Source organism: Vulpes vulpes, chromosome 5 (genome assembly GCF_048418805.1).
Source record: "Vulpes vulpes isolate BD-2025 chromosome 5, VulVul3, whole genome shotgun sequence".
In the NCBI taxonomy this organism is placed as follows: Eukaryota; Metazoa; Chordata; class Mammalia; order Carnivora; family Canidae; genus Vulpes; species Vulpes vulpes.
This window is the reverse complement of record NC_132784.1, coordinates 110836333-110908421: the sequence shown is the minus strand read 5'-3', so window position 1 is coordinate 110908421 and position 72089 is coordinate 110836333. Positions and strand designations below refer to the sequence as shown.

The 72089-nt window shown below is 41.8% G+C and overlaps 1 protein-coding gene across 2 annotated transcripts; it reads left to right on the top strand.

The window, feature by feature from the left end:
- Positions 1-21750: 21750 nt before the first annotated feature.
- On the top strand, positions 21751-49939 carry NUF2 (NUF2 component of NDC80 kinetochore complex). Of its 2 annotated transcripts, XM_072759604.1 has the most exons (14): positions 21751-21900; positions 25122-25264; positions 26463-26537; positions 27532-27608; positions 28089-28150; positions 32879-32976; positions 34175-34248; positions 35567-35663; positions 36940-37002; positions 39903-40040; positions 41977-42117; positions 43028-43203; positions 44090-44225; positions 49554-49939. In XM_072759604.1, exons 2-14 carry the CDS (start codon positions 25142-25144, stop codon positions 49686-49688), a joined length of 1395 nt encoding a protein of 464 aa, XP_072615705.1. In that variant the 5' UTR covers positions 21751-21900; positions 25122-25141; the 3' UTR covers positions 49689-49939. The 2 variants fall into 2 exon arrangements, with proteins under 2 accessions (XP_072615705.1, XP_025847430.1); XM_025991645.2 differs by lacking the exon at positions 21751-21900 and having other exon boundaries at positions 25068-25264.
- Positions 49940-72089: the final 22150 nt, after the last annotated feature.

Below are 72089 nucleotides of genomic sequence, written 5' to 3'. Positions count from 1 at the left end.
AGCAAACATAATCTTATCCCTGGCAATTCTACCTCATATTTTTTTAAAAAATGGTTTTCTTTTTCTTTTCTTTTCTTTTCTTTTTTTTTTTTTTTTTGAGAGAGAGTGTGCACTAGAGCAAAGGGGATGAGGAGAAGAGGCAGAGGGGGAGAGAGAGAATCTTAGGCAGGCTCCACACTCAGTGAGAAGCCCAACGCAGTGTCCAATGCCAGGCTTGATCCCATGATCACAAGATCATGACCTGAGCTGAAATCAAGAGTCAGATGTTCAATTGACTGAGCCACCCAGATGCCTAGCAAAAAAAAAAAAAAAAAAAAAAAAAGGTTTTCTTTTTAATAATAGCTTTATTGAAATATAACTAACTTTCCACAAAGTTCACCATTTTAAACTGCATAGTGTGGCAGGTTTTGGTCTATTGACAAAGTTGCATATCAGTCACCGTGATCAAATTCCAGAACATTTACATCACACCAAAACAAACAAACAAACAAACAAACAAACAAACAAAAACAAACAAACCTTCCATACTTATTGGCAGTCATTTCCTACTTCCCCCTCCCCGCAGCATCTTTCAACAATGGGGTCTACTTTCCATGGATTTCCCTATTCTGGACATTTGATATAAACACAATCATATAATATGTGGCCTTTTATGTCTTACTTCTTTCTCAGCATAGAATTTTCAAGACCCATCCATACTGTAGCATATCACAGAACTTTATAGAAACAGAGAGCAGGATGTGAGTGCCAGGGACTTGGGGTGGGGGGACGGGGAAATGGGTGGATGTAGGTCAAGGGGGATAAATTTTCAGTTGTAAGATAAATAAGTTTAAAAGTCTAATGTGCAACATGGTGACTGACTACAGCTAATAATACAGTGTTGTATACTTGATATTCGCTGAGAGTAGATCTAGGCCTTTTTACCACAACAATAAAAAACTATGTGAGCTGATGGATGTGGTAATGACCTTGACTGTGGTAATCATTTTGAGAAACATTTCTAGTCAGACCGTCATGTCACACGCTTTCAATGTATACAACTTTGTCATTTTTCCTCAGTAAATCTGGAAACAAATAACTAAAAAGGAATGAATTCCTACCTCCTTATATTTTTTGCACATGCCCCTCTCTGGCATTTTTATGTTGCATATTCCAGTTTGGTCACTGCTCTAGGTAGTGGCTCAGTCCCATCTGGCCTGGGCTGCTCTAATCCGTTCCTAATGGGTCACCTTTCCTCCACACTGGAGCTAGGAGATGGAGTAAATTCAAATTCATACTATTCCCAGGCTTAAAACCCTTCGAATGCTCCATATTTTTATTTAAGAGGAAAAAGTCCCAGTGTCGGTCAAGGTCTCCCTGCAAGACGCATCCCTACCTCAAAAAGCTCTCACCAGCCTTCTGCCCCCACATTGTTCTTCTCATTAGTTCTGGGCAAGATACCTCCATGCCTTTCTTCCTATAGTTGCATTTCCCTGGATTGCCCTTCCTACCATTCTTGGCTTGGCTAAATCAGGTGTCATCTTGTTCACAAAGGCTTTTCAGAAACTCCAAGCCATGCAATCTGTATACATCTATTATGGTACTTACGACACCACGATCAATTTTTAAATCTAGGAAATGCATGGCTCTCCAAATCAGATAGTGGATAATCAGATCAAAGGGAGGCTTTGTCGTATTTTTAAAAATCTTTCAAAAAAACCTTTGTGCTCTGGGCTTCTATATGCCTTATGCATACATAGTATGTGCTTAATATAATTATGTTGCATTAAATTTAATTGTGATATTGACCCTGACCTTAGAAAAGTCCATCTTTCTGAACATTGTTTTTCATACTTTCAACTGCGAGGGTTGGGTTAGTTGTTGTCTTAGGTCCTTTTCTGATCTAAAGTTCTGATTATATAATTCTATTACCTTCTGGCTCAGTGCAACTGTACCCCATTTCATATTTAATCTCACAAACCACATTTGACTGTTATATCCTCCTGTATAGCTCTTGCCAGAGCTATTGTGCAAAATCTCTTCATTGTTTACTAAGCCATCTCAATGTATTTATAAAGATGTCTCTTTAGGATAATCTAATTATGCCTTTATTTGTTACCAGTGGAGGTGTATCGATTCTTCTGTAATAAATACCATAGTCGTATTATATTCATCTCTCTCATGGCAAAAAAAAAAAAAAAACATATTTAAGTATCTTGGGCAGAAGACACACTTGCAGGTCTTACAGAGAGAAATACATAAAGCTCTTAAAGACCTCAGACTTCTTGGCTTCTGTAGCTAGAAGAGAAAAATATAAGCCTTTTAAATATCAGAAAAAGCATACCTCTCAATTTTTCTTTTACATTTTCACTAAATAAAGGATATTATGTGAGATTGGTCCAGTTTGAAAATTTTTAATTTTTTTAAATTTTTATTTATTTATTTTTCAGTTTGAAATTTTTTACCTACAGTTAAACACAGTCCTAACTAAACACAGCTGTTATAATAAGATGTATCACTTGAATAGAATTCTTTGGGCTTAGTACTAAATTATGCTTCAGGTGGCAACCACAGGAATTTAATAATTCAACTAATATTAGAGTTGAGTCAAACTCCGTTGTTCTCTCACTCCATGGATTTTACTGACTTAACCAAATGAATCAAAAGATTTCTTTTGAAAGCATACAGATCCCAGTGCTGCAGATACCACCAGGGCATGCATTTTGAGAAAGATAAATCAGGCCATTAAAAAAAAAAATAGGGTCCTCGTTTGAACCAAAAAAACTCCTACCTCATGTCAAGTCTCTAGTGTAGTTTCATTATTTGTTTTAATTTAATGGGCTGTGAATTTCCAAGATACAAGGCATAGATATGCCAACACAATTACTTTTTAAGCCCAAATAGAAATGATTTTGATGTTATACAGCACTGAGGGTTGGACAAAATCTTTTGTACTTCCTCCTTCCTTTTTTGTCCTAAAAATCCTGGAATTGTCAATAAAGCTAATGTAGAGTAACCATCTTATTTGTGGGACTGATATATAGATTGTAATATGGACTAAGTAGAATTAAGGACAGAGAAAATACCATTTGGGTTTGAGTTCTATCAGCCACATTATTCTGATGAAGCAACCTTTAAAACATATTGGTATCATTTATTTTTACCATTTTATCTTGGGTCAGCAGCAAAAAAAACTGGTTATAAACTGGGAGAATATGGGTACTTCTTGGCTTTGTTTCTCCATTTAAATCTAGTCTGGATAATTTTCCTTTGTTTCACATAATATTTTGGAGAGAACACAAACATTTTAAATAATGTTATCATTATTCAAAGGAATCCTAGCATATTAAAGTAATTTAGAAAATATGCAAGAATCATAAAGAAGGTACACAAAAGTCATCCATCAGCTTACCTCTGGAGGCAACTACAGCAAACTATTGGGGTTAACCTGTGCACATAGAGTTTTGTCCAGCCTTTAAACAAGATTTAATAGCATATTGTGAGCATTTCCTTTCATAGTGCTTCGAATAAAAAAAGAAAGCACACGATTTTATGCCAAAAATATGACTGAAAACTAAAAATAAGGAAATAATCTGTTCCCTTAGCTCCAGAAACAAATCATGTAGGTTTGGAAAAAAAAAAAAAAGTGGGGAGCCTGAGCTCTTTCCTCAAGAATTATAGAATCAGCAGAGATAGTGATGGTCTTCTGGTAGCTGGAAAACCAAAGGCATTACTGTGCTATGTAGGGAATTTGGAACCCAAATGAAATGGATTGTCACTCAGGATCCTATAACCAAAATTTTTGTGAGCTGATTCAACATACATATGTCGTCCAGAGAAGAGGCCAAAACACTTGCATATTTTCCCCCTCAAAGCCCCCACCAATTTCAGCAGAGACAAACTCAGATATTGATGGCTAACATTTATAAAACGATTACTTGTCAGCCACTGGTCTAAGCGATTTACATGGACTAACTCCTCTCATTCTTAAAAGAACTCTGTGAAGTCAGGGCTATTGTCTTCCTCATTTAACCAGGTGACAGATTCAACTTCAGCCATTTGATTCCAGAGAATCTCAACATTCATGACCAGACTCTACTTCTTTTCTTTCCAGATGGAAACAGCCAAGTTGTTTTCTCGCTCCCTCTGGTCTTCCTACCCTTTTTTTTTTCTTCCTTTCCTGCCCACCTCCACATGCCTGAACCCATTTTAGAAACTCTCAAGGCATCAAGGTTTAATGCAAATATCTTGTCTCCATTCTTGGTGGATGACATCACATTGAGACTGTGAATCCAAGAGCAGACTTTTGGGTTCTTAAATTCCTCAGAACATAGTATTTACCCAAGACAAAACAAAAGGTCTTTCTCTGGACAATAATTGACTGTACTTGATATTACACCCACCAACTCTCAATCTTTTTCTTTTTAATCTGTTCTCCCTTTCTGCAGAAATGGGCAGAGCAGAACAAAGGAATGAAGGAGAAAGAAGAACTCCATCTTTCTACATGTGTAATTGAGAACAAGGAGCAAAAGGAAATAGTTCCCAATAGTTTTGTAAAAAAAAAAAAAACAATTTCATCATAACTGAATTTATGATGAATGAATGATTCTGATAGCATTTGTAACAATAAAGGTAATGCTTTGTTTTATCTTAATTTAGTTTTTGAGCTGGGAGCTATTGATTGCCAAGTCATTAAGGAGAATCTCCAAGATTGATTTTGCTTAGAGCTGGTGTTTTATTTTTCTGAAAGAAAAACACTGCCACTGTTGCTTACCATTACAGATTTATAGATGGGCTAGGGCACCTGGGTGGCTCAGTTGATTAAGAGCAGTTTGCCTTTGGCTCAGGTCATGATTTCAGGGTCCTGGGTTCAAACAAGCCCCATGTCAGGCCCTCTGCTCCGCTGGGAGTCCACTTCTCCCTGGGTTATCCCCCCGCCCCTCACCCACTTGTGCTCTCTTTCTCTTTCTGAAATAAAATCTTTAAAAAATATTTGTAGATGAGACTTTTTATTTCTTTCATCTCATTTATGATTGATTTGACAAATATTTATTGAGCACTAATAATATCCCAATGCAAGGAATAAAGGGGAAACAGGACATAAAAATATGAACTGTATGTTGTACACACATATCGCTTCATTTGGAGTGATAGGACAAGTATATACATACAGATATGTATTTAACAACTGGTTAAATTTCAAATTACTCGTATGATTTCTATTATGCAAGTTAAGCAGATCATTACTTGCCTTGTGGCTTCTAGCAGGGAAAAAAAACACTCACATTTCTGGAATAGAAGCATAAAATTGACAGGATGGCCTGTTGTGTGTTTCCCTTATGTCAGTTCTGAAATTCAAGCACTGCATTTCACAAAATAATTTTTTAAAAGATTTTATTTATTTTTTTAATTTTTTGTTTATTTGTTTGTTTGTTTGTTTATGAGAGGGGGAGAGAGAGAGAGAGAGCAGGGGGAGGGGCAGAGGGAGAGGGAGAGCAGGGAGTTGGATATAGGGCTCGATCCCAGGACCCTGGGATCATGACCTGAGCCAAAGGCAGACTTAACCAACTGAGACATCCAGGTGCCCCTTACATCACCCTTTCAACTTGATAGCATCCAATACTGGTGTCATCCAACCTTTACATTTATCGTGTTTAGATTTCACATTTTTCAAAGTAAGCAGTAGAACTGTCCCTCTTCTCAAGAGGCAGGAAGATGAGTAGGAAGGAAGGGATCACTCCCATAGCTCATTCCCAAAATGTGACTGACATTAATGAGGCCTGTGGGGATCCAGGCTTGGCAAACAGAAGGGATGGAGGCCAATGGTCTTGTCACCCCCACCTCACCCTTGCCTGAATCAGAGAGTGATGGCTCATATGTGGGAGTCATCCAGACAAATGAGAGCTAAGTTCTAAAGCCGCCTATTCTTAATGTCCCCAGATATTGAACCCAAGATTCTTCATCCTGAATGTGGTTGACCCTAATTCTATGCTCTGTGATTTAGCTCCCTTCAGCTCCTCCACCTTGAATTCAAAAATGTCTCTCAATGCTCAAGCCCTACCCGGGTTTTAAGCACTAACCCAAATAATTTGATACAAATGTTGTGTGAGATGAGTGGCCTTTCTGTCCTGCCTTAGTGTGTGGTCTTATAAACGTCAGTTATTTTAAGCCTTAGGTGCTCTCACAGTTAACCAATGGCAGCTATGAGAGACCTCAGCAGGATTCATGAGTCTCATGGGAGACACAGCTCAGAGGAGGGGAAGGTCACCTTGATCTAATTGGAAATAAATTTGAGAGTCTCACAAACATGAACCCTGAACATTATTAAAAACAAAAAAAGAAGCACTGCCAAGAATGTTACCCAAGCAAATCACTCAAGGGCCAGTCTTCTGGGACTGATAAAATCACGTACATTTGCTTAAAGCCCGTAGGAATCCTCCTGTGTCACAGCTGTGCACTAACCGAGTTTATTGACCCCAAATACCAAGGATGAGAATAAACCTAAGATGCAGCTCACGCTGCGCTGTGCATAGGGATGAGCTCCATGAGCTCGAATCCAACTGTGGGCCTGGCAGGAAAGACAAAGGAATGGGTAGTTTTTCTTCTGCTGCAAATCTATTCTGCTCAGCAATGGGGGTAGGAATGAGGTTGAGGAGAAAAGATATGAATAAAGGTAGCTACCAGCGACAATTCATTCTTAAAAGAAAAATACTGAAATGGGGATGCATTATCTGTAAATGCAGTTTCAGCTATGGTGGCTATTTTGACTTTGCTGCTCTAGGTGCTTTTCTCAGAATTAACTTATCATCCATCTCTGTGGTCCATCTTATGTAAACAACTGAGATAGACATCTAGGGGACAAAAGGAAACAAGAATTATCCAAAATGCGTCTTTACGAGGGATAAACTCTGCCATTCCTGCCCCAGTCCCCCTTCTCTCTGGCTTTCACAGGCCATGAGCACTAGGGTCTGTTATCCCACTGAACACAGAGTATCCCTGAGACTCCCTGGTTCACCAGCAGAGCTATAACTTTTCACATCGTCTGGCCAGACCATCAATAATTAAATAGAAATGCTTGCTTTCATTTAACAACTACCTAAAGACCCTCAAGCTCTTCCCAGGACACCTGTCCAAACTATATGATAGTTCACTTGGGACAGAAATCTAGCTTTCCTTTGGTGTTGAGAGCATTCAGAGCAAATATCTGGTCCAAATATTCAAATATTGGCCTCTTGTTTTTTTTTTTTTTCTTTTTTCTTTTCCTTTGTTTCAGTTCAAGTGGATATGTTGTTTTTATTTTTTAAAATATATTTCTTTGTAAAGAGAAAAAAATGAATATTTTGAAAGGAAGCTTCCTATTTGCTGGTAGCATCTTCACCTATTAAACTAAAGACACTTAAGGGCAGAGGGGAGTAAGTAGTAAGTGAAATCCTAGCTTGCTCAGCAGTTAGTGTTTAGTGGGCTCCTCCTGGGTTCCAGGTATCTGTTGGTACCTACTCATAACCTGCAGGCATATTAAGAGCCTTGTTAGTCCCATTTATAGAAAAGGAAACTATGCTTCGGAGACAGGAAATCATACAGAGGGGGAATGTGGATTTGAACTCCCAATGTTTTCACACCAAAGATTGTGTTTTTTCCCACTTTACCACGTTTCTTCTCCACTTAGATTTGTTAAGATAGATTTTTTTCATGTTCTGTCTCCCTTTCTGATATTTCCTACCCATTTCTTCTCCCTTCCCTTCTATTCCCTTTCACTATTATTTATATTCCCCAAATGAATGAGACCATATAATGTTTGTCCTTCTCTGATTGACTTATTTCACTCAGCATAATACCCTCCAGTTCCATCCACATTGAAGACTCCTAACTCTGGGAAATGAACTAGGGGTGGTGGAAGGGGAGGAGGGCGGTGTTGGGGGTGAATGGGTGACGGGCACTGAGGGGGGCACTTGACGGGATGAGCACTGGGTGTTATTCTGTATGTTGGCAGATTGGACACCAATAAAAAATAAATTTACTAAAAAAAAAAAGATAGATTTTTTCTTTTGTGAACAGAGATGACACCAAGGGGCCATGTTTTCTTGGAGGTAATGGGTTGGGGATGATCCTTCATAATCTCCCTTCTCTTGGTGTCTGGTGTTGCCCTAGATTGAAAACCACAAGCACCAAGTACAACCCCTTAGCCTCTTCAGATTTCCAGATTTCCAGATTTCTTCCTACCTCTGGCCAGGCTCTTGCGGTATGGCCCAACCCAACCTTTCCAGTCCCTTCTGCCATGATTTCTCTGCAAGCATGCAGGACACAGATGCACCATGTGACTATCATCTTCTCTTATTCTGTGCTTTCCCACCTCTAAGACTTTTCTAGAGCCACCAACTCTCCCAGGAAGGCCCTTCTTCCACGTTCACAAGCTTCACCCCTGCCAGTTTGCATAGCCCTCCTCAGGGGCTTCCCTTACTTCTGGAATTTGCTTCTGGAACCAATTTCTCCCTTTTTGTGAACCTTCATAGCCTTCTCTCTGTATATTTTGCATACACTTATCACTTGACACATTGTAATATGATTATTTATATTTGAGTCTTATTTCAATCTTTAGCGCCGGGGCAAGATCTATACCCGATTCACCGTTTTCCACTGAGCCTAGCTTTTCATGGTAAGGATGTTAGATTTAGAAAAACTATATATTTAAATAGGACATCTAGTTAAATTTAAATTTCAAATCAAGTATACTTTGTAAGTATAATATTTGAATATGTAAAATATTACATGGAACATACTCATATTTTTAAAAAGTCCTCTTTTCTTGTCTGAAATTCATATTTATGTAGGTATCCTGCAATTTTACCTGGCAATCTTTCTAATAGATACTCCCCACATTGTTTTTAAATGAATGGATTTCATCCAAGTGCTCGGAGTCTGACTGTGGTATCCTTAGCACTTATTGAACTAACCTCAAGTACTCATAAATTATGGACAGCTTTGGAAAGGATCATGATGGTAATTTAGCTCGACCTTCTAGTTTTAGGATTATTTTTAAAAATGGGATCTCTCCGAGACTTGCTCCAAATCACGCAAGTAGCTGCTGTTCTAGTGTACACGTCACGGAAACCGGAAAATTTAAAAATATAAAATAGATTACCGAAGCTTCAGAGAGCTGGAAGGATGGAGAGAACTTGAACCTCATTTCTGTATGTGCTCAGGGGCTCGTTTGGTGGCTTCCCTTTGCAACTGTTTTGGCCCCTGTTTTACTGATCTTCATGTCTTTCTACACATTCACACGTTATTTCAAATTGTCAAGTCTTAAGAATCAGGGACCATCCTGAGTATTTGGTCATTGACCCAAACTTGCCTACTAAATGGAATACAGTTATAAAAAAGACCCCTAACAGCCCTGGGATGGACCTCAGTAAAGCGATAGAGGCCCCAGTTTTGGCTCCCCCCCTCCCACTCTGGCAGCACCTCCTCCCTCTCTCCCTGCCCTTTGGAGACTCATCCCTGCCCACCAGGCTTCTATCCTTGATGGGCCTCCACCTCCCTGCAGAGCCTCCCTGCTCACCTCTAACTGCCAGATGGAAAAACAACCTGACAAGCTAATCTGAGCACCCTGTTAAATGCTGACATGGATTTAGTGGGCCGAATATGCTCCTCCTCCAAGAACCAGCTCAAATGTCATACTTTGTGTGAAGACTATTGATTTCCCCTGGAGATTAACTGCTTCCTCCTGGGGATTATCACCACATTTCTATCAACCCTCTGCCATCCTTCTTCTCTGGTTGAGGTATAATTAGCTGTTCATAAACGCATGTGCGCACGCACACACACGTATGCACACATATACACACACAATGACCTCTTCAAGGACAGGGACAATACCTTCTTTGCACTTATACTGCCTACAGCTAACACAATCAGTCAATATATATTTGTTAAATATTTTGATAGATTTATTGAAACGGAATTCCTTGGTCTATAGCAGCCAGTGGAGTGACTTTAATGATTTGAGGCTCCAACACTAAAAACGGCCATAAAAGACTTATTTTTGTCTCATGTTCTAACAAGCTGTCTTCATTTACATCTAGCGGTCAGGCCTGGAGATTCCTTCTAAGAATAGGATCATTACTGGTTCAGGAGTGTTTACGCCGCTGAGCAATATAAATCTTAAACTGTTTTGTTTCTAAGTATTGCCTCCAACTACGCTATTTTGAATCTCTCTCTTTTGTTTCTTTAATAGGATCTTGGGCAGATTCCATAACGTTCTGGCCACTTTGAATCATTCAAACAAAGATTTGCCAGTTCAAAACAGGAGGGGAGAAGGTGAAGCTCTACCCCTATTCCTCTCCCTTCTTACTTGGACCCATTTTCTTTGAAGTTGAAGGAAAGGAGAAGGGACAAGAGAATCAGAGTTCGTCTTATAAAACCATCCCCATCCTGGACCAAGGTATCTGCATTTCTGGAATCCCCCTGGCTTGGAAGGGCTCTGTCCTTTGCTGGTGGCTCCTGTTGCTGGGGTGGTCTGTACAAGGAAGGAGCACTTGGTCTCTTGGAGAGGTTTTCTACTGTCCTCAGCGCTGCCACTATGTTTTTTTTGGGGGGGGGTGAGGGCTCCCTCCCTTGGTCCTGTGGCTGTCAGAGCTGCTCTAGAGATCCTGCCCCCGACCCAACCCCTGCATCATTTGGAGCCTCAGTTATCATATCGTGGGTTCTCTTCACAAGTATTCACTTTGATGTCCTTGAGTCCTGCAGGAACAGGCTACCCCGGTGTACTTTCTATATTCATAATATCTAGAAATAGGCACTTTCCACCATGTTCTTCGTCTGGATTCCTTGACAAGTTTTCCTAAGAATTCTTGCCCCGCAACACTATACTGTTTTCCAGGGGGAGCTCTACGGTGGGCTGTGGGTTCTACAGATCAAGGAGAAGACAGGCTGTCCCACTGGCATCTCCATCTCTACCCAAGATTCTCTTGCAGCATACCCCCCCTCCCCACTGACCATCCTCTTAGGCAGCTTTTCTTAAGTAGGGTCACTGGTCCCCAGCTGGTCAGCTCTGAGGGATGCTCTGAAGCTGTGTTACCAAAGCAGCACCCCCCGATGCTGGTCTAGAACCACCTGCAGAACTGATGTGGGCTCTGTAACATGGCTCATGGAAAGCTGGCCACACAACTAAAAGCAAACTTTTCCACTGTTAGCAAACCAGCATGTCATCAGCAGTTTGGAGCTTGGGTACAACTTTTAAAGTTGTTTCTAAACCGATACTTGGTTATGCTTCCTTCAATTTTATCTCCATGTGGTCACCAAGTGCTGAGTTTAGAATTCACAGCCACTGGCAGTCGTGGGAAAATTAAGACAAACCTCCATGTTTCGTTGCATAAAACCTGATTTTGCTCCACAGAAGAGATGCAAAGTGTCACCAGTTCAATTAATTTTCTATTTGTTTGTTCTGAAGTTATCCAGACAGGGCTTTTTAAGAGCGCGGTTTCTAAGAAAAATAAAATGAATCACATGTTTTGAACACGTTGCACTCAAAGGGCATTAGCAGCATAAAAATAACAAGAAATTAGAACTCAATTTTAAAAAGTATTAACTGTATTCTGCTTGGAGGGGAGCTGGCACATTTGTCCTGGGTTGAGCCCTCAGGCTATTTATAGAGGCTATGCAGGAAGGCTTTGGGTTCCTGATGTTGTATGCTATATTTTATAGGTTAGATTGTGTTCTTCAAAAGAGGGATTTCGAAGTCCACAACCACAAGACTTCAGAATGTGACCTTATTTGGAAATGGGGTCTTTAGGGGCATCAACAAGTTCAATGAGGTCATTAAAGTGGCCCTTATTCCTATATTACTGGTGTCCTTAAAAAAAAACAGGAAATTTGGACACAGAGGCACATGCAAAAAAAAAAAAAGTCATGTGAAGATAAAAGCAGACATCGGGGTGGTACATCTACAAGCCAAGGAAAACCTAAGACTGCCAGCAAACCCACCAGGAGCTGGGCAGAGGCACAGACCAGACTCTTCTTTATAGCCTCAGAAGGAACCAACCTTGCCAGTACCTTGATCTTGGGCTTCTGATCTCCAGATAGGGTGAGACAACATATTTCTGTTGTTGAAGCCACCCTGTTTGTGGTACTAGCCACGGCAGCCCTAATACATAATGCCTTTTTTCTTAATCTCTTAATTTCTAAACTCATATACCCAGAGCACTCAACCTCCCATTTGGGAGCAACACCTATAGGAGTCAAGGCTAAAACAGGGCAGAGCTACTGGATTCTGTGGCCAGACTGCCCGTGGTATGGTCTTCCCACCCTCACCTCCCCGGTCCCTGCTACCTCTCTTTACCTCATCCCCTTCCTGAGCCAAAGAGATGTCCTCATCCTGGAAAAATCAATTCTAGTATATCCTTTCTTCCTTTCCCTGAAATGAAATTGTTTTCTCCAACATAAAATCTAGAATTCTACACTGGCAAAGTGGCAAATGGTTGGGGAACTTACTAAAGTCTTCACAATATTATTTGTGAAATAAAAATGAGTATTGTTGTCTTTTTTTTTTTTTTGAGCAAAAAGTACCTATCTAGAAAAAGCCTCTATTTCACGAAGAAGGAAACTGAAATAATAAACAAAATATATAGTCTCTGTCCTCTTCTCCATATCCTCTCCTCCACATCCCCTGCCCCACCCTGTTCCTGGCACAGAACTTCTAAAGCCTTTGTAATATCTTAAGTGATAAGAACCCTAGGGGCATCTTTTGTTCTAATATTTGGGTTTTGACCCTAGTTCCTGACACAGGACTCCTGAACTCCTTGGAATTTCTTGGGTGACAGGAGTATGTTTTGTTCTAATGAGGTGATTCTGGGTGGGCTTGGACGGCTTTAGGATGGCTCTGGTCATCAAAAAAAAAAAAAAAAAAACCAAGCTGTGATTAGAAGCTTAGAACTTTTCAGGCCCTCCCCCATTCTCAAGGCAGGGAGAGGGGACGGAGATGGAGTTAATGACCAATCATGCCTATGGGATGAAGCCTAATTCTAATACGACGGGGTTCAGAGAGCTTCTGACTGGTGAACACATTTATATTTCAGGAGGTGGCACCCCTGAACTCAGGACCCTCCCAGACCTCACACTGTGTGTCTCCTCATCTGACTGTTCATCTGTGTCTCTTCTCATATCGTTTATTATATAATAAACTGGTAAATATATTTCCCTAAATTCTTTGAGCCATTTTAGCAAATTATTGAACCTGACCAAGGGGTCATGGAAACTCCAACATATAGCTGTAGGTCAGAAGCACAGGTGTCAACCTTGGACTGGTGATTGGTATCTGGAGTTGGGCAGTCTTGTGCACGGAGTTCCTAACTTGTGGGATCTGATGCTAACCCCTGGTAGAGGGTATCAGAACTGACCTGAATTGTAGGACACCCAGCTGGCTTTGGAGAATTGGTCAGTGTGGGGGAAAAAAAAATACCCATTTGGTGATGGGAAGTGCAATAGAATGTTGAGAGGAGAAACAGTCTTTCCTTGTGACTCTCATGAACTTCCTTGAAATAACTGGAAACATTATAGGCTACTAAAATACCAACATTGGAAATACCCAGGGTATGAAAATTGCATTTGAAAAAAAAAAGTCACATTGAACAAATATTTTTATCAATGTTCAATTAGTTTGGGCTGTAAATCCATAAGGTGCTCTATATTAACTATGTTAAAACAAGATGTTGGTGTGAAAGGTTGGGGAGAGGCTACTAGACAGCTTTGAGTATAACACACCATGTGGGGATGCCTGGGTGGCTCAGTGGTTGAGCGTCTGCCTTTAGCTCAGGGTGTGATCCTGGATTCCCGGGATCGAGTCCCACATCGGGCTCCCTGTAAGAAGCCTGCTTCTCCCTCTGCCTGTGCCTCTGCCTCTCATTCTGTGTCTCTCATGAATAAATACATTTTTTTAATCTTAAAAAAAAATAACACATCATGTGTTTGCTCCCCTGGATCTGGTTTAGAAGTGATCAAAAATCGGCAAAGGACATGTATTTTATGGTTTCAAACTAAAAATTCCATGCGAGTCCAGAACAAAAATAATGTTTAAGCTGTTGCAAATGCATAGCTCAGATCCCAAATCTTCTCACAAAGATGTAGACAGCTGAGGAATGAAGTAGATCAATAGGTCTGGAATGATTAAAAGGTAATCAAAGTAGACAGCGGCTACTTTGACTTCACTGCTGTTTTTCTTCTTAAGCCTGAACTCTAAATATGTATTTTAGGGCTAATAAACTTAGAATCTAATTTTTTTCCACCTAGAACATTGTGTTTGATGTTTATCACTCTATTTCTGTTGACTTTCAAAGGGCATAAGGTTAACGTTAATGCAAACACGCCACCCAGTGAACGTGCTGTGCACACAAAAATGTTACCAGAACTTACCGCTTTCTTTAGATATTAGTGCATTTTCAGTAGATCTATAGCCCTGAACCTTCACGTAAAATTATACACTACAATAGTAATTCAAAAATCTATAAAGGCACCATACACTTTTACCCTCTCGTTCATAATTAACCATGGTTAAAATGTGCAAAGGATATTCCAACTTGTGATAAAGGGTTTTGCACACAGATGTAACCTGTAATACTGCTGAGCGATAGCTGTTACATGGCACATTGTTTTCTCTCTTTTTTTTTATTTTTTTATTTTTTATAGTCACACAGAGAGAGAAGGAAAGGCAGAGGCATAGGCAGAGGGAGAAGCAGGCTCCATGCACCGGGAGCCCGATGTGGGATTTGATCCCGGGTCTCCAGGATCACGCCCTGGACCAAAGGCAGGCGCTAAACCTCTGCGCCACCCAGGGATCCCCTCACATTGTTTTCTCTTATGAAATGTCAGGCAGGCATAAAACTATGACTCTCCTTTTGCACAAGCTTTTCAAAGCTTTTGTCTGATGCCCTTCATGTACAACGTGTGTTCATAATTTCACCTCCCCTTGCTATTCATGGTTAGCCATCATTTTTAAGAAATGAATGAATATTATTAATAATATTAAGTGGGTGGAATAATGGCATCAAGGATACAACCAATAAATTTGTGAGTCAGTCATTGTGATGTGGTCAGAAATGCTGTCATGATTTCAGGGAGCATTACTCTCCTGCCTTATACCGATCAGACCAGAGTCCCAGTGCTGTTCTCAGTTTAAGGCTCAAAGAGTTGAATGGAACACTTTTTTTGGTCATCCTATTTTTCTTGAGAAATAGAAGCACGTGGAGGGGGAAGCATAAAGAACCAAAGCATATGGCAGGAAAATCTTTCACTTTGACCCCCTGCTTTCCTCCTCAGAGGCTACTACTATTACTAATTTCTGTTTGACGGAGCATGTTTGAAAAGGAGTAGTTCATCACAACAAACATTAACTGCATGCACAGTTTGTGCAAGGCACGGAGTTAGGTGCTCGGGAATCAAGTCATTAAGAACCAGCCCCGTGTAGTAGTTGCGACAGACATAAAACAGATCATTTCAATATAACATAAACTTTTATTATTTTTTTAAGTATGCAAAGAGCCCACTGATCTCTTCCAAGTGCCGTGTATCTGGACATTTTCATGTGTACCTCCCGCAGGCATCTTGAGGTTGACGGGTCTGAAACTCACCCACCGCTCACCACCCAAAATGAGTTTCCCTCTTTAAATCAGAGAATGACACCCCATTTATCTGGGGACTTGAGTCAGAAAACTCTCATGAAACAGACATTCATCAAGCATCTACATCTAAGGATGTGTGCCTGGCTATGAATAGATGAAAGCAAACACGGTAGTTCCTATTTTCACTAAAAACAGAAATCTCACAGAGGAAGACATAGACATGGCCAACAAGCATGTGAGAAAATGCTCCACATCACTTGCCATCAGGGAAATACAAATCAAAACCACAATGAGATACCACCTCACACCAGTGAGAATGGGGAAAATTAACAAGGCAGGAAACCCTAAAGTTGGAGAGGATGTGGAGAAAAGAGAACCCTCTTACACTGTGGGTGGGAATGTGAACTGGTGCAGCCACTCTGGAAAACTGTGTGGAGGTTCCTCAAGGAGTTAAAAATAGACCTGCCCTACGACCCAGCAATTGCACTGCTGGGGATTTACCCCAAAGGTGCAGATGCAATGAAACGCCGGGACACTTGCACCCCGATGTTTCTAGCAGCAATGTCCACAATAGCCAAACTGTGGAAGGGGCCTCGGAGTCCATCGACAGATGATGGATAAAGAAGATGTGGTTTATGTATACAATGGAATATTCCTCAGCCATTAGAAACGACAAATACCCCCCATTTGCTTCAATGTGGATGGAACTGGAGGGTATTGTGCTGACTGAAGTAAGTCAATCAGAGGACAAACATCTTATGGTCTCTTTTATTTGGGGAATATAAATAATAGTGAAAGGGAATAGAATGGAAGGGAGAAGAAATATGTGGGAAATACCAGAAAGGGAGACAGAACATGAAGACTCCTAACTCTGGGAAATGAACTAGGGGTGGTGGAAGGGGAGGAGGGCGGGGGGTGGGGGTGAATGGGTGACGGGCACTGAGGGGGGCACTTGACGGGATGAGCACTGGGTGTTATTCTGTATGTTGGCAAATTGAACACCAATAAAAAATAAATTTATTATTTTTAAAAAAAGCTGTTTATGAGACTCTATCCTTACTTTATCTTACTTCTGCCGTCGTAGTTCATCAAGTTCCATCACTTCTACTTCCTAAATTCCTCTGGGATCTATTTCTATTACATTGTCAATACCTCAGAGCAGGCCACCATCTTCCTTTCTCTGTATTACAATGTTGTCCCAATTGGTTTCCCTCCCTCTTGAACTGGTTTCCTTGCCACTCTTGAATTCTATTTTTCTCACGGTAGCCAGAACCGTCATCTAAAATATAAACCTTATCATGTCAAAATCCCTCAAGCTTTCTATTACCTTTAGGAAGAACTCCTTAACATGACTAGAATATTCTTCATGATCTGGTCCCTGTTTACCTCCTCAGCCCCCTGTCTAGAATCTGTGTTCTTAGACTGTGCTATACTCTCATGTGTGGGTCTTCCCACAAGTTGTTACCTCTGAGCACTTTTCCTCCTCCCCCTTCAACCCGGCCAATTCCTAGATATTCTCAAGTATGGAGCCAATTGGGTTGAACTGCATTTTCTAAAAAAATATTTTTATGACCTGCCTCCCTTCCCCATGAGAATACAAGATGTCAGGTCAATTGTTAGATTGGTTTATACATTTGTTCACTATTATGTTTCTAGTATCTAGTTCAGTGTCTGGCACAAAATTAGGGGCTCAATAAAGTTTTTTGAATGAAAATATGATTGCCAAGAAAGCCAGGAGGAAAGTCAACTCATTCAGACTATGGAATAGGTAAAAACTTCTTGACTCTCTGAAAATCAGGATAAGTAAGAGTCAGGCAAAGAAATCAGGATAGCCCAAATAGTCAATAAAAATAAGGTCTCAAAGTTTAAAACTGCCTCATGAACGGGGAGTGGGTGTGATGGGAAATAAGGTTGGAAGCATAAACAGTGACAAGACCATGGGGGTCCTCCTAGCACGCCAGGCTATGGAGTTAGACTTTATCTTGGAGGTGATAAGAAAGATGGATTGAAGAAATCTAAGCAGACAAGTGAAACTTTTGGGTTTACATTTGGGACTGATCCTTCTGGCTGCTACTTACAAGATGAATTTGGGCATGTGGGCAGCGGTGGTGAGGCTAGGGACAGTACTGAGATAGTGGAAGTGAAAGGGACAAATTAAAGTTGGAATGGCTCATGAGCCCTCCCAAGTGGATCCATCTAGAAGGCCAGGAAATCATTGTAGGAGTCACCAAAGGGACATGACCACTGGTTGACCTGTGAGCTGGGCACCGGCAACTGGAGGCTCCTCATGCCCTCCCCTGTCCTTGAAATATGTGTCCAGCTTGCTTCCCCTGGGTCCAGAGGCTGCTCCAGGGACACAGCCTTGAGATAGTGATGTGCTGTTGTGACCCATCTGGATTGCATATGTGACTGGACCCCATTGAGGATTCTACGTAAACTTTCGAGGTTTGGCAGGCAGAACAAGCCTTTACGTAAGTTCCTTTGCTTTGTCAACCTGCTACCTACCCCTCTGGAGTGGCCTCTTTCTTCCACCTCTCCCTGCCCTCCAACTATGGGCCTGGTTTCCGATTACACCCAGGAAGGTTCAAGGAGACTGTGAACCAATAGAAATAAGTCTGAATCTCAAGGGAGAAGTCTGGAACAGCAGTTTTAGGCTCCATGAGCAAATAGATTAAAACAATGAGTGGGTAATACTCCCAAGGAGAAAATACAGATAATAATAATAATAATAATAATAATAATAATAATAATAATAAAATGTTGAAACCTACACTGTTCAAAGGGCAGGGAGAGAAAGAGACAGCTAAGAAGTAAGAAGTAGAAGAAAAAGAAGCGATGCAAAGGGAGTTAGGTTTCAAGGAGGATCTGATCAGTGGTAGCAAATGCAGCTGAGGGGTCTAGAAGGAGAAGCACTGTTCCACAGCATAGGCGGGGGTATATTCCATCTCCTGGGACAAGTCAGAGGGAGGTACATGGGGCAGGGAGGGAAATGGGGAGGCAGGACATTAAGGTGTATGTTGTAGGATGGCTTGCATTTTCTGGTAACTGGAAACAAGGCTGCTGGAAATATGTGTGGCCCGTAGGGAATCTTTGTTCCAGTGAATGGGTGACTGATGGCAGGTAGGGAGGAGAATCCATCTTAGTATTTTCACCTATTTCTATTACCCCAGATCAAGTGAATCAACTTTTCGGCCTTACTGATCTGTAAAAAACAAAGCAGAAACAATCCAGAATCTAGCCTAATTTTATGTTTTTAGTTTCAGAGGTAGAGTTTGGTGACTCCTCAGTTGCATGGAACACCCAGGGCTCATTCCATCACGTGCTCTCCATCATGCCCATCACCCAGTTAACCCCATCCCCAACCCACCTTCCCTCCAGTGACCCTGTTTGTTTTCTACAATTAGAGTCTCCTGTGGTTGTTTCACTCGCTGATTTCCTCTTATTTTTCCTTCCCTTCACTTTAAAAAGACATTTGCTTATTTTAACCTAAAGCATGAGCTACCACAGAGCACCACGTGCATTAAAGGTAAAGTCCCAACTGCAGGCTTGTCTCCCTGTGCATCCCCATCATGTCACTCAAAGGTCTGTCATCCTTCTCTAAAGTACAATCTAGAAAGGGAACATGAAATTAAAATGAACTGGCACAAACACTGCAGATGCATGTGAATGTGTGTTAAGTGCCTGAAAAACACCTCTCAGACTACATTGGGCACCTTCTAACAAAGACAGGAGTTGAGGCTGGGAAGGGGTGGTTTGTAAGAAAGCACTGAACACCGTAAGACCGGAAACTGATGAACGACCAATTAAAGGATTGTCAAGAATCGGGTGAGCTGACGCTGGAGACCATATGCCCCTTTGTAGTGCTTCCTCCAGGGCACCGAGCTGGGGATTTATGGGGTGCATTCAGGGTTACAGTTCTGACAGGCTCCTGGGTCAGAGGCATCGGACGCAGGGAGTGTGGATGCTGATAAACCCTGCAGTCTAGGCTGGGAAGGGAGGCAATGGCCTGAAGACTAATGGGGAAAATGAAAGAGAAGGGCAGGTATTCAGCATGTGAGGGTACACAGGTGCAGGAAGACAAGACGCCACAGCCATAAAGGATCCTAGGATCCTAGACGCCCAGCCATAAAGGATCCTAGAAGAGCTGGAGGGCAGCTCAGGTGGGCCACACAGCTTGGGGGGTCCACGTGGGCAGAGGGCGGGGAGACTGGGCCCAGCTGCTGACCCCAGAGCTGTGCCTTCCACCCTCAGGTATCCCCCTCCCGGCCCTAAGGACATGTGCTCCAGTGGAGGAGAAGCCTGTGCAAGTAGAAAGGTCTTTCTTTTCTTTTCTTTTTTTCTCTCCTTTCTTCACTTGACTCTCTGACAGCTTTTACAATTCTATTTTCGTGACCTGCTTTTGAGTTTTACCAGGTTCTGACTTTGAGCTTTACCTATAAGTACATGGAATCAGGGAACAAACAAACAAACAAAAGAATTAAAAAAAGAAGCGGGTTCGGACTTGTATATCCATATGCACAGAAAAGCACCAGAATCTGTCAATTCCAACACACTCTTTCTAGCACCACGTCCTCCCCGTATTCCGCGCAGTCCAGCCCCGGCTCCGGCTCCCCCGCCGCCAGGCGCAGGCCCGCGGGGGCTCCAGGGCCCCAACCTGCGGACCTCACGGCTGCGCCCCGGCTCCAGCGCGCTCAGGTCTTGCGCTGCAAGAGACCGACGTGCGCTCATGTATGAAGAGCCCAGCGGGGTCGGGAGCACCTGCGGGTCCAGCTCCGGGGGGGGTGGGGGCTCACGGGGGAAGAGCCCAGCGCTGGAGGAGCAGCGGGGTCGGGAGCACCTGCGGGTCCAGCTCCGGGGGGCGGGTCACGGGGGAAGAGCCCAGCGCTGGAGGAGCAGCGCGGTCGGGAGCACCTGCGGGCCCAGCTCCGGGGGGGGGGGGGGTCACGGGGGAAGAGCCCAGCGCTGGAGGAGCAGCGCGGTCGGGAGCATCTGCGGGCCCAGCTCCGGGGGGGGGGGGGTCACGGAGGAAGAGCCCAGCGCTGGAGGAGCAGCGCGGTCGGGAGCATCTGCGGGCCCAGCTCCGGGGGGGGGGGGGGTCACGGGGGAAGAGCCCAGCGCTGGAGGAGCAGCGTGGTCGGGAGCATCTGCGGGCCCAGCTCCGGGGGGGGGGGGGTCACGGAGGAAGAGCCCAGCGCTGGAGGAGCAGCGCGGTCGGGAGCATCTGCGGGCCCAGCTCCGGGGGGGGGGGGGGTCACGGGGGAAGAGCCCAGCGCTGGAGGAGCAGCGTGGTCGGGAGCATCTGCGGGCCCAGCTCCGGGGGGGGGGGGGTCACGGAGGAAGAGCCCAGCGCTGGAGGAGCAGCGCGGTCGGGAGCATCTGCGGGCCCAGCTCCGGGGGGGGGGGGGGGGGGGTCACGGGGGAAGAGCCCAGCGCTGGAGGAGCAGCGTGGTCGGGAGCATCTGCGGGCCCAGCTCCGGGGGGGGGGGGGGTCACGGAGGAAGAGCCCAGCGCTGGAGGAGCAGCGCGGTCGGGAGCATCTGCGGGCCCAGCTCCGGGGGGGGGGGGGGGTCACGGGGGAAGAGCCCAGCGCTGGAGGAGCAGCGTGGTCGGGAGCATCTGCGGGCCCAGCTCCGGGGGAGGGGGTCACGGGGGAAGAGCCCAGCGCTGGAGGAGCAGCGTGGTCGGGAGCATCTGCGGGCCCAGCTCCGGGGGGGGGGGGGGGTCACGGAGGAAGAGCCCAGCGCTGGAGGAGCAGCGCGGTCGGGAGCATCTGCGGGCCCAGCTCCGGGGGGGGGGGGGGGGGTCACGGGGGAAGAGCCCAGCGCTGGAGGAGCAGCGTGGTCGGGAGCACCTGCGGGCCCAGCTCCGGGGGGCGGGTCACGGAGGAAGAGCCAAGCGCTGGGGCGCAGCGGGGTCGGGAGCATCTGCAGACCCGGCTCCTGGGGCGGGGGGGTGGGGGGTGTTATGGAGGAAGAACCCAGCGTTTCCGGCGGACCTCAGCGCTCCCCCGTCTCCCCGGAATCCAAGTCCGCCCGAACGCTAACGCCGCGAGAAACGGTTCCGCTCGCATCCCGGCGCCCTCTCTCGCAGCGCAAGCCCCTCCCGCGTCGCGACTCTTGAGCCTCCTCGGCCCCCGGCGCGGCGGCCGCGCAGGAAGTGGGCGGGGCGGAAGTGGGCGGGGCTTCCGATGGGAGGCGGCAAGTTTGAAAAGGGACGAGCGGTTGGTGGTTGGCGTCTGTTGACTTTTGACTTGTGGCTTCGCGTGCGGCAGCCCCGCAGCTCCTCGGCGTCCTGCGGGCGGCTGGCGGGCGCGGTGAGTGAGCGGGGGCGGGCACGGGGGGACGTTTTTTGTTTTGTTTTTAGTCTTTGCCTCCTGGAACTTGGATTTCCTAAACCAGCTTGTTTTAGCAAAGCGAAGGGTGTACGATCTTAACGGGTGTTCTGGCAACGTCCACTCTGTTCAGCTTCTCGGTGTCGCAAATAAATGAGGAACCGGAGGGAGAACTTAGCAGTTGATACCTGCTGACTTGCTGGGCGGTCCTGGGGTCGCTGTGCATACGTGACCAGGTCATTTATATGCTAGAGAGCTGGTACTGTGCCCTCGGGAGGCCGCCCCCCCGCCCCCCCCCCCCCCGAAATGAATTGGAACCGAGGTTTACCATCAAAGAAAGGTAGGAGTTGGGTATGGGAGATGATTTCAAGAAAGAAGCACTGGGAGTTATTGGGAACGTCTGGGAGAAGACTAACTTGACACAGGAAACTCATGGATTTATTAAATATTGGAATGCTTTAAAAAAAAAAGAAAAAACAACAGAAACATTTGAAACCGAGGTGGTGGGTAGGGTGATTGAAGTATTTTTTTCGTGAAGATGTTACACGATGCATTCGTGTTTGTAAGGACTACTCTGATAGTGTGCAAGACAAGGATGTGTGATGATGGTGATGAAGGTATTTTACACCTACTCTTTCTCTCTTACAATAATCTTTTTTTTTTTTTTAAAGATTTTATTTATTTATTCGTGAGAGACAGAGAGAGAGGCAGAGACACAGGCAGAGGGAGAAGCAGGTTCCCTGCAGGGAGCCCAATGTGGGACTCGATCCCAGGACCCCGGGGTCATGCCCTGGGCTGAAGGTAGACGCTCAACCACTGGGCCACCCAGGTGTCCCGATAATCTTTTTTTCTTTGAAGGTTTATTTATTTGAGAGAGAGAGAGAGCGTGAGCAAGCACAAGCAGGAGGGGCAGAGGGAGAGAGAATCCCCAGGAGACTCCATGCTGAGCTCAGAGGCTGACCTGCGGTTCCGTCCCATGACCCAGAGGTCACCACCAGAGCCAAAACCAAGAGTCTGACTCTTCACTGACCCCCTATCATGAATTTCTTTGATCCAGATGTAGCTTGTTTCCGAAAAGTGACTTTTTCTGCAATCCTCCAGCCAAGTCTTTATCAATGGTTTTTAAATCTGTGACTTAGATGAAAATGTGGAATGTGTGTTTATGCTGAAAAGGACATTTAATATGCGAGGTGTCAAGATATGGAATCAGAAAGACGCTGGCTATGGAATGAAAGTCATAAAATTCAGTAATGGGAAGTGCAGATCCTTGCTTAAGGTTCAAATGATTATGTAAGAAAAAACATGGAGAAGACCTGGCTTGCTATGGATGGGTCACATTGAAGAAGTTCTCAGAGCTTTAGTTGATTTCTGTGTGTGTGTGTGAGAGAGAGAGTCAGTAAGGACTATAGTTGTCGACTAGACCAGCAGTGGCCGATGTCTACTGTATGGATACTCTGCCCCAGGCAAACCGTATCTGGAGTATTGTGCTCAGTTTGAGCATTGCATTTTGAGAAGACATTGACCAGATTGGTTTAGAGGAAAGTAAGTAAAATGGTAAAGTTTCTAAAATGATGTCATATAAGCAGTGGCTCTACTTAGATCATATTACTTAACCTTAGAGAAGAGATAGCAAGGCAGAGATAGGATAGCTTTCTTCACATTTTTTTTTTCTTCACATTTTTAAAAGTGATGTCATGGAAACAGAATGCATTAATGCATTCTTTGTGGTTGCACTGACTAGAAATAGGACCGGTGGGTAAAGGTTACAATGAGCAGATTTCTAATCTAATTATTGAGCCGTACTGAAGTGGAAAAGAGTTGCCTTGAGAATTAGTGAATTTTGTGATGTTTGCACGTGTTCACACAGAAGTGCAAAGATGTTTCCAGCCATCTTTCAGAATGGCTTTCTACATTTATCAGGTTATAGGCAAGTTGGAGAAGCTTCTTTTTAGCTATAGAATTCTAAGAAACATTAGGCACCTAAAGAAACGGATTTTTCAGAATCATGGGTCATTTCCGTTTTTTTGCAAAACTGGGTATATTCACAATGGGTCTCTTGAAGTATGCTACTTCCTCACAGAGTAGGGGATCTGAATGTAATAAATCCAACGTTGTGAACAAGGCAGAGGCAGTGGCTGGTATGGCTCATGCTTCTCCTGCTGTCACTACTGCTGCTCTGTTGGGCACAGCTGGAAATAAGAAGAAAATGAAAAGATGTCAGCTTACAGGGGCTCCAAGTGTAGTGTCGGAGTTCTAGGAACATAACCACAAGACACTGTGGCAGGCATCATAACGGTTAAATGCAGAGCTCTAGGACATGATTTCTTAACCTCAACATCACTGACACTTGGACTGAATAATTACTTGCCGCGGGGGGCTGACCTGTGCATGGTAGGTTGTTTAGCAGCATGCTGGGCCTCTCCGCACCAGGTTTCCGTGGCACCCCCATTCCAGTCCTGACAGCCAAAGATGTCTCCACACGTACCCAGATGTCCCCCCGCTCCTGGGGTTGGGGGTGCTTAATTGCCAGAACGACTGCTCAAGGGGGACACAGGTGGGAATATCTCACATCCAAGGACATTAGGGAAGAGTGATTTTTATTGTTGTTTTTTTTAGGTTATCTCACTGGTGGTTGGAATTCCTACCAATCACAGCATTCTATTTTGACTGTATTTTTTGTTTTAGCTCTCTCTTCCTGTGTGCTTCTTAAATCTTATGATCCATCTCATTATGTGTACATTTAATAGCATTACATGTAGATCGCCGTACAATTTTATTATCTCCCTATATTAATACTGTTTATATCGAACTTCTGCCGATAGTGTCGCCTGCATATCTTGCTTTGAGGATTCTCAGGACCAATCTTGTTAAACCCTAAGTCCCCCAGATTTAACAAAGAAAACATGGTTTTTCAAGTATATTCAAGCAAAGTCCTCTTTCAACAGCATTAGGAAATTTAGAGAATGACTGAGCCATTTCAGAATAAAATGTATTTTAGGACACACACATATATACACATGTTTATTACTTAGGATATACATATGTATGTAATTGTGTTATCTTACTAGGGTGTTTGATGGTAGTTAGCACTTCTATGAATAGTTCAATGATGGCTTGTTAAATTTGCTTATATTTATCAGCTTCCAGACAAAGAGAACAGCAGGTTGTGTCATGTTTCTGATCTTTGCCTTTTCTTCCTTCAGACTAGCGGGAGATTCCCAAGATGGAAACTTTGTCTTTCCCCAGATATAACGTAGCTGAGATTGTGATTCATATTCGCAACAAAATCTTAACAGGAACTGATGGTAAAAACCTCTCCAAGAGTGATCTTTATCCAAATCCAAAGGTACAGTGTGATTGTGTTTGCATGCGGATGGTGGCATTTAAAAACCAGTGAAACTACTCTGCCTCTGTAGTGTTTGCAGAAGAGGATGTGCCCTATTACTTGATGTGGGCCAGTCATTTTAATCCAGAAGCTGTCTCTCACCTAGTGTAATTTTAAAATACTCTTAAGTTTATATGTCAGGTGACATCTACATTCCCATTAGGAATTCAGTTCTTTAATATGGTTGTTTTCTTTTAAAAAAAAAAAAAAACACTTCTAAATCATAGTCATATTAAAGTATATTAAATTTTTTATTATTATTGTAGTGGTCTGAGCGTATCATTTATTGGTAGGACTTGGAGGAACCTCTTCTAAGTGGTTTCCAACAATAAAAAGTGCCTAGAAACAATTCTCTTTGGAAGCTTACAGATTAATTTTCTTGCATTGTGCCCCAAGGGGGGGATTGACTTGTTTTGACAGGCTTCGTTCTTATTTCTTTAGTTATTAAATGCAAAAATGAACTACTTACGTGTCACAGAAAATCCCAAAGTCTCCGTCCATCTTTCTGTGTTGGTCTTGAAGAAAACCTGGTTTAATGATATAGAACTCAAACTTTTTGATCTCAGTCCCTTTTTAATCTTTAAAATGGAAGGAATAATCTCAGAATAAATGAATTTGTATATGGAACAAAACTGGTTCTACAGGCCAGTACTTGGCAGCTGCTGAATTAAAAGATAAAACTTTTTAAAATTCCATGCTACTCTAATAAATTTATACCTCTAGGATCATAGTGTTCACTTAAACTTTAATATCTCAGGAAACCTTAACATCTAAAGCATGAAATAAGTTTACCCATGGTCTTTTTTTTTTTTTTTTTTAAATACACTCTCAGTATGCCATTATGTTTGCCACATGCCTGCAATCTGTTTTAAAAGACTAACCTGTCTTCCTTAATGTGGATGGATTGGATTTACATATACTTGTTCTCATTCTGTTTCTAAGCTTAAAACAGCTGATCTCATTGACCACTTATTACATCTGAGCAAACTGATAAGTATATAGGTGTTTTAAAATTTGGAAAAAATTAAATATTTCAAGGGGAATAGAGTAATTTTGTTACTCTTAGCATCCATTGACTACAATTTCGAATGGTAATGATGACAGCAATTCAGCTGTAGAGTCGTGAATCAGAGTATTAAAAGTTGTTTTTCTTTTGCAGCCTGAAGTCTTGCACATGATCTACATGAGAGCCTTACAAATAGTATATGGAATTAGACTGGAGCATTTTTACATGGTGGGTTTAAGATGAGGCAAAATTACATTCTTTCACTGCATTTCCCTTGTTCAGATGGCATGCTGGCTTCAGGATAGGAAGTTCTTGACTTTAATTTTAACAAAATCAAAGGCTTATATAAAATTAATGTCCCTTGCAGAAGAATCTTATAATAATAGCTTATATTGATAGCTTTAGTAAGACAATAGTAGTAAAAGACTTAAATGACACAAATAACTGCAGTTATTCACAGATTTACAGGTTTGTCTTCAGAGCCTAGTGAGCAGCAGCAGAGCCTTCCCACATACTCTCTTTTCTGAGGAAGGACTCCCAAATTACAGTGAAAGATGTATATTAATGTTTAAAACAATTGAAATAAGGCAACTGAGCTTTAGCAAATTAGTTATTGCTAGTAGGAAAAGTCATTTTTCTTAATTTTGTTTTTGAACCTTCAGGGCATGATCTGAAGTTTTACTAAAAATGTACTATCACTAGAATCTCATCAATATGATTACATATTGCTTAAAAATCAAAGGCTTTGCCACGTATTTGCTATGGAAACTTGCTAAGGCCTAGTTTCTTTGTGTACAGAAAAGGGATAGCACACTGTTGTGAAAATTAAGAAAGAATGCATATGAAATGCTTAGCATAGTACTTGATATTTAGTAAATGCTGACTTTACCCCTTCATTCTTTCATTCATTTAAAAAATCTTTACTGAGCACCTGCTGTGAACCTAGCATTATTAGTAACAATTCTAGTTTTGTGCTAGGATCTGTATTGTTTGCTAAGTTTTAAAGATTTAATGATAAGATTACTTTGATATTAATTCATGATTAAGGAGGGGCGGCAGGCTGGCTCAGTAGAGCATGTGACTCTTAAGCTGAGGGTCATGAGTTCAAGCCCCGCATTGGGTGTGGAGCCTACTTAAAAAAAAAAAAGTATCTTAAGGTTGAAAATTTTACTCATTTTGTCTATCAATGTATAACTTAGATTTTGTGATATCTTACATTTAGATGCCAGTGAACTCAGAAGTCATGTATCCACATATCATGGAAGGCTTCTTGCCAGTCAGCAATTTATTTATTCATCTGTGAGTAAAGTCATTTTATTTTCTTAGACTACATGCATTCATATTTTCATTACATTAAGCTCTCTTAATGACTGGATTTTCTTGGAGAAAGAATTTCTATCATCTCCCTCTCCACTCTTTCAGCACATTCAAAATTGTAGACTTTCTTCAAATAGAACTAACTGCTTCCCTCTGTGGCATTTAAAATTCTGCTTTCAAAGGAGGTTTTAAGGTTGTGAATCTAAAATGGTCTGGAGGTTTTTAAAGAGTCCTAGTACCTCCAAAAGTGTGTGCTGTTTATTAGGATTTATGCCTTGGTATTGTTTGAATACTTGTGTAGTGTACAGAAAATGTAGATTTTCTGGATTATGCATGATAGTAGACTTCTGCTTGGTCTTTTGACATTGAGAAACATATCCAGAAATCTCTTGGAAAATAAAATGTTTATATCCTGTAGTTTAAATATAACTCATAGTATTCTTTCTCCACTTTTTCTTCAAGGGACTCATTTATGCCCATCTGTCGGGTGAATGACTTTGAGATTGCTGATATTCTATATCCAAGTAAGTGAGAATTTAAAATAATTTTTAATATCTGACTTCAATTTAATATTTTACTTCCCCATCAATAAATGTAAAAAAATAAAACAACTACAGGTAATTGGCTTTAGAAAATATATCCCATTCCTAAGGATGAATTTTTTAATCGTATTACTGGAATTGTTTTCCTTTGTAGATCCATAGGAAGGCTGTTTTTCTGATCCGTTTGTCTTAACTCCTTACACTTAAAATTTATTTTGTCAATTTGAAAACATGAATATGCAAGCTGTGATATTGCATAGTGGATTCATCATACTAATTTTCTCAAGTAGAACAATTACTTCTTACCTTGAAGAAAATATCTTTTACCTTGGATAAGAATAGTCTTGATATTTATTAAAATGTCAATTTCTCTTTCTCTTAACTTTATTTAAATGTCCCTTAATTCATTTGACTCCTTGATATTTATACGTCAAGCTGTTCTATGTTGCAAGAGATTCAGTGTGCTATTCAAAAAATTTTTTTCGGGCACCTGGGTGGCTCAGTGGTTGAGCATCTGCCTTTTGCTCAGGTGGTGATCCTGGGGTCCTGGGATCGAGGCCTGCATCAGGCTCTCCACAAGGAGCCTGCTTCTCCCTCTGCCTGTATCTCTGCTTCTTTCTGTGTCTCTCATGAATAAATAAATAAATAATCTTTAAAAGAATGTTTTTTCCTCTTCCTGATCTACCTTTTTGTTTATTGATCTATAATTTACACAAAACAAAAATTAACCAATTTTAAACATAACTAAATTAATTTTAACAAAGATATATAGTTGTCTTGCGGCTGCCACAATCATGCATGGAAATTGAGCCTACAACAGTTCCCTGGGGTCCCCTTGCAGTTGATCACTTCCCACCACCCCTCTTCCCTGACAACCTCTGATCTACTTTCTGACAGTGTAGTTTCTTGTCTAATATTTGATATAAATGAGATAATAGCCTGTAGTCTTTTGTGTCTGGCTTCTTTAACTTAGCAGAATGCTTTTGAGATTAGTTGCATTTATTTAGTACTTTGTTTCTTTTTGTTTTGGAATAGTATTCTATTGTAAATATAAGCTACAATTTTTGTAGTTGATACACATGTATATTGTTTCCATTTTTGGCCATTATGAACAAGGCTGCTCTGAACCTAGGCTATGAGTCTTCATAAGGACCTGTGTTTTTATTTCTTTGGGTAAATGCCTAGCAGTAGAAATGCTGGCTCATGTGTTAGGTGCATACTCAGTGTTTTAAGAAACTGCTGAACTGTTTTCCAAAGTGGTGGCATCATACCATCAGCAATATCTGGTAGTTTTCAATTGCTCCATGTCCTCCCTGGACTTGATATTGGAGATTTTTAGTGGTTTTTATTTTCATTTCACTGATGACTAAGAGCATATGTTCATATGCTTATTTGCCATCCATATACCTTCTTAGGCGAAGTGTCTTTTTGAATCATTCTTTTAAGATTTTATTTTTTTTAAATAATCTCTGTACCCATTGTGGGGCTTAAGCTCACAACCCTGGATCAAGAGTCAGACGCGGGGATCCCTGGGTGGCTCAGCGGTTTAGTGCCACCTTTGGCTCAGGGCATGATCCTGGAGTCCCGGAATCGAGTCCCACGTCGAGCTTCCTGCATGGAGCCTGCTTCTCCCTCTGCCTGTGTCTCTGCCTCTCTCTCTGTGTCTCTCATGAATAAATAAATAAAATCTTTAAAAAAAAAAAATCACATGCTCTACCAACTGAGCAAGCCACATGCTCCTGTCTTTTTTTTGTTTGTCTATTATTGTACGGCTTCTTCAGATACTATAAAAACACATAGTTTATCAGATAAATATTACGCAAATATTTTCTCCCCATCTATTACTTGCTTTTTTAATATAACAATATCTTTTGAAAGCAAAATATACTTCAATTCGAAGATTCTAATTGATCAGTTTTTTCTTTTTTCATAAAAATGATTCATAAGACCATTTTTTGTGTGTGTAGTAGTAAGAAATCTTGGCCTCAGAGATGTAAGATTTTACTTGTGTATTCTAAGTATATCATAGTTCTATCTATCATCTATTTTAGGGAGAGAGCGTGCGCTAGAGTGTGCATGAGTGGGGGATGGGGCAGCAGGTGAGGGAGAGAGAATCTCAAGCAGGCCCCACACCCAGTGCAAAGCCAGGTGCTGGGCTTGATCCCATGATCCTGAGATCATGACCTGAGCCAAAATCAAATGTTGGATGCTTAACCAACTAAGGCACCTAGATACCCCAAGCATATTATAGTTTTAGCTTTTATTATTTAATGCTTGGATTTTTATATATGATGTAAGACAGGGTCAAAGTTCATGTTTTTTTCTTTTTTTGGATATAGTCACCAATTATTTCAGCACTACTTGTTGAAAAGATTGTTCTTTTTCCATTGAATTACTTTGGCAGTTTTTGTCAAAAATCAACTGACCAACTACCACACACCTATTAGAATAGCAAAAGTCCATAACACTGATAATGTCAAATGCTGATGTTTTATTGCCAGTGCTCCTGAGTGAGCTTTGGTGTTTTCCCTTTTCAGGAACTTATCCACTTCATATAAGTTGGCAAATTTATTAACATAAAGTTGTTGGTAACTTTCCTTTATCATTTTTTTCAGTCTTTGGGGTCCATAGTGATGTACCTCTCTCATTCTGACACTGGTAATTTATTTCTTCACCCTTGTAGTTTTCCCAGACCAGTGTGGCCAGAGGCTAATCAATTTTGTTTATCTTTTCAAAGAATCAGCTTTTGGTTTCATTGATTTTTCTGAATTCATGTTTTCTATATTATTGGTTTCTGTACTTATTGTTGTTCCCTCTTTTTTTCATGTGTAGTTTGGATTTGCTGGATTTTTTTCTCCTCTATTTTTTTTTTTTTTTAAGGTAGAAGCTGAGGACATGAATTTGAGACCTGTCTTCTTCCTAACACAGGTGTTTAGTGCCATAAATTTCCCTTTTGTCCTGTTTTAGCCATACCCCATAACTCGATGACAGATTGTTTCTTCTGTGTGTGTGTACATGTGCATATAAGCCTTTGGATTTTAAATTTAAGGTTGTCTTCAGCAGAATAGTCCTGTGGCCTTCTGCTCCTGGAGTTGAGGCCACATCCCTCCTGAGATGCTTTTTGCTTCTGGGAGTTGTTCCAGGGTTAATGTTGGCTAATGATCACCTTTTAATTCCTGGTAGTTCTCGGATCACATACAGAGTTTAACTCAAACAAAATCCTTATGGTGGTGGGTTCAAGCTTTAGAATTCTGAGATTAGGCAGCCCTGCTGGCGCAGTGGTTTAGCCCCGCCTGCAGCCCGGGATGTGATCCTGGAGACCCAGGATCGAGTCCCACGTCGGGCTCCTTGCATGGAGCCTGCTTCTCCCTCTGCCTGTGTCTCTGCCTCTCTCTCTCTGAATAAATAAATAAACAAATCTTAAAAAAAAAAAAAAAGAATTCTGAGATTATTTTCTCACCAGAGACAAGGCTAAGAGACAGTAGTACCTTTGTCATTTCCTTCACTGGTGTGAGAGATTTTCATTTTCCTTATCTACCTTTTCACTAAGGATGTATCTTCCTAGAGTCCCACATCGTCTAGGGACCTCAGCTCCAAGTCCCGAGGCATCAGCAACTGTTCCTACATGAAAGTAATTATTTACTTGCTTACTTAGCTGGGACTTATTTTCTTTTCATCCTCCCCCTGTCTAGTTGCTTATAAGACTTTCTCCTTATCACAAGTTTTTAGCATTATAATGTGCTTTTGGGGGATTTTCTATTTGTTGTCATATTCCTCTCCCCCACTGTTCTCCAACTCCCACTTAGATTTACTCACTTCCTTGGCTATGTCTGTAGTGTCTATCAAATTTGGAAAATATTTGGATATTTTATACAATGTTTTTTTCTGCCAGTCCTTTCTGTGGGATCCAATTACACATTTGTTATGCTATTTGATGTCCTCAGCTCATAGGTGCTATATTCATTATTTTCTCTCTGGCCTTTCAGATAGCTTTTATTGTTGTGTCTTCATTGTCACTAATGCATTCATCTGTCTGGTCAATCTGCTATTAATCCCATCTGGTGTGTTTTTTATTTCAGACATTTTTTAAGTATAAAGTTTGATTTGGGACTTAAAAAAAATCTTCCTCTTATAATGCTGATGCATTTCTCTTTCTTTCTGAACAAACAGAATATATTTAGAGAATATATTTATAAAGGCTGTCAGGAAGATAGTTTAGTTGAGAAAGGCCAAGGCCTCTAGAACTCATAAATTCTAGTTGCCTTGGCCTCTCCAAACACCAAACTTATCTTTGTGACTCAGCAAATCCTGATAGTTGTTTGTGTTCTCTCCTTGCAGTAGAGCCTGAAAACCCCCAAGTAGACTGGCACATATAATAGGGTTCACCTCATTTGTTTCTCTCAGGGACTTGTTATCTGGTGTCTGAAATTGTTGCTTTTTATATTTTATCTGGTTTTCAAGTTGTTTAAGATAGGAGAGTAAATTTATTTCCTATTATTCACTCTTAGCCAAAAATGATTTACTTTTTTTTTATTAATGCAAAGATAATTCTGATCTTATATTAGAGCACAGTTTTTGCACTTTGATTAATTATAGCATGCACACAGCTTTATTCTACATGCTACAAGCAGAGTATATGGTGGGAGAGGATGAATTTTATTTTTACATTGTCTCAAAGATTTACTTAAGGAATCTTGCTTTCTATTTTAGAGACAAAACGGACAAGTCGGTTTTTAAGTGGCATTATCAACTTTATTCACTTCAGAGAAGCATGCCGTGAGACGTATATGGAATTTCTTTGGCAATATGTAAGATGTAAATATATTTTTGGGTCACATAACCAGATCAGTAGCATCACTTATGAACTACTAATCTGTTTTGAAGTGATTGTCACAGATATCTAATTGTCATATAGCTGTTAGGATCAATTTTATTTTAATATTTATGTAAGTCACAGATTTCCATTACTGGAAAATGTATATCAGAATGAGGTTCTCTTTGCTATTGGATAACATTAGGGAAAGGCTGGGTTTTTGTTCTAATCTTAACTATAGTTGAGGCTCCTTTTCTATATTAGGAAATATAAAGGAAGAGGAAAAGTGACAAATTCACATTATTTTTCTTTGAAGTTTAATAGTAGTGTGCTTTATTTAATTGAGGTATTTGAGATTTATGTTTGCTTTCTAAAGAATGGCCTAAAATGATGTTTTGTCTATCATGCTTGCCCAATGTTGCATTGTAAGATTAGTCCAAGTAAATCACTTTAACAGATGGAAACTCATTTCATCAACGATTTAGAGACTTTGGAAAGATTATGGGTCACCCGTGTGATCTGCTTCCATCTGTCCTTAGTTTTGGGTTACCATATTCATAGAAAAGTGCCAGAGTTACACCAGACAATTAGAACTTCAGCTCCAGCAACATTGAGTATATAGATAAATGCTTCCTTGCACAAATCATGTTAAGCTGATACTTTTTAAACATCACAGACTCCCCAAAGCCTCATGTGTATTTGCTAACACACTCACAGAAACATACAACTTTGCTTGGCTAATTTCTCCTCATTTTTAAAGACACAGCTCAAACATCTGTTGTTTTTATGAAGCACTCTTTGCTGTTCCTCCCCAGCCATTACCCAGGTTGGCTGGATGTCGTTCTTTGTAGTCCCATAGCAAGCTGGTTTGTAGACTAATATGCATGTATCTGACCCTTCAAGTGAAATGAGCTACTTAAATCCCAACTGTAACTCTGTCTTCTTGAGTATTATTCTTGGCACTTAGCACAGTGCCTATGGTAAGAACTCAGCATTTATGTGTGAATAAGGGATTCCTAATTCACTCATCACGAATTCCTGTCCTCTCTTAAAGTCTTATTTCTGATGGTGAAAGCTGAGAGGTGAGTAAGCATTTTGCAGTGTGTACTGGGAGTTTTTTTGTTTTGTTTTGTTTTGTTTAAGCACATCGCTGTTTGTGTTGAAAGGCACTAATATGAAAGTTGCTTTAACAGAAATCTTCTCTGGACAAAATGCACCAGTTAAATACTGCACACCAGGAAGCGTTAATGAAATTGGAGAGACTTGAGTAAGTAGATTAACAAATAAATTTAATTTCAAGATGTAAAATGAATCATGAGTAGCATATTACAACCCTGTAGGCTACTTCAAGTAAAGCAGACTATTTAAGTTTACCTGTCCCCAAAAAAGGAAAAATTCTTTCTTCTTTCTCTTAGTATGTAATATATTCTTATAGTTAGTGAATTAGCCTGAGTTGTTTTAAAGCGATTCACTTAACTCCTAAATTCTGTCTGGAAGTATTTATTGTGTGTTGGTGAGCAGTAACTGGCCCCTCCTTCTTCCTTAAGGTCAGTTAATTCTGTTAAAAGTTTTACTCCTTCAACAGAGCTTTGTTTTGTTTTGCCTCACCAGTCACTTAGGAGAGTCATTCAGGAATTAGGGTTTCTTGGTCAGGTAGATAGATAGATTTGGAGCAGAAGGATTTCCCATCCCTTATAATTTCTTGATGGCTATGAGTTTCTTTGTTTCACGGGGAAGCTTTCCTAAACTGCCCTGATACAGATTGTCTTTAGAGACTGCAGTACACTGCAGAGACTGGGAATAGGAGGCAGATACTAAAATTTCACAGGTAAGTTTAGCATAAACCAAGTCAAGAGATAAGTGACAGACTGGGAACAGGTATTTGCAGCCTATGCAGCAGAGGAGCACTGTCCCTCATAAGAAAGCCTGTGTAATATTCCTAATGTATGAAGTTCCTACCAACTAAGGGCAGAAGGAAAATAGAAAAATGGGCAGAGGCTAAGAACAGGGGATTTACAGAGGAAGAAATGCAAATAGCTAATTAAAAATATGTAAAGATTATTAAACTCACCAGCAGTCAAGGAAATAATAATTAAAACCACAATTCTGTACCATGTCTCAAAACAGAAGTTGTGAACCATGCCCATGGCAGAAACTTTTACACAGGCAAGTGCTGTTAAGAAGGATGGACCGAGCAAAGGGAATGGCTGATATCTGGGAGAGAGGGGAGGAGAGGAGTCTGGCAGGAGCCAGCACTGACAGGAAAGGGAGTATCTCACTCCTCAAATTAGGAGCCGCATTAGAAAAGGCAGGTCTCCATGCAGGCGAGTCGTAGATTCGTAGATTCGTAGATTCGGTGGTGGAAGGCCGAAGGAGCCCATCTGATTTTTTTTTTTTCTGTGTTGTAGAGGCCAGGTCATCTATTTTAAATCTCTGTCACATGGAGGGATGAGAACTCAGAAACATGAAAGCAGATAGTTTTTTGTTGTTGCTTTCACTTGAGTCATTTGAGGACAGGGACTGTTTTGGCCTTGCAAAGTTAAGAACTTGATACATGTTGTTTTCATCTGTTTTGCTATGTTTAGTTCTGTTCCAGTTGAAGAACAAGCAGAGTTCAAGCAGCTTTCCGATGATATTCAGGAGCTGCAGCAATCACTGAATCAAGAATTTCGTCAAAAAACGGTATCAGCTGTGTTGACCTTAAAAATTAAACAGTCAGTTATCTTATCAGCAAAAATAAGCTTATTTGGGAATAGCAGAGAATTGCAGTTTGGCACAAGTAGGCTGCGGCAAAAACCATAGGCTAGCCCAACAAACAAACGAGAGAAATGTTATTTTATGGAGATGGGGGACGTTGGGAGGGGTTGTTGTGAATGGAAGTCCTGGGAGGAAAGGCAGGAATCGAGGGTGGTGATGGTTCCTCCCTGGTGGAGCGGCAGGGGTAGTGCCTTCCCGTGGAGATGGGGTGGGTGTCTTGCCCTGTTGGGGCCCCCAGTTGATGTGGTTGTTGATGAGGCTTCCTGTGGTTGACACTGGTGGTGCGGAGTGAGAGCTCCCCCTCCTGGCCTCTCAACCCCAAGTGAATGAGGTTTCATTTTATTTCCACCATTGTTAGCTTAATAAAAAATAAAATTAAATTAATGGATGTGGAGGGGGTAAGGGCACGTTACTTTCAGTTACTAAAGATATAGGGTCTATTGCTGTGCCCGTTTGTGCTCCTTATGATGGAAATGTACTTCTGTCCACCGTGATTATTCATTTGTGTGGTCAAAGTTCTACACTGTCTTGTTGACTAGAATTTTTTTAGGATTTTCCGCGTTCTAATCTTGCTGTTCCCATGATGTGTGAGAGCACCCTGGACTTGACACAAACCTGCGGGGCTGCTTCAGGGTGTTTTAAAATTTCAGGGGAAACAGAGATGCTCAGCGTCTGTCTTGCCGTGCTTGAACCACTGGCTCCGGGTTCCAGTAACTGACATTGCCTCCTTTTGTATCTTTGCGAACCTGGGTTTTGGCATTTGCTGTGGTGAGAAACCAGTATTCCATGAAAAACCTCATAGAACAGGAAATGAGAATGTCTGTGTCCACTCAGATTCCAACGCGTGTGAATTTGTACTGTGCCCCATAGGTCATGCATCCAATGGGAGTAGTTGTGGTTATTTAAGAATGAATGAAACATTGTTTTTTCTTTGGATTTGTATGCATGACTTTTTCAAAGGGCTACTAAGTTGTTAGGACATAAGTACTTATGCAGTGATGTGGCCTCCACTATTTACTAAAGGAACCCTTAGGTATTTCTTCTGGCCTGGGGGCATCGTAAACAGAGAAATTTGAGAATATCCGTTCTAATCCATTTAACTCCTTTCCTTTCTTACCTTTTATTTTATGAGAAAGCATGGAGTGGCGAAATTTAAATCTATTTTGAATCATTACAGAAAACAGTTTTCTTTTTTCCTTAGATAGTGCTTCAGGATGGAAATTCCCAAAAGAAGTCTGATATTTCAGAGAAAACCAAGCGTTTGGTAAGTGTCTTTTCATATAACCAGCATTTAAGGTTTGAATGTTTTGTGTGGAGTATTTTAACTGTTATTATAGCCTAATGTTTCTCCATTTTTCCTTAAAATGAAACTAATTCAACTGTTTTCAATTTAAATATAATAGCTGACTACTGTTTTTTTTTTAAATGGAAACGCAGAAATGTATGAGGAGAGTGAAAATCACCTGAAAGCTCAGCACACAGTCTGATTTGTGTCATATATGACACCTCTCTGTGCAGAGAGGCATGTGTAATTTTACATCAGAGCTATTAGACTTCATATGCCTCAAACCTGCCTTTTTTTTTTTTTTCACTGAACAAAAGAGCAGAAATACCTTGCATGCCACTGTAGATCCTCATTACCTTAACAGCTGCATGTGGTTGTGATTGCACTTATGTAGGTCCTTCTGGTGCCCTAATGACAGACACTCGTTGGCTTCTAATGTTTCTTCTGCTGGACAGCTGCGTGTGTGTGCTGCACACCCACCCGCATACACACACAGATGTCTGTGTACCGGGCTGTTTTTCATCTTCCTACATGGAAGATTTCTGGGTTCAAGGAAATACACGTTTAAAACTACCCCACTTTGCCAAACTGACTTCTTAAAGGATATCAATTTACATTCCTACCAATAGAATCTGAGAGTGTTCTTTTTTTCTATTGTTGCCAAAATGTGATGCTTTTAGTTTGCTTTGTCACTTATATAGGAAAAAAAACACCTCATTTTAATTTTGATTTTTTTTTCATTCTTAGTGATTTTGACATCTATTGAATGGTTTGTTGTTATTTCTTATTTTGTAAACTACCTGTGGTTCCTGGCTTATTTGGTGTTTTTTTGTTTTTTTTTAAAAGAAACTATGAATTAGGGATATTAACTATCTTTAAAATTCATGATTTTTTTCCATTAGAAGGCTTATGTTTTTACTGTAAAATTTATAGACATGGCCTTTATGGTTTGTGGATTTAATTCTATACATAAAAAACCCTGTCCCATTTCTCATGTTTTTAATCCCACATTGTCTCATTGTACTTTTATGGCTTCCCTATTAATACATATTATAGAACTACCTGAAATTTACTTTGGTGTAAAATATTCCTCATTTTTCTCTCACTTTTTTTATTAGCCAATGCTTTGATCTGAGTAGTATTGACTGTGGTTCAGTTTTATTATTCAGTTCTTTCTGTCCCATTAAAATCTACATTAAAACAACATCATTTTGTAATTAGAATATCCAGTTTAGTCTTCTTATAAAGGGAAGAAATGTGATGAAAGTCAATGTCAGGGCAGCCCGGGTGGCTCAGCGGTTTAGCGCTACCTTCAGCCCAGGGTGTGATCCTGGAGACCTGGGATCAAGTCCCCCTGTGTGGAGCCTGCTTCTCCCTCTGCCTGTGTCTCTGCCTCTCTGTCTCTCTGTGTCTGTCATGAATAAATAAATAAAATCTTAAAAAAAGAAAAAGAAAAAGAAAGTCAATGTCAGTTGTAAGGAGGGTGGCCTCTAGTTTTGTAGAGCTTGTGAAAGTAGAAAACATAGTGGGGCTATTGCTAAAATAACATATATTGTTTCAAACATTGAATTTTAGCCTGAGTTAGTTGGTCAAAATGTAAAATCATTTGTGGTATTTTTTAGTTAAAAAATAATTTGTAGACAATTTACATAAGCTGTAGGGGAATATATTCCTGTTACAAAATACTCAAATGCATACATATGTATAGTGAGAGGGACAGAGAGTGAGACACAGAAGGCCCTCTTCTCTGGCCTCCTTCCCCTCCTGTCCTTTTCCAGTGACATTGCATGCATTTATTTATATAGATGCATATAGTTATCTGTTGCTGCTTTCTTATTGTGTTCCTAGAAATGGGTTTATGTTAATACGTTGACCTATAATTGATTCTTTTTTTTTTAAGATTTTATTTATTTATTCATGAGAGACAGAGAGAGAGAGAGAGAGAGAGGCAGAGACACAGGCAGAGGGACAAGCAGGCTCCACGCAGGGAGCCTGATGTAGGACTCGATCCCGGGACTCCAGGATCATGCCTTGGGCTGAATGCAGGCTCTAAACTGCTGAGCCACCCAGGGATCCCCCTATAATTGATTCTTTTACTTAATATTCTTGAAAATCTTTCCATATCAATACATAGAGTCTCTCACAATGTAAACGTAATTTATCAATAATTCTTGGGAAGGAAGTTCATATGAATATTTTTATCTTTTTATATAATTTTAGACTTGCAGAGAGTTTTCACAGAATTCTCCAATGCCCTTCACTTCAGTTCCCCAAATGGTTTGAAATTCAGGAGAGCAAGGAAATTTGTTATAATTCAACAGGCCTGTATTGACCACCTCCTCAGTGCTGTTGCTTTGTCTGTGTTCTGGGAGAACAAAGATAACTCTTCACAACCCCAAATCATTCAGTAAATTCAGTAGCACAGATTAAGTCCATAATTAAACCATTGTGTGTACAGTGATTGTACTCTTCATAGAAAGAAGGTAGAGGAAGTGGGAGCAGGATTTCCAAGGCTGAATGAAACTCAAGAGGCGCTACAGGAGTGGGATGATGGTATTCAGAAGGACTGTACTGCTCAAAGAGAGATCACTTGCATCTGTAAACCTAGGACTGGTATTAGCAGGTTGTTGATGTACTTACTGGAACTGGCCGAAGGGGACATTGGCAAGGACAGGAGGAGTACAGTAAAGGACCTTGAATGTCTTGCTGAGAGGCTTAGTCTTTAGCCCATAGACAGATGGGAGCAAATAAGCAGGTGATCATAATTTAATTTTACCCCCACAACAACAAGCATGGACCCAATTTCTTTGTTCTTTTCCATTATTGTAAGTTAACAATTTTATTACTCTGTCTAATATGTAAATATGTTTTCTCAACAGAATGAACTGAAATTGTCAGTAGTTTCTTTGAAAGAAGTTCAAGAGAGTTTGAAAACAAAAATTGTGGATTCTCCAGAGAAGCTAAAGAATTATAAAGAAAAAATGAAAGACACAGTCCAGAAACTTAAAAATTCCAGGGTGAATTTCCTTTTATAATTTTAACGCTTTTCCATATATATTTTTTCTTTTTAGCAACTCTTGTTTAGTTGTATGTTAATTTTGTGATTTCCAAGTTTATCTACACTTCTTTTCCTCTTAAACTTTTTGCTCTTGTCCCTGATATGTAATTCTCTTCTAAAGTAGGTGTAGGGAAACGAAGTACAGTTTTAAGACATTTGTTCAATTATGCAACACATTTTTGAGATTTTGTCCTGCGTGATCAAAATAGAAATTCTGTCCTCAGGAGACTTATTTTGTTATTTTTTTCTGATAGAGAAAAGTATTAAGTTTATAATCAATTATATAATGGAAGTACATGGCAAGTCCCTATACCTTCTGCTTAGTTTTGCTGTGAACCTAAAACTGCTCTGAAAATATTTTTTAAAAAGCATCAAAAAGAGACAAAAAATAGTATAGGGTTCTTTGAAATAAAGAGGGTAGCCTGATTTAATGTTTTGGAAACCTGGGATAGTGGGGGGAAGGAAGTAGGAATTGATGCTGACATCTGAAAAATAGACAGTGGTTATTCTACTAAATTTGTACATGGAGGACCATTGGAGGCAGAGGGAGCAACATGTGTAAATTCTTTGAGGTAGAAGGAAGCGAGGTATATTCAAGGAACACAGCCTAATGCACAGGACGGGGAGTGGCATGAGGCAACCACAGAATAAACAATAACAGATAAACAATAGGCAGATTATTCAGGATACTGGATTTTACTTTAGGAGCAAGGGCACTCCACTGGTTACTTTAAAAGGCAGATATTGGAACATGATATAATTTATGTTTAAAAAGATGAATAACTGTGAGAGATGGCTGGAGACACAGTGGGATAGAAGTAGCAGCAGGAAGACAAGTTAGCATCCTTTGAGACAGGGATTTTTTTTTTTTTTTTTTTTTTGAGACAGGGATTTTATATCTCTGAATTTCCTATTCTAGTGATTCCTGATAATTAAGAATTATCACACAAGAATAGACAAAGGTCACCAGAACAGAAATGAGAGCCAAAAATAGGTCTGATTATTTAGGAGAAAAGTGTAGTTTACTTAATAAAATTAGTTGAGTTTCAGTTGGCTGTTCACTTAGAAGAAAAGGGAACTGTGTCTATACCTTGCACCATTTACAAAAACAAATTCTATGTGGATTAAAACTTTAACAATTTTAGAAATTTTAGGAGAACATTTGTATAATCTTAAAATGGGATGAATTTTTTTTTTTTAATTGAGATTGGAAACCCAAAGGCTATAGAAAAAAACCTATGGAACATGTTTATAGTGCCTATGAGAGGTAAAGGAATTACATCCATGACATGCAAAGAGTGTTTACAGATTGGTAAGAAAAAGACAACAAAAATGAGCAATAATATGATTAAGCATTTCACTGATGACAAAGTCCAGTTGGTTGATAAGGTGGGTGGAGGGGTAGGCTAGTGGGGAGAAGAAAAGTCAGTCTGTATTGTTACGGTGGTTGGAGTGAACGTGTTCATTTTCTAATTTTAGAAGAGGAATTAATCTTTTAAAAAGAATCAGCTGTAGTTATTATACAGATGAATAGGAAGATTATAATTGGTAATACAATTGCCCAGGAGTAATTAGGAGCAGTTTGAATATTAGCAGACACGAACTCTTTTAAAATCATCATGAATAACCTTTGGAAGGTACTTCAGTGAGTGATTTAGTAAAATTGTGGCAGTTTTCCTTTGTGTAAGGATATTTGGCAATTAAGAAGCGTAATTATATGTACTTAGACACATGTCAGTAATAGCACATTCTTACTGACCTAGAAACTTAATTGTTCTCTGCTCTTAAGCTTTCAGTATTAAGTGCAGAAATTATTTAAGAGCAAACAAATTGACAGTACTGCAGTTTCATAAAGGAGACTATCAAACTGGTTTTTGTGTTTCTTTTTTTCAAAGCAAGAAGTGATGGAAAAGTATGAAATCTATAGAGACTCCGTTGACTGCTTGCCTTCATGTCAAATGGAGGTACAGTTATATCAGAAGAAAATACAGGACCTTGCAGATAATAGGGAAAAATTAACCAGCATCTTAAAAGAGGTTTGTATAGTGTGGAATTTTAATGTTTTTATTATGTAATCATTTACTATAGTTCCTCGGACTTGCTTTGACTTTTTGTTACTACTTTCCTAAAGAAAGGCAGGATCATTCTAGAGTATAATAAATGTGGCAGTGTACACTGAGCAAATAAAACATTTTTCTTCTTAAACACAGCCGCGGTAAGACCTATCGTAACCTTCAGATGAAATGAATGATTAATTAACATGGCAGATTGCCATGTATATTTTGGGAGAAAGTAATGGAATTTTAAACTTATTCCAACAGTTGGAAATTATCCTCTCACCAGTAAGCCTAAAGTCCCAACTGACGGCCTCACATTGTACCTGGGATTTTAGTTTATGTACCTGCCCTGAAGATGGAGAGAGCTAATGCCAATGTTATTTAAGTTTCTCAGGCTGGAAGCTTGAAAATCCTTTTTACTTCTTAACTTTATCACAGTAACCCACACCGTCCCCAGGATCACTAACATTGCATTTGATAAAGGATTTCTTTTTTTTTTTTTTTTTTGAGGGAAGTAGGGGTGGTTGGAAGGCGAGGTGGCCTGAGGTGTCCTGTCCCAACCTTATCTGTCATCCGGAGTTAACAGAAAAGATTGAGGTTGCTGCTTTTACCCGAGGGTTTCCCCTTTTTCTCTCCATTCCTCCTACCTTAGTTGAGACCCAAACCCCTCTGTGCAGCCTGGCCTGGGGTCCTGTTCTTTCCTCACATCCCCAGCACCTTGCTGCGTCCTCCTCCTGACTCTGCATTCTTCTGCTCGGCTTTCCAGGCTCAGGCAGTTTTATTTCACCTTCAGATTGTCTCATCTCATAGCTCACCCCAGGAAATAGGTGCTCGTGTTTATAAATCCTAATTGGATATGTCAACTTAACATACCTTCTGTGACCTACAGAGCCTGAGCTTGGAGGACCGAATTGAGAGTGACGAGTCAGAGCTGAAGAAGTTGAAGACGGAAGAAAATTCCTTCAAAAGACTGATGATCGTCAAGAAGGAAAAACTCGCCACAGCACAATTCAAAATAAATAAGAAGCACGAGGATGTCAAGCAGTACAAACGCACCGTGATCGAGTAGGAACTTGTTTTGTTTGACATGTTGGAAAATAATTGGGAGAAGCTGGTCTATTTTTTCCCCAAGATCCCCAAACTCCTATGATTTCTAAAAGTTATTCCACCTGCAGGTGACTAAAAAAGGATGAATTAATTTTGAATTGGATAATGCTGTGTCTAGATCTAGAGATGTTTTAGGTCCTAGATTTTTCCCATTCCGGATGTCCTGCTTCCAGTTCCCTTGCATGATTCTCTGAAGGGCTCTGGTGCCACAGCTTGTCTTAGTGTACTTAAAGGACTGGGCCAGGGCTGCCTTACATGAATCAACTGGCCATGTGATAGTCCAGGTGGGCTGTGACATCCACATTTTGAGAAAAAGTCTTGTCTACCTTATCCAGGTAAGAATGAATACTTCCCTAAGTGTTTATGGCTGTCGTTAGGATGCTGGGGTGTTGCTTGGGGAGAGCCTTCTTCCCGTTGGTTCTGAGAATTATTATTAGAATATGCCCCCCCCCCACCCCATCTCCAAGATGTCTGCATTTCAGCCTGCACGTGGTAAAGATTTCCTTTGTTCTGGGTCATGCAGATGAAGATGAAGGGGAACCGGGGGATTTTGTATTTGCTGCCAAACTGCCTTGCAGAAAAGTCCTGAGCCACATCCCCCCCAGTGGGGGACACATGAGGGTGCACATTTTAAAGTCTCCATTGTAAATTATAGCCCTTGGGTACAGGCCACCACCCCCCGCCCCCCGCCCCGGGGGTTTGCAGCTCTCTGCTTTTATGTCCTGAGAAGGGGGTTAGGTTTGTCAAACAAATATACAAGATCTCTTTGGAATCAAAAGGAAGAAGTTAATGTTTACCTTTTCAGATGCTAGCGCAGAGCTAAAATTTAGCTGTTTTCCTCTAGAGATTGCAATAAAGTTCAAGAAAAAAGAGGAGCTGTCTATGAGCGAGTAACCACAATGAATCAAGAAATCCAGAAAATTAAATTTGGAATTCAGCAACTGAAGGATGCCACTGAGAGGGAGAAGCTGAAGTCTCAGGTGAGTGGGTGCCCACAGGTGCAGTCTCACCAGCTCATAGAGGCGGTTCTGCTGCCCTCACGTTCAAGATTCTGTTGGCTCTCTGAAATAGAGATTGACCTCCCGGTTCCCTGGTTCTGATTCCATCTATAGCCCCTTCTCCATTACCTGTGTTTGGAGGTATGCCTCCTTCATACTTTTTTTTCCCCTTGTCCTTTCCCCCTGACTCAGCCAAGCACCATGCTCTGCAATAGGAGTGGGTGCTCCATACAGGTTCTGAACTTTTTTGGTAAGTGAAGTTGGATAGTGACGTTAAGTAATATCCTCTAAAAAGTTGCTGCCTTTTTTTTTTTTGTCCTGATAAAAGGATCTCAAAAGTATTTCTTGGGGCATCTAGGTGGCTCAGTTGGTGAGAGGTGTCTGCCTTCGGCTCAGGTCATGATCCCAGAGTCCTGGGATTGAGCCCCACATCAGGCTCCCTGCTCTGCAGGCAGTTTGCTTCTCCCTCTGCCCCTCCCTCTGTTAATGTTCTGTCTCTCTGTTTCTCTCTCTCAAATAAATAAATAAAATCTTTAAAAAAAAAATATTTTATCTTCTCAACATCAGTGTTAAATGTGCTTGAGTTGTTAGCTGAAACAGAATAGCTGAGGGTGGCCCCTGTGTGATGAGACTTAATTATATCCTTATCATAGTTGCCTAAAGTTACTTCTGCTCTTATTCTTGCTTGTTTCAGAGTATTTATTTTATCATTTCATAAACCGTTCTGTTTAATGAGGACACATATCTTCTACATTTTTGTCCTTCCGAAATGTCAGTATGCCACACATCAAGTATTTACCTGTTTCTGTCCTTTTCTTAACTGCCAGGGTCTCAAAGAAATAGTCTTTTCCTGATACATGTCCTAGTGCTCATTTTTGCTTAAGTTTCGAAGTTTGACCTATATCTTCCAGATTGCCCTGAACACCTGTACTAGAAATCACTAAAAACAGCCCTTTATCCTATGAAAGCCCGTGGCCTCTCTTTTTTTTCCCCCTCATTCTTTTTCGCCTTGCCTCTATTGACATATTGGATCCAGGTTTCCTAAAACCCTGATACCTGAGAAATATTTAAATACTTGCTGTCTCTCCCCTCCACCACCCACATCCAATTTGCAAGGGGTCCTAGTACTGAGATGCCACAGACAGTCCCGCATGGGTTCTCAGGAACTTTAACCCCGCCAGAGACAACATCGCTAACGGTGCACATACGTACACTGAGGGTCGTCTCCAGGCTGCTGGGAAAGGGAGGAAGGAGGGAAGGATGGAACGAAGGAAAGGAAAAGAGAATGGCTGTCTTTTCTGCTGCGGTCCATCCGGCCTGCTATCCTGACTTTCTGTGTTTTTCCCTTTCTTTACACATTTCAACTACATCTCTTCTCCTGCCCCAGAACTGGATATTCACCAAGGCCCAGCCCTTTTTTGTCCTTAGAATGTGGGTTAGAAATGTGAGTATCTTAGGAGAAACCCAGTCCTACTTCTTAAAGCAATCAGTTAGTTAATATTTCTTTGTTACCACATGGTCAGGCACAGCGAGTGGACCAGCGACTAGGTAAGTCAGCACTTGGCTGGCAGTCCCTGCGGGCCTTACGGCCTTGTGTAACTGGGGTCGGTGCCTCCAGGTCTCACCAGTAACATTCTAAGTTTCTTGACAATAGGGATCATGTATTTCTTACCTTAGTATGTCCTGTCAAACCGTGTCTGGAATGGTGCCTTAGATGTAGGATGTTTTTCATCAATATTTGTAAACTTGGATGGTCATCCAGCACGGTGTTTCTTTTACAACTGGCTGTGCATTAGAATTCAAAGAGGAATTAAAAAATGAACAAACCAACCCCACCCAAATGTCCTGAATTGGAATCGTCAGCTTCTTTAGGGTTCATGATTGGCATTTTTTTCCTGTGGCTTTTGAGAACCGTCGATAGGTTCTGCTTCATTGTTTTCAATATCATTGAGCTCATAACCATCCAAGCTCTTCTACTAGGACAGCTTAGTGGTTAAAATGTTATTTCTTATTTCAAATTTAAAATTTCTGTACTCAAGTGAACCAAGATCTCTCTGGAACAAATCTATATCGTCGTGTGCCTAATATCACTTCAGACATTTGAGGATAATGATCATGGGTTCCTCTAGCCATCTCATCTGGGTTAATGAGCCCCAGTTTTCCAGCCATTCTTTATATAGCTTAATTTTCAGATTCATTACTATCCTGTTTACTGTCTTCTCCCCTCTGTTTCCTGCTTGTCATTATTCTGTTTAAAATGTAGAACCCAGTACTAAACATAGCCTCCCAGATAATACCATGGCCAGTCCCAAAGCACAGTGCTTCTGTTAATGATGTGTACTACTGGCTTGGATTTTTAGCAGCAGCTTCTCGCCTTGGCTCATATTGAGCTGGTGATCAATTAAATGACCCCTGTCGGTTCCGCATGTAGCTCTGTCTAGTTAAAATGTTTCACCATGCTTGAGTGCAGCCATTCCTTGGGACTTTTAATTCAGAATTTTACTATTATTTCTTTAAGGCTTCATCTGCTTCCTTAAATGTGAATTTCCAAGTATCAAGGTCATATCAACTCTTTGTATCATTCACATTAACGATTTTTTCATGGCTTAGCGTCACCTGCACACTTGATCAACATGCCTTTTTCTCCAAAATAAAAATGCTAAGTAGAATTGGGCCCTTTGCTACATTAAATCTTTTCTTTTCTTCCGAGTGGCACAGAGTCACTGATCCGGACAGTTCCTGCAGTTGTTGAAGTTGCTAAGTTATAACTTTACCCAGTCTGTGCTGTGGTATCAGTGTGTCCTAAACAGTGTGGTAGAGTCGGAACCCTGTGGTGCATGATGCATTTTGCCAAAGAGCTCCTTTTAGCTTCCTTCATAATTACCTTCCACAAAAAGGAAAAGATAGCCTGCTGTGACTACTAGCCTACTGATAACATAAACAGCCAATTAACATATTTTGTATGCTGTATGTATTGTGTACCGTATTCTTACATTATGTAGGCCAGAGAAAAGAAGATGTCATGAAGAAAATCACGAGAGAGAGAAAATACATTTATAATCCTATACCACGAAAAGATCCATGTATAAGTGGACCTGCGCTATTCAAACCCACGTTGCTCAAGGGTCAACTGTCATCTTAAACTTACCTGATTTGCAAGTGAGAAAGTTACCTAGACCAGTGCCATTCAGTAGAACTTTCTGCAGTGATGGGGATGCTCTTCTGTCCTTTTCAGTACGGTAGCCACTAGGTAGCTGTGGCTGCTGAGCAGCGGAAGTGTGGAAAGGGCAGCTCGGGGGCCTGTAGGTATTTAAATGTCAGTTTTCTAGCCTCAGGCACCTAGTGGTTACCACACACACACACCACAGAACCAGACTTTGAATTCAAAAATATTTAACTTTAGTGATGTCATCATAGTAAGATATACTTATTTTGTGAATTATATGTGAATTAATAATATAAAGTTCCACTTGGATACAGAATTCAGTTGGAAACTAAAATAGCATTTGAGAGGGTTGTGCTTGTGTCATTAACATCCGGTGATGTTTGCCTCGTAACTTCTACCGTGTGCTTGCTTCTTCTTTCTGTTGAAAGAAGCCCTAGAATGGGCTTTTTTTTTTTTTTTTTTTTTTTTAAGTAGGCTCCATGTCCAGCATGGAGCCCAATGTCAGGCTTGAACTCTGAGATCAAGACCTGAGCTGAGATCAAGAGTTGGATGCTCAACCCCCTGAGCCACCCAAGCACCCCTGGAATGGGCTTTTAACACATCATTCATTTAATGGGGCTCTACCTTCAGGGTTTGGTTCCTCCATGAGAGTGTCTTTGTTCTTGGTAGGAAATGGTTTCCTTAGGCATGTCAAAGTGGTTGGTTCAGATGTTTAGATTGTGTATCTTTCTTTAACCTTACTTGGTCTTAATAGTTTCTTACGAGTACTATCGTTCTACCAAATTTATTCAGCTTCCTTTTTAGTAAGAATAAATAGACACTCCTATGGAACTAGGAAGTTAAATTGATCTATAGCTGCTGAATGTGCTGAGTATTTTTTTTTAAATAGTGTTTACGCAAGCTAGCAACTAATTCACCTTGTTTTTCCTTTAAGATTTAAGAAATAAAGCTTTCAAAAATGTTTGACTTATTTTCTTAATGATTCACATTCCATCATAGTAGTAGTAATTTGATGCCCAATTAGATCTTAGAAATCTAAATAGACTCTTCTATTTTTGTATTAGGATTTAATAACTATCTGTGTTTGGATTTTGGGAAAGTGTTTAGCCTTAAGCATCTATTTATATTCGCTGAATCTTGAGCAATAGTTCTCAAACTTGCATAAATGTCAGAGTCTGGAAATAGTTTCGTTCTTTTTTGAAACGTTATGAATTGCACTATATTAAATTATAATCTATATAATTTGTTCGAAATCAGATAGTATCTACACTAAAATTTAAACTAAGGTAAGTAGCAGCCAAACTGTAGGTTTAAGAAAAATGTAATGAGAGGGACGATTAAAATTGAGGACGTGATACCTACTTATTCCTGCTTCTCCCACTGGAAGAGGACTGCTATTTTATTTCAGTGATGAAACACCTGTAAAGTTAGAATACCACTTCTTGTATCAAGATTTGAGAGTTATTTTTTTCCAGAAAAATGAGTAACTTACAAGGATTGAAATTGCACTGGATGAGTATGAGATATAGAAGAAAGTGTTTAAAGGCCAACTGGCTTCTTTTATTATTTTTATTCCATCTATAAAAATTGTCCTCGTTTTTTTCTTAATTCTTAGCACATCCACATAAGGTTTATATGAAAACTCATAGCTTATAGCATTACCTGATGAGCTTAGTAAAATGTCTGTAACATGTGTATTTTTCAGTCCTACAGATTACTTACTAAATCTGTTGACCTGTCTTTTCAGTGGTGATTGGGGCCAGATGCAGAGGGTCTAGTTGTCTGCAGTAACCCAGGCACCTGCCTGGTAGAGATGAAAAGCTCCAAAGTAAAAGCTTTTCCTTGACAATTAAAAATACATTCTTCACATCTTAGAATCCAAATCATTGTCACATGTCTCTGCTCTGTTCTTTCTAAGCAGTGGACTTTTTCGGTGTGTCTGTAGAGCCTGCAGAAGGATTCTTAAAATGAGTAAGCGCGCGCGCGCGCGCGTGTGTGTGTGTGTGTGTGTGTGCGCGCACAGAAGATCATTTAGGCTTTACAGTGTTATTAATAAATATTAATGAGATGGTTAGAATTCTTATAACTCATCAGTTTAGGCTGACACATGGGATAATTCTTAGTCCATTTCATTTTCCTCTTAGGAAATATTTCTAAGTTTGAAAACTGCTTTGGAGAAGTACCATGAAGGCATTGAAAAGGCCACAGAGGACTGTGGTGCTCAGCTGGAGCAGAAGACAGCTGAACTGAGGAAGAGGATGTTCAGAATGTCAGCCTGATGGACACAGTCACTTCTTTCTGCAAATAGCTCACTGCCTTCATCTCACCTTTGGAAGGAGTAGTGGAATTGAAGTCAACGAAGTATCAGAAGCAGCACATTACTCTATATACTCTCATAGCTTGGTATTTTGTAAGATAATGCATTTGATGTAGGCTTTTATTAACTTGTAATTAAAATAACTTGTGTAGCTATTCATGTCCTTGCCCCTTGTAAGTAGTTGGAATAAAACCAAAATACATGGATTTGAAAGATGCAGTTTTTCTATTGTTATCCTGGCCGTTGGTGCTTGCTTTGTGGACATCAGGAACATTGAGGTTGAGATCTCGTTTGATCCTCACTTGGGCAACTCTGGCTGCATATTTTTATTAGTACTTTCTGGGTGAAGTAACCATGAGGGTCCTGAGATTAAACAGCTGAGCCAGAACTTGAGCGGTGCGCTGTTAATAATGTTGACAGTGTATCACACTTTTTTTTTTTTTTTTTAGATTTTATTTATTTATTCCTGAGAGAGACAAAGAGAAGCAGAGGTACAGACAGAGGGAGAAGCAGGCTCCCTGCAGGGAGCCCCATGTGGGACTCGATCCCCAGACTGGGATCACGCCCTGAGCCAAAGGCAGGCACTCAACCACTGGGCCACCCAGGGGCCCCTGTACCACACTTGCTAGTGTAATCACTTGAAAGAGAAAGTTGGAGTGCGGTGGTCTCATTTTTCACTGATGCTCGTAAACTTAAGATGGTCCATGATTTTACCAGCAAAAATGAGTTTATTCAGTAATAGCAGAAGATGGCAATTCAGGACATGCGGGCTGTGGGAAAACCAGAGGCAAGTCCAACAAAGGAGAGGAACATTAGTTTATGGAGAAGGAAGTTGGGAGGGGTTGCTGGAACGAAAGAAGCAAAGAGTTGAAGGTGATGATGGTTTCTCATTGGTGGAGTTGCTGGCGTGGTCTGTTTCTTGTTGGAGATGCAATGTTCCTCTCTCCCTGCTGGCCTGTAATGACCCTTTACTGTTGAAGATTCTGTTAGGATCTGTAATTGGCAGTTCTTCCAGTAATTGATGTTGAGTGGAAGGGCCCCCGCTTCTAGCTCCAGACTCTACTGTGGCCAGGTTGGCCTTTATTAATATTCACAATGCCATGGCATTTTTATGAGGAAAATGAGGTAAAATGTGCCTCGGGCTTAGACCAGAGCCATGGTAGACATCAGTAGATACTAAATATTAGTATTTAGAGTCATGGGAAGTCCAAGTACTCGTCTCTTTGTCAGAGATAATAAAATACTAGTGTAGGTAGAGAACAGCTTTTCAGTGAGAGGAAAAGCCCTGCAATGGGAGGAGTAGAAAAATACAAGTGTCCAAGGAGGAAGAATTGGGGTACAAGATTGAGCTACTGGCCTGTCCCTTTCTTGCTTCTTTTTAAATTATTAGGATTTTAAGCCTTTAAACAGTCTGTTGATGAGGCCATGTAACAGGTGTAAACATGACCATGTCTGTCTCTTTTTAAATCTAAAAATGTGACCCCCCTGGACCTATCTCCACTTTTGGCTTTTGCTTTTTTTTTTTTTTTTTTTGGAACAACTTAGATAATCACTTTACTCCTGTCAGAAAGGCTAAAATAAAAAAAGGCAAGAAACAAGAAGTGTTGGTGAGGATGTGGAGAAAAAGGAGAAATGTAAATTGGTGCCGCCACTGTGGAAAACAATATGGAGGTTCTTGAAAAAATTAAAAATAGATTTACCATATGATCCAGTAATTCCATTACCGGGTATTTACCCAAAGAAAATGAAAAGACTAATTCACCCCTATGTTTATTGCAGAATTATTTGGACTAGCCGAGATACGTAAGCATCCCAAGTATCCTTCAGTAGATAAATGGATAAAGATGAGGTGTATGTATATACACAATGGAATATTATTCAGCCACAAAAAAAGAATGAGATCTTGCCATTTTCATCAACATGGGTGGATGGACCTAGAGGATATAATGCTAAGTGAAATTAGATATAGGATTTCACTCACGCGGAATTTGAGGGGAAAAAATGGACTCTTAAATACAGAGAACTGGTGGTTGCCTGAGGGGAGGAGGATGGGGGGATGGAGGGAACAGGCGATGGGGATGAAGAGAACTCTCATCGTGATGAGCACTGAGTAATGTAAAGAATTATTGAATCACAATATCGTACCCCTGAAACTAGTAGCTATATTAATCACACTTCAGAAAAAGAACGGAATTCCTAGAAAACCTAATTCTATATATGTGAATCTGCTCCATGCCCTGCCCATCATGATGCCGTTGCTTTATCCAGAGTAACTCGCTGACCTTTCTGAGATCACCCAGACATTACTAGTATCAAAATTCCCTGGTTGAATTATCCTCCTTTCCTTCTGTCTGTCCAATCCTTTTTTCTCTTTTGTCTCCTAACACCACTTCCTTGGTTCTCTTAACTCCCAGTTTCTTTAAACTCTGTTCACCTCTGAAGTGTTTGTGTTCTAGGCCTCTCCCTTGATCCTCAGCCTCTCACTCCTGCTTGAGAAATTACATCTACTCTTCACAGCTTCGCTCACAAACGAGACATCCATGCAACTTTTGCTGCAGTACGCACATTCAATAACATTTTTCCTATTTCTCCTGAATTTCACACTTGCATGTGATGTTAGTAGATGTTTCTGACCTTTGGCATTCTGGGGGAGCCTAATGGACTCTCTCAAAAATAACGTTTTTCGTGTTGGAAATAAAATATGGATTGCAAGGGGAACTGATGAGATTCTGAAACACGAAGGGCTTCATGGACTGGGGAAGTCGTGGGACCTCTCACTCACAGGACAAAGTAAATGTGCGTGAGTTTTAAGCCCCATCTTAGTCTAGACCCTTGCCACTCCTCGTCAGAACTTTACCCTGGACCAGTACGGGACTAGATTGGTGTCCTCAGCGCGTCACACTTCCATGCACGTGTTTTCTCCCTTCGTTTATGTTTTTCCTTTGTTCAACTGGAAACTACTCGTTTTTCAAGTCTCAATCCAAACAACAGCTGAAATACACTTTTAAGCTTTGTCAGGTTTTCCTCTATGTCAGTTATGATTTTCACTAACTCATTGTGATTTTTTTACACATCTTCACTTGCTAGACTTCGTGTTTCTTGAGGCCATGTGTGTGTCGCTCTATCTCTCTGCTTCTCCTTCTCTGTCTCTTGTCTCTGTCCCATACTTCTAGGATAGCATAGAGCTGGGCATCTGCTTGTCACTTATTCTGTTTGCTTAAGGAACTGCCATTTTTCTCTCCTGTGACCAAATAATTTATCCATCAAGGTCAGGTTTATCTAAATCCAGCAAGAAACTTGTGTCTTTCATGCATTTTTTTTCGCACCAAACTGTGAGTTTGCTAGCTTCTCTTCCCCTCCCCAGACAGATAAAAAGCCACATTCAAGAAGTCCTCAGTGTAATCCCCACCAAAACCTATATTGGGCTGTTTCAATTGAAGAACACATAAAATTTGAAATTTTTTCCCCCCAAAGCCGCCTTGAATATATATGACTTACTTGGGCCTGTGTAGCATTTTAAAGTTTATTAACAAGGCGCCAACTGCTCTGAAGAAAGGAAAGAGCAGTGTGTGTATGTGACATATGCTGAGGCCTGAGCTGGAAGGAAACTCTGCCCATATTTAGAGTCCAGGCGTCTTTTATGAGTCCAGCTACTTAGCTATATGTAGAGCAAATATTTAATTTCGAATTCAACTGGCATATTTCAAGGAGCTAATCCATTTTATGACAAAGCAAGGGAAATTGAAATATGCACCTTGCAGGCTGAAGTTAATACATCTGATTTTAGCTTAACAGGATGTTTCCTATTTTTAGTAAGACCAGGAAAGTTTTATATGAAATTCCATTTCAAATTCAGGGCCCGCCACCTACTTCAATTAAGTTGGCTCCCTGCCTTTGATTGCAACAGGCCTCTCATCTTCCTATCCATATTGCCACCAGGGGGCATGACACAGCTTGCATTACCAATGCTGGAATAACTTGATTTTAAGATCGGAAAGCTGAAAAATTTAAAGTGATAGTTACAACCCAAAGAAAGTGTCAGAAAGAACTTGGCGGCAATCTATTTAGAGTCAAAATACGTTCTAAGCAGTAACTTAAAATTACTTATCATGTTGCTACAAAGATGACTTCAACGCAAAGCTCCAATTTCTGACCCTATTTTATTATCTTTTAAAGATTATTTTATCTAAGTCATCCTCCTCGTGCTTGGCTCTGGATTTCCAGCTCCGATTTCATGCAACTCTTGAAACTGAATTTTCCTGAGACAGGGATTTGAGACACCCCATATGATGACGATGAGCAGGTCACTTAGGAAGCAAACCTCGAACCTCAATCGCCACTGGCCCTGATGACACTGGGGGACATTCTTCTTCTTCTTCTTCTTCTTCTTTCTTCTTTCTTCTTTCTTCTTTCTTCTTCTTCTTCTTTCTTTTTCTTCTTCTTAGATAACAAAGTCACTCTCTACCACCACATCCTCCTCCAATCCGTTCATACTGCCACCCCACAGATCTCTCTTCGGAGTTCCCTTGGCCATCCCTTCCCCATTGCTTTACGAATCTTTGCTGCTCACTTCACCATTTCGGAAGAGTCCACAGCCCTTTGAAGGGCAATGTGGTGATGGAGGGAGTACAGAGTAGCAGCACTTCTCAGACTGTGGGAGTGTAACATGTGCCTGGGGTATTTGTCAAACATGCCTTGCTTTGGCGGGTCTCTGGGAACCTACACTTGTAACAAACACACTGAGTGACCCTCCCAACGTGATCCCTGGGGATCACTTCAAGAAGCGCTGCTATGGGATTAAGAGCATCAGCATTAGAACCAGCCCTCACATTACTTTATATAAAATGGGAAAAATAACTACATCTCTAGCTTGTAGGGACTGAGGGAGTTTGGGGAAACAATTAGCACAGTGCCTGCCACGTTGCAAATACTCCAGGGGCAGCAGGTGCCGTTATAACTGTTAGTACGTTGCTCTGGGGACTGGTCTGATATGCTCCCTGCCTTCTGCACTAGCTCTGCTATAACCCTCTACACCTCGTTGGTAGATGTTTGCTGCATTAAAGGATCTAGTCTGTTTGATCACAATGAGCACAAGATCCCAAAGCAAGTAGTTCACAGGGAAAGAAATTGGCTTTGTATTCCTAGCGCAAAAAGACAAAGATCATGACAGTTTTACCTCACCAGGGAAAGGCAGCAGGTACTCGTAGAAAAGGTGCAAACTTCCCTTGGGTCCACAGGGTGTCGCTGCTGGCTCTTCTTTCCAGGTTGAGCAGAGGTAAGAAGGCAGGAGAAGGGTCTCAGACCCCAGGGTTCATTGGAAATCCTCTGGACTCCCGCCCAGCTTACTGCTCTGGAGTTTCTGATGGAGAAGGGCTGGGCTGGGGCTCTAGAATGTGCCTTTCAATCCAGTGCAGGTGAAACTGATGCTGCTGGTTCGGGATCCCAGTTGGGGAGCCACTGCTTTAAGGAATTCCACCCACAGCCCGATGAGGTCCAAGTCACCTAGAGCTCTCCTTTAAAATGAAGACACTCACTTAGCTGGTCTGGGTGAGACCTGATACCTGCATCTCTAAAAAGCCCGTAGCCGGTACTGGTGCTGCTGGCCGCAGGCCACACTTGGAATATAACAGTAGTAGCCTCTGATCGTTGATCTCACCTTCCTACCGCCAGGCGCCTCGCCCTTCAAGGCTGGGAGGATGTAGGCAAAACGCCTGGCGCAGTGGCCAGGGCGTAGGCAGGCACTATACGTGTTGGCCACTCTGAAGACGAGGTACTTAGTGCAGTGGTTGGGTTTTGGAAAGACCTTCAAACTCCACATTTACAACTGACCAGCCGTGTGAACTGGGGCGCGTTACAGAATGGCACTGAGCCTCAAGGCTGTGAATCAGGGATTATAGTGTCTCTGTTTCACAAGCCTGCTGTGCGGGTTAGATCAGGTAATAAATGTGAACTACTTAGCACTCTTGGTGAATGGCTATTGTTCCTGGTAAAGCTCAAGCAATGGAGGTGACAGATCGAGGGGCTGTGGCGCGCGCCAGGGGAGCTTTTACAGTTGGAAAGAAACAGAATGGAACCAGAAGAAACACGTCCTCCTAGGGGTTCTGACTCCCCAGGACCAATGTTCACTTATTGCTATCAGGTCCATCACCAGGCAAAGGAGAGAGGATTTAGAAAATACTGAGATGCTTAAAGCCATCCTTTGGATAAGATTTGAAGGAAAAAAAATGTTATGGGAATGTTAACATCTCCTAAAAAGTTCTCAGAAATCAACTGCATGTCTCCAGGAGGGCAAAGCTGTCCGGTGTAACCAAGGCAACTTTATAGCAGTTCTCCTTCCGGGGCCAGGATTGACTTTTTTCATTTTAGAACTTAGCACACTATGGGAGTGAAATGATATTTGGTGAAGAAACTTCACTGTATTCAAAGCTATCACAGGCTGCCCCTCACTAGGCTTTTCCATGAATTCTTTGCTTACCTTGGAAGGGTTCCTCTACCTGGGCTCCCTCCCTTTCCTAGTTTGAGTGCTCCACGTCCCACATTCAGGAAACCCCTTCGTGCTGGCCGAGCCACAGTGGTTGGTCCCCCTAGACGTGTCCTTTTTTTTTTTTTTTTAATTTGGATTGTTCAGCGTGTGATGGCTCTAGTGCAAGAACAGCCATGTCAGTTTTTTTTTATTATTTTATTTTATTTTATTTTATTTTATTTTATTTTATTTTATTTTATTTTATTGGAGTTCAATTTGCCAACATATAGCATAACACCCAGTGCTCATCCCGTCAAGTGTCCCCCTCAGTGCCCGCCACCCAGTCACCCCCACCCCCCGCCCACCTCCCCTTCTACCACCCCCAGTTCGTTTCCCAGAGTTAGGAGTCTTTATGTTCTGTCTCCCTTTCTGATGTCTCCCACTCATTTTTTCTCCTTTCCCCTTTATTCCCTTTCACTATTATTTATATTCCCCAAATGAATGAGACTATATAATGTTTGTCCTTCTTCGACTGACTTATTCACTCAGCATAATACCCTCCAGTTCCATCCACGTCGAAGCAAATGGGGGGTATTTGTCGTTTCTAATGGCTGAGTAATATTCTTATACATGAAGACTTATTCACCCCATGCTCCTACCCCTGGCTGGGCTCCTTACTTTGACAAAGTTTAGCATCCACCCCCACCCACCCCGCCTTCGCTCAATAACTCAAACAACACCTACTAAGAGTCCTCGTTATAGCAGGTCCAATCTGTGTGCAAGGAAAGAAGTGAAAGTATAATTTCTGTTCTCCAGAAGTATCCAGGGACACTGTCAACTCTGAAAGACTTTCTCTCCATCCAGAGTCTTCCTTTTTGCTCCAGTCCTTGTGTTTGTAACCCATGGCTGTGTAACAAATTAGGCCACCAGGCCCTAGATTATCTCGGAGAGACCTAGCCCATCCTCTGCCAACACAGAGAAGGATGACTTTTTTTTGCTTAACTCTTATGTTCAGGGTGAAGGGAAACAGCCAAAGTTCCTATGAGTGAAGATCCTTTTTCCAAGCGCCCAGAAAGGTGGGTGGGGAAGCAAGATCAGAGCACCAAACGCCCTCCCAGCCTACAGAGCGTCTGCACAGGGAGACCCTTTGCTCGCTCATAGCTGTCCATCAATGGGATTGTGGGATCTAGGCATTCAAGGAAAAAAGCTCCTCTCTTCAACACATTCAGAGTTCCCCCACCCCTCCAGCCCCTGCACCACATCCCAGCTCCCCCCTTTTGTTAATGGAAAGGAAAAAAAAATGCAAACCTTGGAGTTTTAGCTGGAGCTTCTCCCTCCTGCTGTGCTTTTAACTATGCAGTGATGTACCAAGAAAGTTGGTGGTGGTCTAGGACTCCTGTGACTATCATTTCTCTGTATCTGCAATTAAATATGTAAAAATAATAAATATTCATTTAGTTATTTGAAAAAGAATATTTTCTTCCAAAGAGGATGCAACTTTTTTTTTTCTTAACTTTTAACAAAAGCAATTGGATATTTATTAGCCATATCTCCAGAATTTCGGAGCCTGCAGGTTGAACTCTACAAGCCAGATGTGATGGCAGAGATTTAGATCCATAGATTCTTGGAAGCTCCCTAGTTGGGCTTCCCTTATAATAGAAACAAATACGGCTCTTTTTCAACTTTCTGTTGTGGCCCTGTGGGATTACCACCAACCTCTGGCCCCAAAAAGTCTTTTTTTTTTTGGCCCCATATAAGTCTTGATCTACTTCAATTTTTCTTTGAAACTCAAGACCAGCCTACCTTACCCTAGTCCCAGTGATTTGACAGTTAGCATGTCCCAAATAGTTGACTTACCTTCCAAAGATGGTGTCAGAGTAAAGTAGGCCCACTACGTCAGTTCTGTCTCCATCAACCCCAGGAGAAATGTCCCCTCAAAGTCTTCTAAATAGACCACTGGCATGCATGGTTAGGCAGCGCTGCTATAAATGGAAGAGGGCTAGGAATCCAGGTCAAGCTTGGAGTACCCACTGAGAAGTTTTCCCTGACTCTCACAGATAAAATTATTTCTCATTTTTTACTTCCCCGAAGGCCACCATCTTTTTTTTTGCTTTCCTGGTTACATGGGAATTTTTTTCTAAGGATTTATAAACATCTGACATGGGGTTTTAGCCCAGAAACCCTGAAACAAGAGGCTTATTGTTTTAACTGATAACGCTACCAACTCCCAGCATTAGTTTTGATGTAATGAAAACTCTACAATATGCTTCATTTCCCAACAGCCAGTTGAATCTATCCTGGATATTCAGAATATCAAGCAGATGCTCACATCTTTTTAAAATATTTGGTTGTAATACTTGATAACCAAAATCTTTACATGATGACTGAATGCAAAGATATTTCTGTTTTTCTAAAAGAAAGGCATTATATTTCAGAAATACGCAAGGCTATTGCATTGCGAATAGTAATGAACATCCCTGTACCACCACCTAACTTCAAAGAGAAAGCACGCATGCAGTTAGAGCCCTTTCCATAGCCCCACGATGACCAACCCCCTCACCACTCTCAGGTAATCATGATCCTGAAATTGTAGTTTATTATTTCCATGAATTTCTTTATTTTTTAATTTTTTAAAAGATTTTATTTATTTATTCACGAGAGACACAGAGGGAGAAGCAGGCTCTCTTCAGGGAGCCCAATGTGGTACTTGATCCCGGGACCCTGGGATCACTCCCTGAGCCCAAGGCAGATGCTCGACCGCTGAGCAACCCAGGCGTCCCACCATGAATTTCTTTATACTTTTAGTGCCTTTATGAAGCATCCCGAACAATACGTGAGCATAATGTGGAATGCCATACTTTATATGTTCTCTTGCAGCTCGTTTTTTTCAATTACTGGGAACAACTTACAAGTGATGACTTTGTTTTGTTCACCGCCTAGGACAGTGCCAGACGCGTAGCGGGTACTCAAGTATTTCTAGACCAAACCAGCATGATATTTGTAAGCTTTGTCTACATATGTATTGCTCTTGTTTCATTTTTACTGCTGTGTAGTATTTCACTTGGTTACATCACATACTCCCATTGAAGGATATTTAGATCATTTCCTTTTTTTCTATTATAGATGTGCTATGCACTGCAAACATCTGTTTACCTTTCCAGACAGATAGTGACACTTCTGGGATATATATCAGAGTAGGATGATGGGCTTTCCCAAGTGGTTTGCCATTTCATATCAGTGCCAATGACATTTGTGCATTCTAGAGGTTTCCTATCTTTTCCACACTAGGTTTAATCAGAATTCTTAATGTTGGCCATTGGGATGAATGTGTTGGCATTTCGTTGTACTTTTCCTTTTCTATCTTCCTGTTTACTGTTAGGATAGCATCCTCTCATACGTTCATTGACCGTTCATGTTTCTTTGATGAATTACCCGGTCATATTTTTTGACCACTTTTTGGCTTGGTTACTTATTTTTTTCCTTACTGCTTTCAAGAATATACATATTTTTAAAAAGATTTTATTTATTTATTTGGTAGCAAGAGAGAGCAAGCGAGCACAAGCAGGGGGAGGGGTAGAAGGAGAGGGTGAAGCAGACTCCCCGAGGAGCAGGGAGCCCTAGTTGGGGCTCGATCCCAGGACCCTGGATCGTGACCTGAGCCGAAGGCAGACGTTCAACCAATCGAGCCACCCGGGCACTCCAAGAATATACATTTTATTAATTCTGGGTGCCATCCTTTGTCAGCTTTACAAATGTCTTATTCCATTTGTGGCTTATCTTTTCATTGTCTTCTCCCTGCAGGATTTAACAAAACAAAACAAAACACAACCTTGCACTGTAGTACTTATTCCATTGAGTTGTAATTTTCAATCCATTACAATCCATTAAAAATACTTCATCCACTAGATTGTGGGGTCCTCAGAGGCAGACTATCATTCATGGTGCCCTGTACATTTTGGGGCCCAATAAATACTTTTGACTTTCAGTTTTGGAATGGCGAGGGCTCTGTCCCCAGACAAAGTGAAAGACAGCAAGTGGGGAGCGTCCAGGGGTTGGGAAACCACAGCCACCGGTCGGAGCAGCCTGCTTGGTGCTTTGGAAATGAAGTTGTATCAGAGCCCAGCAACGGTGATTGTCCCCGGGTAGTCGTGTCTGTCCTCCTGCTACTGCGGCAGAGTTCAGTTGTCGTGACAGAGACCATGTGGCCCACAGGTCCCAAGGTATTTACTTATTTTTATATTTTTAAAAAGATGTATTTATTTATTCATGAGAGACACAGGCAGAGAGAGAAGCAGGCTCCCTGCGGGGAGCACGATGAGGGACTCGATCCCGGGACCCTGGGGTCACGACCTGAGCTGAAGGCAGGTGCTCAACCTCTGAGCCCCCCTTGGGCCTCCGGGTCGCGAAACACCTAGTGTCTGGCGGTGAGCGGAGCAGGTGAGCCCATCCGCCTGCCTTCGGCTGCCTTCCCTGGGCAGGTGAGCCCATCCGCCTGCCTTCGGCTGCCTTCCCTGCTGCAGTGACCTATTGCCTAGAAGCTTCTGCTTAGCCCTGCACGCTGGCGTGTGAGAGCGAGATGTGCAAGAAATGCTCTTTCCCCACAACTACCTCCCTTGAGAAGAGAAGGACGTGGGTCAGAAATGACTAAGTAAGTCTGAGATTTATGGGGACGACGCGACCACGTTCCTGTACGCCAAGACCAGCTAACTGAGGACACCTTCCTTGGGTGTCAGTCGCCTTCTCCAAACATAAAAGGGCGCCTGAGTTGGGCACCTGCCTTGGGCCCAGGGCGTGATCCTGGAGTCCCGGAATCAAGTCCCATGTTGGGCTCCCTGCATGGAGCCTGCTTCTCCCTCTGCCTGTGTCTCTGCCTCTCTCTGTGTGTCTCTCATGAATAAATAAATAAAATCTTAAAAATAAAATAAAAGAAACATGGGAATCCTCTTGGTCTTTGTCATTGCATACTAATTAGTATTTCTGAGAAAGCCGGAGTCAACATCTTCAGATGGATCTTCATGGAGAGGGCAAAGAAAGAGGCTTTCAGAATATAAACAGAGAGCATTCAAATAAATGTAAACTCTGCACCCCCAAAGAGACTGTCCAGAGTGTCACCTAATAGTGGCTACAGTTGCCATTACTGTTAATTCAGCTGGAGGTTTTGAGAAAGAAAGGATCACTTTTCCAGGTAAACCACAGCCTAGTAAGCCAGCATGGGTCTACGAGCATTCCCCAACATCGAGCCATTGCAATCAAATGGTGCAGAAAAATGTTGCCTTCCTAATCCACTATTAGATTTATTTCCCCCCATAATTTAAAGATAAATTTGTGAGTAACAAGTCACTTGACACAGTATGTTGTTTCTCTAGACCGCAAAGGACCAAAACTGAAACAAACGGACAAAATACAAATCTTGCAGTGATAGAGGAAGGAAAAAGATAAGGAAATATTTCATGGAAAAACTCTACTGGAAAAAAAAAAGTTAGAATTTCTGGACAGATTACTGCTTTTAAGGCCTTTTTATTTTAGTTAATTTGCGGGGGTGGATGTTTAGTTGTTTATTTTTAAGTTTTTACGTTCAAGTACGAGAAACAGTTATACTAGTTTCAGGTGTACAATATAATGATTCCACGATTCTATACGTTACTCAGTGCGCCTCACAAGAAGTGTGCTCTTAATCTCCCTCACCTATGTCTCCGGTTCCTCTCCTCCCCTGAAGCCTTCTTTTGGAGCAAAACAGGTGTTTGTGGGATCCCTGGGTGGCGCAGCGGTTTGGCGCCTGCCTTTGGCCCAGGGCGCGATCCCGGAGACCCGGGATCGAATCCCACGTCGGGCTCCCGGTGCATGGAGCCTGCTTCTCCCTCTGTCTGTGTCTCTGCCTCTCTCTCTCTCTCTCTCTCTGTGACTATCATAAATAAATAAAAAAAAAATTAAAAAAAAAAAAAAAACAGGTGTTTGTGAAGCCTTCCCTTGTGGGTGCATTTACCACATATAGGTGAACAACCTCTAGTAAGAAAGGCTGAGGGATCAAGTTTACCCCAACCTAAGAATTCCTATTTCTAGTTTATTTTGTAGGGATTAGAACCAGCTGCCTTGAGTTCAACAGGCTTAACATAATTAATTTATAATTAATTAACATTGTTATTATTATATTATGCTAATATAATTAACATAAAAGGGTGCCTGGGTGGCCCAGCTGTTGGGCGCCTGCCTGCCTTTGGCCCAGGATGTGATCCCCAGGGTCCTGGGATTGAGTCCCACGTCGGGCTCCCTGCATGGAGCCTGCTTCTCCCTCTGCCTGTGTCTCTGCCTCTCTCTCTCTGTGTCTCTCATGAATAAATAAATAAAATCTTTAAAAAAAAAAAAAAAAGAAGCTCCATTGTTATACACAGGGGAGATGTTCTTTGGGACAGGGGTCTGCTGTCATCTCGGTTTGCTGACTTTCCCCAGTAAAATCGCAGTCCCACCTTGATCTTGCCTTTTAACTCATCCGCCTGTTGTGTGGCGAGCAGGACAAGCTCAGACCCGGCTATGTGGCCCTTTCCAGGGGAAGGTTGTAAGCCCTGGTCCAGCAGGTCAAGGTGACACCCCGGCAAGCGTGCTATGATCACACACTTTGGGTTCAAAAGAAAAAAATGCACCGAATCTCTTCTTTCATTTTCCTAACATCACCAGCCTATGCGTGTCGCCACTCCTCACCTCATCCCGTTTTAAAAGTTCAATGATAAAATATACAGAATGTTTAAAAATAATCTAATGTAGCCCCCCCATAATGCCATCATTCTATCTTTAACCCACCGATACAGAAATGGATATTATTTCATAAAAATTTCTACCAAAAATTGCTTCCAGGTTCACCAACTACTTAGGGACAGAGAAGGAGTCTTAGAATTCCTTTGTAAGCACCCTCCCCTGCCTTCCTCCCCATCATCACCCTCTGCTGCCCACAGAGGAGGTCACTCCATAAATGTGGCTTTACGACTCCTGATATTAGAGCGCATTATTTACCTGGTGGCACTTTGTAGGGAATAATTGGGGCAGACGGAGGGGGCCTAGGATGGAGCACGGGGGGGGGGGAGGGGGGCAGAAGAACAGAGTGAAGCAGTGAAGGAAGATGGTCTCTGAAAGCATTTGCTAATTTACAACTTCTGGGGCCGCCGAAACCACTTTCAGATTTTGCAGCCTTTGACATTTCTGCAATTTTTCCGTGTCTTTGCTGCTGTTCCAGGACGACAGATAAGAAACCCTCAAACCTCGCTCTGTTCTGTAATAATGAGATTGGAAAGAAAAGATCTTTTTCATCTTTTTAACATTAAAAAAAAATACTAGTCAAAGCCCGGCAGTTCAACAAATATTACTCATGTCGTTGGTAAGAAGAAAAGGGGACTTTTGAATTAAAAAAAAAAAAAAAGGACAAGACGAACACAGAAGCATTGTTTGCATATCAGGAAAATTAATCTACGTAGGAAAGTGTGAGAGCCTGCAATTCAGAAAGCAAAGAATTAGGACAGCCCAGCTGAGAATAATTTTCTAGCCAGTTAATTTAATTGCATAAATCATTCCTTTGTTAGCAATAAAGAGATATAATTAAAATGAGATTGCCTCTAGTTTCTATTCTCTAGAAACTAAAGGAATTGATTTTGGGCAAAGCATTCTTCCAAATACCGGATCGGCAAATTACATTTACCTTTTTAGAAAAGCTAAATTATTTTGCCGTAATATCATGGTGGGTTTAATTAATTATAGATCTGCCATATGATCTTAAAGAAATAATTTATTTAATGTCCTTAGAACAGAAGTTTGCAATCATGTGTGTATCCCTTTGGTAGATGGTGTGCAGATTTTTACAAACAGGTCAGAAGTTTAACAGGCAGCTGTCAGGAGGAATTTGAGGCAGCATAACAATTGTTTGGGGTTTTGGTTTGCTGTCCTTATTTAAAATAATAATAAAAAAAAAACCCGCCACTACTTAGTATTGCATAATTTAACTGAACTCATTTAGATGGGCTTTATTCTAAAATTGCTACTGGTAATTATTTGCTGTCTCCGAACCTTTGGGATTTAAAGAGCCTATAATTGTCTATTAAATAGGGGGAAATCAGATCAAAGAGGAATGCAAAAAGTCTCCTACTATAAAGCACAGGTCTGCTGATCAGTCAATTGAATGTCAGAGAGAATCGCAAGCTGTGACAGAGAAGAGGCTCATTTTTATGGTAATGAATTTGAATTTTTTAAAAATGTGCTACAGCAGACTCGCTTGCTGCAGAGTTTTCAAGTTTGCTGGTATTAATTGGCAACAGGGATTTGTGCAATGCTGGGAGGGCACCTCACCGGCCTTTCGGGGGCCTGGGGTCTGAGAAAACCGTGTCCCAGAGCCATGGCTGGCACCGGAGTCCTTACCCACCCCCCAAGCCCAAGCCTCGCAGGAGCCGGTGGTCCTCTTTCCATCTTAAGCTTCAGTCGCTTTCGGAGTTAGTGGTTGCTGGAGCCTGGTGGGTGCCTTGTCCTCGCCCAGGCCTCTAGCAAAGGCTTGCAGTGCACCGCTAATGCTTCCTTAAGTTAGGGCAGCCCGGGTGGCTCAGCGGTTTGGCGCCACCTTTGGCCCAGGGCCTGATTCTGGAGACCCGGGATCAAGTCCCATATCCCATATCCCATATCCCATATCGGGCTCCCTGCGTGGAGCCTGCTTCTCCCTCTGCCTGTGTCTCTGCCTCTCTCTCTCTCTCTCTTATGAGTGAATAAATAAAATCTTAAAAAAAAAATGCTTCCTTAAGCTAGAGGGTGTCACAGGGATGGCCCTTATCATTCACAGTGTAGTAACCTTCCCTATTTCTGAAAGATAAACACTTTTCTTAAAGGAGAACAGAATGCTGTAAAATAGATTGATTTTTATACTGGACAAAATGTTTGGAGTGGCTGTTGGAGGTTCATGTGTTGACCTGTGAGGGCCAGAAGTACACCACCATTTACCCAACTCCTGGCTCATGAGAAGGCAGCCGGAGGAGAAAACCAGCCCAGGGCTCAGGAGAGATGAGGTCGTCCTGCAGGATTTCCAGGGCTCCCTGAAGATCTTCCAGAGGAGCTGGACAGGGAGGAAGGAGGATGACTATCGAGATGCTTCTGCAGCCCCCCACCCCCCTGCACTCACTCCCCAAGGAAGAACTGTTGGATCTGAGCTCCATCTGCTTAGAAAGTGGCAGATGACTCCCTTCTCCACCAGGGCAGTTGCTGCGATGGACACCAGGATGGGACTCCAAGAACAGGGCCTAGCCCTCGGATCCCAAATGCCACCTAGGCTTGTCACCTAACGCCATAACTTCTGGACTTTGATTCTTCCTCTTGGGTCGCGGCCGGGCACCAGGCCCGACTGGCTGGTCCCTGATCACCCTTGCAGAACGCTCAGAGCTGCCACGACCTCCCTCCCTCCCTATGCCTAGTCTTTGTGACTAAAACCATTGACTTGAGCAGACCATTGATGCAGCAAAAATAACTAAAAATTAATGTGAGGTTGATCAACAAATGCTCTGGTTTATTTGGAAAGTCTAGACTGAAACATGAACGTGGAGGACATTGTCAGCGTTCAAATGATGGCTTCAGCCCAAATCATTATGGACTCTAAATACTCTTACCTTATGAGGAGCAGTTTCGACCTTATCCCCTGATTCTGGAGCATCTCTGCTAATTAATCCCAACTTCAGGCAATATCGGGGCCTGTTCTATATACTGTTTTTCTTAATCTGCGTCTGTCGGAACGAGTTTCCGACTTGCTCCCCAGTACTGTGGTTTTGGTCGTTCTATTTTGTCTTCAGCAAGGATACTTTCTGTTCAGCAAGTTCACTCGTGGGTGGCACGGATAGTGCTGCTAATTGCATAGGTCAAGGGACATCCCAACACACAACGCCCAACTCCTTCAAATGGCATGCCTGTCTGGATACATCTGGAAGCATCCATCAGTGTTATCGGGTGTAACTGGAATACTTAGGACATCCTGGGCCGTCTCCTGAGTACGTGGTCTGATTCGGGAACATCATGACATTCATTCTCATCACGTGGAGACTGTTTCATGCCCCGCTCACCCCCCCCACCTAGGTTACAGATGGGGGAACTTCAGGTCGGAGAAGTTCCATGACCCTCTTGGAAGCCCAAGCACAAGAAGCAGATTGTCAGCACGTCCTCATAGCAGCCTCTGGCTTTCCTACTTTAGCTCCCAATCAGTCACCTGATGTGGACCAGGTAAGAGTGACGTCTAATCAAATTATTTTGCCATAGAAGGCTTTCATTTTTGTAATGTTTGAAAACAGGTTAAAAATACCCACCAGCGCATAAGTATCTATGAACCATAAAGAGTTTCAGGGGCTTTGGGCTTTATCTTTGCGAGTCCCACTAAGGGCTATTATGGTTACTCGGTATGACCTTGGCTGCGACCACAGGTCAAGGGCATGACCTCCTCTCCTTGGTGCTCCAGGCCATTACTACCACCTCCCTCCTCTATGTCCCATGATATCCTTTACCTACCTGTCTGTGTGTCACAGGAGTTTATTGTTACTTCCCTATATGAGCAACTCCACCTCCACCTGTGAGCTTTTGGGCTCACACTGTTTGATCTCCAACATCCGGCGCAGAGACACTCCATTACGCGTTACTGTTATTATTACCAATATGGGGGGGTCATCCCATGACCTTGGCCCCCATGGCATCCAGGTCATGTCCTTGGCCTCCTATACACAATATCTATCAAGATATATGTCTACCATGCTTCACAAAGGACATTTTTCAGGCTAGATCTATAATAAATTTTGCAAAACGGAAGTCATCCCAAGCTGTGTCAGGCCTTTCAACAATTGCCAGGAGACGTGCGTGCATAATATTGGACATGGAAGACCATCGTGCTCCTGAGCGGCTGTAGCTGGCACTCCTCAGCGCTGTGTCTGAGGCCCTCTTTTCACAGTCTGCCGTTTCCCTGGGCCTTGTTGTCTGCTTTTCTATTAACTTCTAATTCTACATGTCCAGCCCAGGTCTTTCTTTTGCACCCAGACCCATGCATGTGCTTTTCTTCTGAGCACCCCCACTTAGATGTACCATAGGACCCTATTCCAATGCATCCGAAATATAACCCATCAATTTCATTTTCCCCTTTTTAGCAGTGGTACCACCAGTTACCTGGTTGCACAAGACAAAAAAAGAAAGAAAAAAAAAAACCCACCTCCCTGCTCTATATTTCTTATCTTTCCTCATCCCTTGTACAATCGAGTCAACACTCTAACCAACTCTCATTTCTAAACGTTTCTGGACCCGGATCCTTTTTCTCATCCCTTGGACCACTTGCTACCTTCTGTCTTGCTCTTCTCCAACATAGACTCTACAGCAAAGCCAAAATAATCATAATTCTTAGAAATACTGTCATCTGCCTAACAGACTCTGCTATCTTCTCATTACCCTTGGGATAAAGATGAAACTCCTGAAACATGGCTCCGAGGGCCCTTGATGATCTTCTCTGTCTCTCGCACTCTTGCCTCTCCCAGCCCTTGGAATGCAGACCTCCGTGCAAATGTCACCTCCTCAAAGACTCTCCCTGACCACCGTGACTGAAGCAGCCGACCCCTAACCCACTCAACCCCAATCTCATTATTCTACTTTTTTAGTGAGCTTTCCAGGCATGAGGTAGTCTTGTTACTGTCCCCCTGTTTGCCCCCTGGCCATCTCCCCCTGCTAGGACTTAAGGCCCCCCTCAGTGTCTGTCATGCCAACAGCTCTTCCTCCATATTCTAGAACGGTGCCTGGTACATAGCAGACACTTCATAAATATTTTTGGATCTCCTGAAGCCTCCTTCATGTTCAGATTATTTTCACGATACCTCATGCTCTATATTTCTCCTTAGGGCCCTTGATACATATTTCTCATTCACCACCCCCCCCCCAACATAAATACTTTTTTGTTTTTTGGTTTTTATTTTACTTTTATTACCTACTATTCACCTTAAACATTGATTCTTCCAGGAAGCCTTTCCTAACCTCGGTTAAGCCCCCTGTGGCGTCCTCACATATGCCATGCTCTTCCTATCAAAACACTGAACATTATCAAAATTATTAACACATATCTGCCTTCCGCAATCGACTCTGGGGGCATATTTCTTTGTTTCATTTCTGTTCCCACGGCCTTGTATCGTGCCTGGCTCATAATCGGCGCTCAGTAATACTTTGTGGAAGGATGCATGCATGAAATCAATGGCTCTACTCTGTGGGGGATTTATTTTCAGACCGGACCCCAAATAGGAAATGGCACTTTCTCCCAGGAGGGGAGACGAACATGCTGTCCCCGCAGCACGCCGACAGTCCATCGGGACAGAGCGCTGAGCTGCAGCATCAACAGCTAGAGAAGCTGTTCCTAGGATGGTAGGTAATCAGCATACATATTTGGCAGCGTGTCTTGGAAGGAGCGAGCATCCGTCGTGGTACTCTTGGAAAACACTCAGGACTTAGAGCTGGGAGCAAACAATGCCCAGCTGCAGGCAAATACTAAGAAAAATCTTTGCAGGGCCACGAGGAAGGACCTTGCTATTTGGAAGCATCGCTGCAGAGAGACCAGGGTGGCGGTGAGGACAGAGCGCATATTATAGAGCAGAATTTCCAAAATTAGGGCTACATGGAAGAGGAATCTGGCTGTTTCTAGAACAGAGAGGTGTGTGCATGATTTTTACCTTTTGGCCACATCAAGCTGAAGGATATTTTGTCTCTAATTTCTCCCTGAGGAAGGAATTGAAGAGGAGTGGCCACATCCTACCTTACAGTTGCTCTAGCTGAGGTCTGGAGAGTCCTCCCTCCAGCAGTTGGGTCCCTCAAAGTGACTATGTTCATTTGCAGTTCATACTTCAGGGTTTTAACAAAGTCTTCATTATTTCCCCCTCAACTCCAAGATCCTGGCACATTTGGACTGAGTAGCTCCTACGGTGACCTCAGCAGCCAAACTTTTGGCTCTCAACTTAGCAAATAAGGTAGTTTTTTGTTTGGAGAAGCTTTTTTCTCCCCAGGTAAGCTACAGAAAATTTGATAGAATCCTTTGGAAGATGACGAAATTCATGAAATGACTTGCCCAACCACAGAGCACCAGGGTGTTGGGATGAAAGAGAATCCAGCGGGGGCTCTGAAGAGCATGCGTTCCCCCATAGGGGTGCAGACTCAGACACCTGCCCTCCTGTCGGGGTCTCCAGGGTCCATTCAGAGTCTCAGTGATTCTCTGAAGAAGGAGCTTTGCCATCCCAGCAAACATTTGACATCAGGGCTAGCACATAAAATCCAGGATACCCAGCTACATCTCAATTTCAGATACACAACGAGTATTTTATTTTTTTAGTATAAGTATATTTTACATTTATATTTGTTGTGTATCCGAGATTCAGATGTAATTGGGCATCTTGTAGTTTTATTTGCTAAATGTAGCAACCCTAATTAAAATACATTCATCAGTACGAGAAGAACACCGTTACGCTCAGTTGGCTCTACTCACCATCACATAAAGCCACGGAAAGTTAGGGAAGTAAAAGAACCTTCCCTGAGCTTTTACTAAGTGCCAGTTGCTGTCACAGGCAGCACACGTACGTCGCGTTCCTCCGACTTCTTCACGAGGGAGTGGAGTTGACAGCCGACTGCGGGAGGTGGCATTTGGAAAGCTGGTGAATGGATTTCCATACATGACCTTCCATTCAGATCTCAGTTTGCTGCATTTTGTTGCATTTTTTTCCCCTCCTTTGGCCAGTCAGGCTCTGACAAGGCTGTGCACTTGATTTTCGGAATAGGTGAAGTTTCTTAGTGGAGGGACCACAGCTGACATTATGCTGGGACCACGAGGGGTCCTTTGAGGAGTCATAAACAACCAGCTGATGGATTGCTCAGGAATTTAAATATCTAGGCATTCATTTTAATTAAGCACTTCATTGGAAAACACATAACATAGACTACTGTCACTAGAACTGTGACAGCTATATTGCAATTTTATGGCCCAAAATTTAATCAGCAGGTGCTGATTAATCCCGCTCTAAAAATCTTCCCTTAGCCGGCGGTTGCCCAGATTCTCCATGCTTCGCAAGGGGAAGGGGGGTGGTCGGTGCTGCTGAGAAAATAGATGGTCGTCCTTTTACTTCCGCACCCTGTCCTTTGGGAGTTCTGACCTCAGCAGAAAGCAAACTTCCTTAGCAGCAGTGTCCCCCTGACTATAATTTAATATTTTTAAAACCTGAGAAGAGAACCACCTTTCACAATGATCCAGCTCTGAGTTTGCAAGGACTAGGCTTAAACATTCATAGCTCATGTCCAGACAGTGAAACACAAGCCCCCTCCGTGAACCCCCTTCCCCACCTGACTCCCCCCTACCCCATATTCCAGGACACTTTCCCCCAACCTGCTCAGGGGTTTTTCTTGACCTATTGTCCTGCCTTCAAAGTCCTGCCCTTCTCTGCTTGGCCAAATCCCCTTTATACTTCCATCGACTTCCAGATTTTTCAAGGCAAACTGTAGTATTCCCTTTTTACAGATAGGAAAACAGGCCCAGAGAAATTCAAGGTTATACATAGAAGGCCCAGATTATAGAGTCTGGCTTTTACCCTTAGATACTACTACTTCACTTTGTTCATCACAATTCTGTAAGGTGTTTGCTTTATTTTGTCTTTTTTTATTGTGTTTTGTCCTACCTTGTTTGTTACTACATTATAGAGAGGTTATTTCTTTACAGATTCATCTGTCTTTCCCACTGTTAACTTCTTATTATGGTTGAAATTAAATATTTATACCTCCTACACCTGATGTCGTTCCTGGACATGATATATGTCCCATAAACACTTGTCAAACTGAATTCTTTGCTCTCACAGTAACACTGATAATTTGATGGCCACAGTTTTTGTCTGATGGGCTGCTACATATATTAGAATCCCCCCTTCCCCAGCCAGATGTTACAAAATAAGCAGGCTAATTACATTAGATTATTTTACTTGGCCGATTTGTTTTCCCAGAATGAGGTAGTGACTGATGCCAGATCCATGGTCTATAATCATGGTTGAAAATAAATATCGCTGGGTTGAACCCCCAATAGCCTATGATATTGAACCACCTGAAGTAGAAAGTCATGCACAATACTCTTGAACCCTCTTCCATATGTCAGGAATTCGGCCAAAAGTACATTTATGGTTCCTTTCCCCGCCCCTCAAAAATCATTAATGATCAATCCAACTATATTCCTTGAACAATAGTTGTGGAAAAAAACCTAAATTTAGTTACTGAAGACAAGACCTGTGTACAAGTTTCTTGATCTATCGGTCACTTTGAATATAAGGTCCAAAGCTATGTTTAAGAGAACATCAAGCTAAAGGAATAATACACTTAAACTAGTGATTCAGTTTACAAAACCAATCTAAAAACTGCATGTGATTCCCCTGCTTTTAAATTCACCTTAAGTTGATCCAGTTTTGACCTCCCTAACTTTTCAGGATGCCACATTATGCCTGTTATTTCTGTGAAAGGTTTTGGAAATCCTTGGTCCAAAGAGAAAGAGTTCCGATCAGATTCATAAAAAGGGAGCCTTTCTGATCTGCATCCATTTCATCTGCAGGTACCGTTAAATCTCCTTGGAAACAGGAAGGGTGATGGCCACGTACATTTGCGCAATGAAATAGTTACTAGGTTAACAAATGAGTCCTCGTAGGCGCTTACTAAAATTTGTGTGTATTTGCTTTCTAAAGCAAATCAAAATTAAATAAGCAGGACTCTTTTCTTTCCTGGTGGGACCCCTGGCTACCTTGGGGACAGACAGACAACTGCTAGCTTCAGCCTAGGGAAGAGTTGGAATAGCCTGGAAATGCTGAGCTGTGCCTTTGTATGAATGTGCAGCACCTGGCACGAGTATTTTAAAACCCC

Coding starts and splice junctions, on each gene's coding strand:
- NUF2 (XM_072759604.1), top strand. CDS start 25,142: ATGGAAACTTTGTCTTTCCCCAGATATAACGTAGCTGAGATTGTGATT. Junction 40,041..41,976: donor AGAAACTTAAAAATTCCAGG/GTGAATTTCCTT, acceptor TTTTTTTCAAAG/CAAGAAGTGATGGAAAAGTA. Junction 42,118..43,027: donor TAACCAGCATCTTAAAAGAG/GTTTGTATAGTG, acceptor TGTGACCTACAG/AGCCTGAGCTTGGAGGACCG.